Source organism: Castanea sativa, chromosome 7 (genome assembly GCF_040712315.1).
Source record: "Castanea sativa cultivar Marrone di Chiusa Pesio chromosome 7, ASM4071231v1".
Classification (NCBI taxonomy): domain Eukaryota; kingdom Viridiplantae; phylum Streptophyta; class Magnoliopsida; order Fagales; family Fagaceae; genus Castanea; species Castanea sativa.
The window spans coordinates 3,052,706-3,106,813 of NC_134019.1; the positions used below are offsets into that span (position 1 = coordinate 3,052,706).

The 54,108-nt window shown below is 35.7% G+C and overlaps 5 protein-coding genes across 6 annotated transcripts; 4 read left to right on the plus strand and 1 right to left on the minus strand.

Annotated features, from left to right (window-relative positions):
* Positions 1–1,746: 1,746 nt before the first annotated feature.
* On the plus strand, positions 1,747–10,286 carry LOC142643096 (5-oxoprolinase 1). The gene is made up of 3 exons (XM_075817644.1): positions 1,747–1,884; positions 2,334–6,547; positions 9,846–10,286. The coding sequence occupies exon 2, from the start codon at positions 2,336–2,338 to the stop codon at positions 6,140–6,142; it is 3,807 nt and encodes a 1,268-aa protein (XP_075673759.1). The 5' UTR covers positions 1,747–1,884; positions 2,334–2,335; the 3' UTR covers positions 6,143–6,547; positions 9,846–10,286.
* A 4,621-nt stretch (positions 10,287–14,907) lies between these two features.
* On the plus strand, positions 14,908–19,194 carry LOC142643683 (suppressor of mec-8 and unc-52 protein homolog 2). The gene is made up of 10 exons (XM_075818389.1): positions 14,908–15,105; positions 15,322–15,512; positions 15,603–15,717; positions 15,786–15,834; positions 15,933–16,022; positions 16,803–16,871; positions 16,956–17,079; positions 17,478–17,842; positions 18,018–18,401; positions 18,719–19,194. The coding sequence occupies exons 1-10, from the start codon at positions 15,056–15,058 to the stop codon at positions 18,998–19,000; spliced, it is 1,719 nt and encodes a 572-aa protein (XP_075674504.1). The 5' UTR covers positions 14,908–15,055; the 3' UTR covers positions 19,001–19,194.
* A 3,641-nt stretch (positions 19,195–22,835) lies between these two features.
* On the plus strand, positions 22,836–26,431 carry LOC142643525 (disease resistance protein At4g27190-like). 2 transcript variants are annotated; one of them, XM_075818190.1, is made up of 2 exons: positions 22,836–25,734; positions 25,857–26,431. In XM_075818190.1, the coding sequence occupies exons 1-2, from the start codon at positions 23,107–23,109 to the stop codon at positions 25,890–25,892; spliced, it is 2,664 nt and encodes an 887-aa protein (XP_075674305.1). In that variant the 5' UTR covers positions 22,836–23,106; the 3' UTR covers positions 25,893–26,431. The 2 variants fall into 2 exon arrangements, with proteins under 2 accessions (XP_075674305.1, XP_075674303.1); XM_075818188.1 differs by having other exon boundaries at positions 22,836–26,431.
* A 1,477-nt stretch (positions 26,432–27,908) lies between these two features.
* LOC142643179 (SH3 domain-containing protein PJ696.02-like) lies at positions 27,909–29,732 on the plus strand. The gene is made up of 3 exons (XM_075817724.1): positions 27,909–27,914; positions 28,074–28,269; positions 29,551–29,732. Exons 1-3 carry the CDS (start codon positions 27,909–27,911, stop codon positions 29,730–29,732), a joined length of 384 nt encoding a protein of 127 aa, XP_075673839.1.
* A 1,817-nt stretch (positions 29,733–31,549) lies between these two features.
* Positions 31,550–41,786, minus strand: LOC142643248 (AT-rich interactive domain-containing protein 4). Its single transcript, XM_075817788.1, has 15 exons — positions 41,255–41,786; positions 40,851–41,048; positions 39,886–39,939; positions 39,624–39,712; positions 38,829–39,102; positions 38,654–38,710; positions 36,731–36,762; positions 36,370–36,505; positions 36,062–36,235; positions 34,760–35,326; positions 33,401–33,538; positions 33,230–33,328; positions 32,665–32,765; positions 32,478–32,568; positions 31,550–32,238 (listed from the first exon to the last, which is right to left on the minus strand). Exons 1-15 carry the CDS (start codon positions 41,432–41,434, stop codon positions 32,143–32,145), a joined length of 2,286 nt encoding a protein of 761 aa, XP_075673903.1. The 5' UTR covers positions 41,435–41,786; the 3' UTR covers positions 31,550–32,142.
* Between the last annotated feature and the right edge of the window lie 12,322 nt (positions 41,787–54,108).

A 54,108-nucleotide genomic window follows, 5' to 3' on the forward strand; every position in this document is an offset into this window, starting at 1 on the left:
TAAAAATATTTTTGGCTGCAATGTTTATGTTTCAATTGTGACTCAAAGAAAGTACAATTTGATGAAGTCATGTTTCGATTTATTGCGAAGAATAGAAGAAATCGCATATCATACTAATTAGCCTATTTCGACACTTGTAATATCATTACCACAACATGGACCTCACAAACCAAGGCTCGGCCTAGCCTATTTACCATAAGTGGACATCAAAATGACAAATTTCCCAAATACATGTACAAACCCCAAGTTTGACATGGTTTTACCGAGTTTCATTAAGCTTCGATTGAAAATCCCATTGTTTGATAGAAGTAAATGTGTAAAATTCCCTTGGATATGTTTAATTATGGGTAAAAATTAGTTCTAATTTGATTGAGATACCACAAAGATACAAAAACAACCTAATTTATGGTTTATTCCATAACAAAGTTTCTAATTTCTCTTCGATTTTTTTTTTTTATAATTTCCAGGGGTAATGTGTCCTAATATTTTGCAGATAAGAATTAGTTTTTGAATTTTCATAAGTGATGTGCCCTAATCCTCTAAAAATTGTGTTGTTTTAAAGGGTTAATCATTACTTTTTTTAACACATGAAGAACAGAAGGATCATCTTTAACAACAAATGTGAAACCTTTTGTTTTTAAGAGTCAACAACAAATATTAACTTAAAGAAATTATAAAATTAAAATTAATAATATAAAGAGTAACAAAATATTTGAACCCTAAATATCTTAATTTAAAATATATATGTAAGGACATAGAGAAAAACTGTTCTCCCACGACCACTTAGAATAATGGCTAGATCAGTAAGTCTATGGCCCAAAACAAAAAATTTATAGAGAGGGAACAATATAACAAAGAAATGGATCGGTCTCAAGGTCAGACAAGAAAGAAAAAGGCAAGATCCAGATATCGAATGAACCAATCCCCCTCTTACAAGTTTCCCCGGGGAGGTTGGAGTTTCAATAAAAAGGTACTGTTCATTAGACTATTCACAATATGCTCTTCCTGTTTTCTTTTTTGATCTTTTTCCCTCTCCTTTCCAATCTCTCTTTCTCATATATATATATACTCCTCTGTACTTTTCATCTTAACCATCCATTTCTCACCTAACTAGTCTCCTCCTTTGACACTTGTTCCTTCCTACAATTGAAGAAGGTGGTGGAAAGATCCTGCCTAGCTGTGACCTGCAATGTTCATGTCACTTCCTCATCAATGTAGCTGATAAAGCTGTTGCCCATCATTCAATGCGGCTAGGAAGATGGATGCAGGGCATTTAATGCGGAGCCCATAGACTGCCCCAAACCAGAAACCTCCCCCCACATCATTTGGCTTTTACTTGGTAGGCTGTAGAATGCCCTTGGACTCAACCTTGCATTTCCCCGAGCAACCCTCCTCCTCGGGCCCATGGTTCCTGGGCATATTATCTTAGACTGTGACCCTTAAGCTTTATCCTCGATCCTCGGGCCTTCGCACACTTTAACTCTTAAACCCATCCTTGGTCCACAACAACCACCCCCCCCCCCCCCCCCTCCCAAAAATATATATTATTTGAACCATATGAAAGTGAATTTTTTTTTTTTAGTTCACAAAAAAGTTAAAGGATTTGCAGTTTTTATTTTTCTCAATCCATAATAGTCAATAGTTACACTTGCACAAAAGGCAGGAGAAAATAACACAAGTGGTAAGACACTCAGCGTAAGAGTTAGAGACGTGAATGAATCATCAATCATCCAACGAAACCTGACACAAAAAAAGAGATAGCTGAGCTGATTGCTCTCTCTCTCTCTCTCTCTCTCTCTCTCTTCTGCTATCGACGCTGCGACTGCTTCTCCGCCGCGTGAGGCCTACCGTATTCCGCCGTATCACAACCACCAAACCCCTCAAGTAAGTACCTCACTCTCTTTTCCTTAACTCACTAAAAAATCTCTCTTTTCTGTTCTGCTAAAACAACAACAAGAGTAGAGAAACCAAGTGTGAAATTCATAATTCATGGTGGTTTGATTTGAATAGCGACGCTGAGTTTTGAGTATGTGTGTGTGTGTGTGTGTTCGATTATTCTTTTCAATGTTTTCATCATATGCTAGAGATCAAGGACTTACATTTAATGTTAGAGATCGTGAAAGTTGAGGCTCAGGTTTTTTATTATATTTCTGGGCAGTAGGTTTTGATTTTCCAGAAACTGAGTCATTTTTTTTTCTGTTGAGATTGGATTGATTTCTCACTCTATCCATGTTTTGATATAGAATGCTGTCTCATTAGCAATGTGGAGTTATATTGAATGATATAAATTTTTTTTTTCTTTCTGTTTTTTAATATGAAATTAAAAATTGTAGGAATGGGGAGTTTCAATGAAGGGAAACTCAGGTTTTGCATTGACAGAGGGGGGACCTTCACTGATGTTTATGCTGAAATCCCGGGTCGGACTGATGGTCAAGTTTTGAAACTTTTGTCTGTTGACCCATCAAACTATGATGATGCTCCGGTTGAGGGTATTCGGAGGATTCTTGAAGAGTTTACGGGGGAGAAAATCCCACGTACTTCGAAAATTCCCACGGATAAGATTGAGTGGATTAGGATGGGTACAACCGTGGCGACAAATGCACTTTTGGAAAGAAAAGGAGAAAGGATTGCTTTGTGTGTGACTCAAGGCTTTCGGGATTTGCTCCAAATTGGTAACCAGGCTCGCCCCAGCATATTCGACCTCACTGTATCAAAACCATCTAATCTTTACGAGGAGGTTATAGAGGTTGATGAGAGAATTGAGCTTGTTCATGATAAGGAGGAGAATCAAGGTTCTTCTGCACCATTAATTAAGGGTGTTTCAGGTGAGATTGTCAGGGTTGTGAAGCCTCTCAATGAAGAAGCTCTCAAGCCTTTACTGGAAGGGTTGTTGGAGAAGGGAATTAGCTGTTTGGCTGTTGTGTTGATGCATTCTTACACGTATCCACAGCATGAAACAGCTGTAGAGAGGTTAGCTGTGAGTTTGGGTTTCAGACATGTTTCTTTATCTTCAGCTTTGACTCCCATGGTTAGAGCTGTTCCGAGGGGTCTAACAGCTAGTGTTGATGCATACTTGACCCCAGTTATTAAAGAGTACTTATCAGGATTCATATCCAAATTTGATGAAGGGTTGCGGAAGTTGAATGTTCTGTTTATGCAATCAGATGGAGGACTTGCACCAGAAAGTAGATTTTCAGGGCACAAGGCGGTGTTGTCTGGTCCGGCTGGTGGGGTTGTAGGCTACTCACAGACTCTTTTTAATCTTGAAACACAGAAGCCCCTTATTGGGTTTGACATGGGTGGTACATCTACTGATGTGAGCCGTTATGCTGGAAGTTATGAACAAGTTCTAGAAACTCAAATTGCTGGTTCTATAATTCAAGCACCTCAGCTTGACATCAACACTGTTGCTGCCGGTGGTGGATCAAAGTTGAAATTCCAATTTGGAGCTTTCCGAGTTGGACCAGAATCAGTGGGTGCACACCCTGGTCCTGTGTGTTACCGGAAAGGCGGGGAATTGGCAGTAACGGATGCAAACCTGATTCTAGGATTTGTTATTCCTGATTATTTCCCATCCATATTTGGCCCTAAGGAAGATCAGCCTCTAGATATCAAGGCAACTAGAGAAGAATTTGAGAAGCTTGCAAGGGAAATAAACTCCTACAGAAAGAGTCAAGATCCATCTGCCAAGGACATGATAGTGGAGGAGATTGCACTGGGATTTGTGAATGTTGCTAATGAGACAATGTGTCGTCCAATACGGCAGTTAACTGAGATGAAGGGCCATGAAACAAGGAACCATGCTCTTGCTTGCTTTGGAGGTGCTGGACCTCAGCATGCGTGCTCCATTGCTAGGTCTTTGGGAATGAAAGAAGTACTCGTTCACAGGTTCTGTGGGATCTTAAGTGCTTATGGGATGGGATTAGCTGATGTTGTTGAAGAGGCACAGGAGCCATATTCTGCTGTTTATGGTCCTGAATCTGTCCTTGAGGCCTATCGCAGAGAAATTATTTTGCTGAAGCAAGTAATACAGAAGTTGCAAGAGCAAGGTTTTAGAGAGGAAAACATTACTGCAGAGACATATTTAAATTTAAGATATGAAGGTACAGACACTGCCATCATGGTTAAGAGGCGAACAGCTGAAGATGGATCAGCTTGTGACTATGCAGTGGAATTTGTGAATCTCTTTCAGCAAGAGTATGGATTTAAACTACAAAACAGGAACATCTTAATATGTGATGTAAGAGTTCGTGGTATAGGAGTCACAAATATATTGAAGCCTCAGGCCCTTGAACTTGTTTCCGGTACTCCTAGAGTTGAAGACAACTACAAGGTTTACTTTGGGAATGGGTGGCAAGATACACCTCTGTTCAAGCTTGAGAATTTGGGGTATGGGCATGTCTTGCCGGGTCCTTCAATCATCATGAATGGGAATAGTACTGTGATAGTGGAGCCCAACTGTAGAGCTATTATAACCAAATATGGCAACATTAAAATTGAAGTTGAGTCTACTATAAACACCATGAAAGTAGCAGAAAAAGTTGCAGACGTTGTGCAGCTTTCAATCTTCAATCACAGGTTTATGGGAATTGCTGAACAGATGGGAAGGACCCTACAGAGGACCTCTATATCAACAAATATCAAGGAACGCCTGGATTTCTCTTGTGCTCTCTTTGGTCCTGATGGGGGACTAGTCGCAAATGCCCCTCACGTTCCTGTTCACCTAGGAGCCATGTCTAGCACAGTTCGGTGGCAGTTCAACTACTGGGGTGATAATTTGAATGAAGGTGATGTTTTGGTTGCCAATCATCCTTGTGCTGGTGGTAGCCATCTTCCTGATATAACTGTTATTACACCTGTTTTTGATAAGGGGAGGCTAGTATTTTTTGTGGCAAGCCGAGGGCATCATGCAGAGATTGGTGGTATAACTCCTGGAAGCATGCCACCTTTTTCAAAGTCCATATGGGAAGAAGGGGCTGCCATAAAAGCATTTAAGCTTGTGGAAAAGGGGATTTTTCAGGAAGAAGGAATCATGAACCTTCTCCAGTTCCCCAACTCTGGTGAAGTGGAGCATAAGATCCCAGGAACACGCAGGATTCAAGATAATCTATCAGATCTTCGAGCACAAGTAGCTGCAAATCAGAGAGGAATTTCCCTAATAAAAGAGCTTATTGAGCAGTATGGTTTGGACACTGTTCAGGCTTACATGACATATGTGCAGTTGAATGCAGAAGAAGCAGTGAGAGATATGCTTAAGTCAGTTGCTACTACAGTTTCATCTCAGTCATCTGAGCTTGGAGATGGAAATTTAGTAACCATTGAGGAAGAGGATTACATGGATGACGGGTCCATTATTCATTTGAAACTGACAATTGATTCTGATAAAGGTGAAGCGATTTTTGACTTTAATGGGACTAGTCCTGAAGTTTATGGGAATTGGAATGCACCGGAAGCAGTAACAGCTGCAGCAGTCATTTACTGCCTTCGCTGTTTGGTGGATGTCGATATTCCTCTCAATCAAGGTTGTTTGGCTCCTGTCAAAATCCATATTCCAGCAGGGTCATTCCTCTCTCCAAGTGATAAAGCTGCGGTGGTGGGAGGTAACGTTCTGACATCACAAAGAATAACTGATGTTGTACTAACTGCATTTCAAGCTTGTGCATGTTCACAGGGTTGTATGAATAACCTCACGTTTGGGGATGATTCTTTTGGTTATTATGAAACAATTGGAGGTGGGAGTGGGGCTGGTCCAACCTGGGATGGAACCAGTGGAGTCCAATGCCACATGACCAACACGAGAATGACTGATCCGGAGATTTTCGAGCAGAGATATCCGGTTCTTTTGCATAAATTTGGGCTTAGGGAGAACAGTGGGGGAACCGGACTTCATAGAGGAGGTGATGGTCTTGTCAGGGAGATAGAGTTCAGGCGCCCTGTTGTGGTGAGCATTCTATCGGAGAGGCGTGTTCATGCACCAAGAGGCCTAAAAGGTGGCAAAGATGGGGCTCGTGGGGCTAACTTCCTTGTCACAAAAGATAAGCGGAGAGTTTATCTTGGGGGTAAAAACACAGTTGAGGTGCAAGCAGGGGAAATTCTTCAAATTTTAACTCCTGGTGGTGGGGGATGGGGTTTCCCTCTTTGATTCTTCTCTGAAGCAAATTGCTTCTGGTTGAGTTCAACTTTTGTACTAGATTTGCTGCAAATGGTATTTTGATCTATTCATTACTGAAAATTGAAGGATTCTATTAAGAATTAGAAATTTACTTGTATCCTAAAAGTAAATAGGCTTCTAGACTTGCAAGATAAATAAATGGGTTTCTAGTTTTGGAGATAAATAAATAGGCTTCTATACTTTGCTACAACTCACCAGCCAAGCTAATGAACAAGATTCAAAGGAGACTAGACCAAACAAGGGAGAGACTACAAGCATGATAACTTCTTAGATTGAGCAATGATGAAGAAGAAAACAGTTACTGGTCGAGGAGGAGCCACTGTTACTGGAACAGATGCTGATCTTCGTAGATTGAGCATGGAGGCAGCATGGGAGGTATATAAATTTTTCTGAGCAAATAAAAATTGTTTCTTTATTAGTTTAAATCAAGTTCAATTAGTCTCTCAGCTCACGTTATTATTGCTAAGACATATTTTGATCACATATGTCTATTCCATTATCCATCTTTAAATTTATAGGTCATACCCATGGTTGGAAGTTCCAACCATGGAACTGTACCACACAATCCATGAACAGTGATCTCCATTAAGTTTATTGTGTAACACGATGCATACATATAGGCTTTGAGTACTCCTAATCCTCATCTGACAAGGACATGTAATTTTTGCACTAAGCCTAAGAATTATCTTATCTTGAGTCTCTCGCCAATCTTACTGCATTTGCACTCAGCCTAAGAATGACTCTCTGTGATGGTGTCCAACCTCTTGTTTGATGATGACATTTTAATTCTCTGTGGCAATGATCTGGAATGGCTTGGCCATTTAAAATGTGTCTTGCTTTGTTTTTAAGCTGTCCTGGGTTTCAAAATAAATGTAGGACACTCTGATATGGTTCTTGTCGGGGAAGTCCGCGAAATTTAAGTCTAAGGCGATCTGGGACCCGATTCTAGAAAAGTGGGAAAGAATATTAGCGGGGTGGAAGAAGGTTTATTTTTCCAAGGGAGGGCAAATCACTTTGATTAGGAGAACTCTTTCTAGCTTAACAGCATATATCCTTTCTTTGTTTCCCCTTCTTGCTAGTATCACTCATTGTCATAAAAAATTTCCAAGGGACTTTCTCTGGGGTGGTTTCAATGATGCTTTTAAATTCCATTTGGTTAGTTGGAAGACGATTTGCAAACCAGTCCGACAAGGGAGGGGTTGGCTCACTCTATTTAAGCTTTGTTAAGAAACTGGCTTTGGTGCTATGCAACTGAAAAAGATGTTCTGTGGTGCACAATGATTGACCTGAAATATGGAAGTGTTTGGTGTGAGTGGAACTTCGGGTGGTGGTGGACTCACATGGCGTTAGCTTATGGAAACATATTAGAAATGGGTGAAATAACTTTGCAAGGTTTATTAATTTTGAGGTTGGTAGTGGGTCTGCAGTTCACTTCTGACATGATTGCTAGTGTGGGGGTTGTGATGCTTAAGGATGCCTTTCCTGATCTCTTCTAATCAGGTTGAGATAAAGAAGTTTCTGTAGTTCTGTGGCAGATTATAGGTACACCCACAATGGAAATAATATTAGGGATGTACTGTTTATTTATCCTAGATCCTTACTACAATTTTGAGGTGAAGTCTTTTTATAAAGTTCTTTCACCTAGGGTATCCCGACAGTTTTCATGGAAGAGTATTTGGAAAGTAAAGGTCCCTATTAAGGTAGATTTTTTGTATGGACAGCTGCTACGGGGAGAATCCTAACAATGGATAATCTTCGCAAATGGAGGTTGTGTGGTCGATTGGTGTTGTATGTGTAAGTGAAGTGGTGAGTCTCTTGATCATTTGTTACTCTATTTCCCCTTTGCTCATGATATATGGTCCATGGTTAGTATCGCAATTTAGATATTTGGGGTGCTATACCTCAATGTGTTGTGGCTTATTTGGAAAGAAAGGCATAGAGTGCTTGCCCTCTGAATTAAAACTATTATTATTTTGTGCTCTATATGATTAGATGGCTGCTATAGTATTTATTCAATCTCTACTTTTGCTGGATCTTGTCTACTTGTGTACTTTTATTTGACTTTTAAAAACCCATGTACACTACCCATGTAAGCAGTTGCGTTGTTTTTCTCTTCTTTTGATTAAAATGTCCCAATTACTTATAAGAATGTTAGTTGTGAAGGCAGAAAGGGACATGATAATTGCAAACTAAACTTGCAAATTACAAATGAGGTCTAACTCAATTGGCACATATTTTTTTAAGAGCCAGGTGGAGGGTGAGGTAGAGTTTCAAGATTTAAAGGGTGCATGTGTAATTACCAATAACTAAAGAAAAGGCAAATTGCCTTCCTATTTAAATTTCTTTGTGCTTTCTCTCAGTCTTAACCTTGATCATCAGAACTTATTTGGACACTAAGTGGGCTCTTGCAAGCTTGCCTTTGATTGTTGAAGCTCTGTTATAAGCTAATTCTTGATGCAGTCAGATCTGTACGTTCCTTCACACCTAGGCATGCCCGGTGCTCATGTGTGGAGTTTAAGCTTTTTTGTTTTCTCTCTCTGGGTTGGGAGATAAACCTGTATCTGTAATTCCAATAGAATCTGGGATGTGAGTTTCAATATGCGTATCCATATAAGTTTTGTTGACATGGATACTTTGGGGTGAAGTTCTGAGTCTATGTAACAGAGTTGGTGTTAGAAAGCTTGATATAAATTGTTAACTGATAGCTTATGGTTTTGGTTTTTCTTTTGTTTGTTTATGATATTTTGTTTTGGCTTAGTTTTTTCTTGGAGTCCACAGGGCGGGTAATTTGTCTCTGTTTGGGTTGGGTCAAATTGGCCTCTCTCTATTTCCATTGTGTTCTCTGTTGGTTTTGGAGGTGAGAGTTAGTGTTAAGGGAAGAACTTTAGCTTTTCAGTTGGATGCTTTAACAAAAATTTGGTCACATAGTGCCTTTACCTTTTTACTTCCCTGTGAGTACAAAGAAAAACCTTATAACTGCTCAAAGCTCAATTTTTTGCAACACCAGAGGTGATTGTTGACAACAATGCATAAGGGGTTTATTAGATTCATTTTAATGGTTTATAGTGGTGTCTGGGTTAACTTACTTTTGCAGGAGTTATTTTATTTCTGGCCTTATGTATTAGTTGATGCATGAATTTTGCTTCTAGCCTTTTGTTATTAGGGTATAACAAGAATAATCTCGGAACTAATTTTGTTTGATGTATGGGTTGCAATATATGCATGTGGAGATTTGACTGGAAGCTAATAATTGATTTCTATTTCCTTACTGCTGGTTTTTCTTTGAATCTCTACTAGCCTACTTGTATTGCTTGTTTCCTTGCAAAATCGTGTCATAGTTTCCTATCACTAAAGCATTTCTCATCCTTGGGGAAGGCACAGAACTTTGAATCACTTTCTTATTTTTTATTTTTCTTTAGTAGTAGAGGAGAAAAATTGAGGGTAAAATTGTCTACCATGACCTCTCTTAGACCCCACAAAATTGGGAGCTTTGCGCACTGGTATGACCTTTTTAAGCAGTGGAGAAAAATAGTTCTTGCTCTTAAATTGATATTGGAACCCACTAGTATATCCAAATTTTATATTACCTTTTTTTTTTTTTTGCATTTTAAAAGTTGTTTTGTATTTAGCGTAATTCATGTTTTTAATCTCTTAACTGTATATTAATTTACAGGTTCTTCTGAAGTTTGATGTTTGTGAGGAGGAGATTGCGAAACTGACTAGGTGGCACCGTATTGCTATGATACGCAAACTTTCAAGTGAGCAAGCTGCATCGGGGATACAGATTGTACGTACTCCTTGTTGGAGACTTATGTTGTTTGTGGACTTAATGTGCCATATATTACTATAAAATAATTTTCTCTGTTTCGTGTATAGATTTGTACCAATAGGAACTTTTTTTTTAAATTTTATTATTTTATAGAAAGAATTATAACATGTTGCTAACCCCGTAGCTCGAACCTTTTTCTCCCTAGACCTCCATAGCACTTTGTACATGGGGAGGCGTCAATTCAGCTATAAAGCCTTTGGCTGGTAAGAACTATATATATATGATTGAGAATTCTAATGTAATTGGTGATATATTGATTTAATGCTACGAGGTTGTTCTTAGCTAGCATTTGTCTCGTCTTTTTAAGTGTTTCATCTATCTTGCAATTGGGGCATCATTGGCACGATAATTAACAAAGCTCCATTAAATTAAAATTTTCTTTGAACACAAGCACACGGAAAACTCAGTTTGCATCTCATGCATTCACATATTTGAATTAGTCTCCTTCATTCAATTTTCCATCATTTTCCCATCTACAAAATATCTTGTAACAACTCAAAATCTGCAAGTTTTACATGGAAGATCTCATGGTTGACCATGATACAGCTTAAATGAACAATAATCAAACACCCAATTTGGTTTACAACAACAACAACTGATATTCACAACAAACTCAACCAAAAAAACCCAGATCTAAAAACACTCATATTCAACCAAAAAAACAAAACCATAGATATTCTCTCTCCCTCAATTTTCATTACACTTCAAAGCTCCAAATCTCAAAGGCGGAGGAGGAAGGAGCGGTGGTGTGCTAGCGATGGAGCTGTTGAGGGCCGCATGGTTTGCGAGGTTGGTAAGAAACTAATTAATTCCGGGCGTTAGGTTTGGGCTTTATAGCTTAAGCTGATTAAGAAAGCTACTATTATCCATCTTCCATAAAATCAAATCTTTTGGTTGCTGGATTCTTAGAAGAATGGAAGCCTTGAGCTTTGTTCTTATTTGAATATTAGGATTTTTTTTTTGATTTTATGATATTTTCATGTAATCTTGACTATGTCTCTCTTTTTTTTTTTTTTGTGTGTGTGTGTGTGTGTGTGTGTGTGTGTGTGGTTTATTGAAGGAAACACACCTAAAGAACCTGTTAAATTTGTGACAATTAGTTAGTTGGCATTAAATGTAGCTAGCCTACCCCTCTTAGCTTAAGATGATTAATTCGAAATTTGTGGTAGATATTGTGAACATAACATTTCTCTTAATTTTTTCATAAAAAATACATGGGTTGGGGTTATGCATGTAAAATAAAATATAACAAATAGAGATGGTGGCCCCAAAAGTAATCAGACCTTGCTTTGTATGGGTTTTTAGAACTTTTAGCAAAAGAAGCCATTGATCTAAGATTAAAGGCTAAGTTATGAAATGAGAAGGTGTTAGACACTCACCCTGGTCAATAAGTCAATCTTTTAAAATATGATGATCATGGTCTAAACATGTCACGAAGAAGAAAATAGTATATTATGTTCAATAAAATGGTTTTGAACATAATAATATCATACAAAAGCCCTAATTTCATGCATTTATCATGTTCATCCTTTGTCATCAAATATAAACATGTTTGCAATCATCAATTAATAGAGATTAAGATTTAACCTAACTCAGTTTGAGGTTTATAACTGCATGCACAGTTAGTTTTATGAACGATTTTGAGTTTTCTTTGGGATCAGGTCACTAGTAGCACCTCCTCCCTTTGGATGGTCAAGGTTTGGGCAGAACCTCTGTTGAGGGATCATAATTTGACTCCCTATAACCACTCCAAAAACAAGCCCGTGTGGTATGATGTCGAATGCCATAAAAGATTTGAGTGTGTCTTCCTCATCACCAATTGGTTTTGAGGTGGAATGGCACAGCTCAAGGTCCGACAAATAGTATCAGAGCCAAGGTCATGGGTTCGAGTCACGAGAGTGTCATTGTGAGGGAGAGATTGTTGGGAGATCACAATTTGACTCCTTACAACCACTCTAAAAACAGGTCCGCATGGTGTGATATCGAATGTCATAAGAGATTTGAGTGTGTCTTCCTCATCACTAATTGGTTTTGAGAAACACCTCCTTCTTTCAAAGTTCTCTTGAAATTTCCTTCGAATCTTTGAAGATTTTGGCAAAGCAACGACGTTTTTTGAATGATTTGAGTATGAAAATTGATTGAAGCTTGCTTTAAGTCAAATTTATGCTAAGAAAGTCATAAAATTAAGGCTTTTAAGGGGGTCCTCTATTGTGATTAACAAAAATGATCAGCAATCGCCTAATGGCTTTTTCCTAAAAGATCTCCCAATGAGTGAATTTTCTATTGTGTTGTAGAAGTGAGAATCCCTCCTCTGTTTATAGAGGGAAAATTCTTTGGTTGATGCGTTGGAGTGAGTTTCTAACTCTCAAAGGATGATACTTCTAGATGGTTATCTCAGATAATAATTGGATAGGAATTGAAAATTAGAACAACTACAAAATGAGAAGAAAATTCAAGGTTTGGGTTGCATGTGTATATTGGCTAGCTCTGAGTGCTGATTGACACTTGCTCTGGGGGACCAAGTGCCAATTGCACTTGGGGATCAAATCCAAGTGTTGATCAATAGTTAAACGTTGAGTCTTGATTCGATTTTGTTTTCTATGTTTCTAATTATCCTTTGAAACTAGTTCGACCTTAGATCTAATTTTTACCCAACTTAGAGTCAAATGATGTTAAGGATCATTCATGAATTTTAAATATTAATTAATTATCTTAAATCAAAGATGATTAACTAGTTATTTAGATTTAGCCCACTATCCAATGAAATTATCCATTTCAACATTAATCAATACATGTATCCTCATTCCTCATGATTATTTTAGTTTAACTCAATAAGATTATGACATGTTATTAATTAAAAGAGATTATTTAAAGAACCAATCATAATTACATGTGATCATCTTATTTGAGAGAATACCCAAACCTTTAAAATCTTGATTTGATTATATTTTTTGATCCAGTGCTCCGATTTAAGCACACGATATGTTGTTTTGATGATTAAAACTTCTAAAATTATTTTAATGACGTATTAAAAAATCTAACAGTCAAAATACAACCAAAGCATCCAATATGACTAAAATACCCCAAAACCATGAAAATAAAAAAATTACCCTCCAAAACCATTAAAAATTATGTCTCCCCAATTTTTTAGATTTTTTAGGTTGATTTGAGTTTTATGTATTAATATTTTTTAAGTGGTGAGTAAAAGTTATTTTTTGTGATTTTTCATATGAGCCAAATGCTCAGGAACACAACCAAACATTAACAAAAAAGAAAATCATGATTTTTTTAGCTTAAAACAATTTTCCACTGAAAACATTTTACGACAAGACAAATATTCTCTCTCTCCCTCTCTTTGAACACATTTTGCAAAGCTCACTTTTTTGCCCATTTCCCACGTCCCAATCAAACTGCACATAATTTCAGATCAACAACATTTTGATTTGGTTAATTTATGATATGGAACATTGCTTCCATATAAACAAGCCTTGACAATATACTTGGTACAAGGGAAAAGAATGGAATGAAATAGATTTTAAAGTATTCTTCTAGCCATTCTTTGTATAGGAATAGGAGTTTAATGCATTAGAATTGAATGACTACATAGTGTTCAGTCCATTACCATCATAAGTATTCCTCTAAGCTCCAACACTATCTTGGTCCTTTTGAAGGTTTATAAAAGAATAGAGTGGAATGAAAAAACTATAAAGTGAGTATATTTTTTTTATGATCTCTTAAACATAGTCTTAGTCCAAAGTTAAAATGAGTGTATTTTAGTAATAAGATATGATTTTTTTTTTTTTTTATGGACATAAATTTCTATTGCCTAAGTAGAAATTTATACATCAAGAACTTTGTACAACAATAAAACAAAGTTTTAGTCCCAAATTTTTGGGATCAAATATTGATCCTCAACATCAAAAAGTTTGTAGCTAAATGAAATTGTTGGCTTTTATTTATAGAAGAACAGTCCTTTTTTCCCCATTATAGTACATGTAACTCTCTTGTTATAATAATAATAAAAAAAAGTAAAAATGCAAATTACACTTCTAAAGTTTGAAGGTTTTTGAATTTTATATCTTAAAATTTCAAATTTTAGATTTTACCCATTAAAGTTATATTTTGTTTGAATCAACAACCTCTTTATCCATATTTTCAGTTATACAAAAAATTGTTATGTGCAAGGACGGACCCAAGAGGGGCTCAAGGGGGCTTGGGCCCCCATAGCCCTAAGAAATTTTTTTTACTACTTAAATTTTATATTTTTGTAGTTGGGCCCTCCCTCATTCAAAACCTTCCCCACCTCCCCCCACTTCCCTCCAATTAACCTAGCCAACCTAGACTAACTAGGAACTACCCAACTCAAAAACTTAACAAAAAATAAAATAAAAATTCTAGCCATTTTGTGTCTATTTTTGTTTTTGTTAGTAGATAATTGCATCTTTAATGTATTAAGAAACAATACTTATGTACATTTATCTTGATTGATAGTTTGTTCATATTATACATATGGATGCTTTATTTGCCTATACTCCGGCCCTCTTTAGCTTGAAATCTTGATTTCGTCTCTGGTCATGTGTGTTTAGTTTTTCCAAAAACGAAAAAATAATGCCATTTGACATAACGAAAATGGTGCGATATTTTTTATTGGACAAACAAAATATGCGTGACAAGCTTATATGGTATTTAACAAAAAATATGGACGAAGGACTATTAATACAAATGGAATATAACTACAGGAGATAAAAATTTAAAACAATTTGAAATTTTTGGGTATAAAATTCAAAATATTTCTAAATTTTAAAGGGTTAATTTTTATTTATTTATTTTTTTTAGAGAGATTGAATAAGTAGAAGAGGGGGGTATTTAAGTAATTCGCAGATTATCAACCCCAATATCAATTTTGTCGGTTTTGGCTGGTTTGGTTTATTGGTTGGTTCTCAAATAGTACTGCAAATCGCAACCGGGAGAAAAAGAAGAAAAAAAAAGCTTATTAATCCTGAATTTAAAACCCTAGATTTTACCAGAAATAATTTTTATGATTTGCAATCAAAATGACATCTGCTTCAAAGAAACATTATAAGGAGAAAGTTGTTCGTCGCAGGTAAAGTCCATCTGATTCCGACCTCATAGAACACAACAACTCCTGTTTAGCTTTTTTCTAGGTTTCAATTTTATGAAACTTATTGATTTGTGATTAATTTTTGGTTTTAGTTATAGACATTAAAATTTCAGAAGCAATATACGTTTATTTTTATTTTATTTTAAAAATTTTGTTCTGACTTGTGAGTGAGAAGTAGGGAATATTGTGATTGTGCAGAGAGGAGAAACAAGAAGAAGCTGATGGACCCAAATATAGAGACCGTGCAAAGGAGCGTAGGGAAGACCAAAATCCTGACTACGAAGCCACCGAATTGGGTTCTTTTCATGCCGTGGCTCCTCCTGGCACAGTTGATATTCGCGCCGCGGATGCCCATAAGTTATCTATAGAGAAGAGCAAGTACCTTGGAGGTTCGTGATCGTAGAAATACGTGTTGTGTTGTTTAAACAACGAAAACTATTGCTTAAATACATTTTGGGTGTGTCAATGTTGTATTTCAGGTGACGTGGAGCACACCCATTTGGTCAAAGGTTTGGATTATGCTTTGCTGAACAAAGTAAGAAGTGAGATTGACAAGAAGCCTGATGGTGGAGATGATATTGATGGAAAGTCTAGGTAAATTGAATTTTTTTTTTTTGGTTAAATTTAATATGGTCTTCCATTATTGATTTTTAAGCTGACAGGTCGTCTAAGGAGGACCAGCACATGTCAATTCGGACTCCGACTGCAAAGGTGATTTTGACTATCTTGAGAATGCTAAAGGGCTATGGAACATTGTTGCGATTTTAGCTTAATTGTTTATTGATGTCTTGTGTTTTCTTGCGTTTCAGTCTGTGTATAAATGGATAGTAAAGCCTCAAACTATTAATAAATCGAATGAGATGTTCCTTCCTGGTCGAATGGCCTTTATTTTTAACATGGTAAGAATATTTTGTTGCTTCTATATTCTTGTCTAATTTATATCTGTCTTTATTACCTTATGCTTGTCTAGTTTATAGCAGTCTTAATTACCTTAGGGCGTGCTGGGAGCCCAATGTTGGCTCTTCCTGATACAAGCTCGATTTTTTGTCGTTTTTATGCTACTTACAGTCTGTGCTTATTTGAAAGTACTTTAGGTTTTCTGGCCTTCATTCAGTTTAACAAACAGATATTAGTGTGCATAGTTTTTTGGAAGTCAAAGAAATGCGATATCTCATTACACCTTTATTGCCTGAGTGAAACTTGTAGATTGTGAGCAGATTTATTTTCTTTGAGTTGCCTATCCCTCTGTGTAAGAGGCCATATGGTCCTTGTGCTTATCTAGAGGCTTGGAGATTAGGGTAGATTATGCTGTATGTTATTGCATGTTGATCTTGCACCCAATTGGTATGAGATCATGGGACTCTTATTACATATGGTGCATCGTCCAATTTGAGAATGCATGAACAGTGAAGCTTTGGAATATATGGAGGGTTGGGGACCAAGAAGTGGTTGAATTGTAAATTATGACAGGAAACATTTGTTTACTTACAACAAAAAAAGACATGAAACATCAAGAATTCAATTCCATGGCAACGTGTTTAGGAAGCTGATTTAAATGTTATATATATGGACTTATATGTTACGACTGGTACATCATTTTAGTTTTGTGTTGTTAATCACTAGTCTGTACTCTGTAAACACAATCTTCTGACAGAAATGTCTCTTTTCCTGCATGCTAGGAGGGTGGATACTCCAACGAGATTCCAACAACCTTGCATAGGAGTAAAGCTGATTGTCCAGTGCCCGAGGTTTATATTTTCTTGATCCCTTTCTGGCATCTAGTCTTTAATGATAGGCAGCTTATCTGATTTAGGCGTGTACTTACTTTGCAGGAAATGGTTACTGTCAGTGTTGATGGCTCTGTGCTGGATCGAATAGCTAAGATTATGTCATATCTTCGTCTTGGCTCTTCTGGGAAGGTTCTTAAGAAGAAGAAAAAGGAGAGAGATGTAAAAGGTAATTTCTACATTCTGCTAAGAGATAAGCATTACAGTTCATTGAAATCATTGTTATAGAAGATACATGAGAATGTGTCCTTCTGAGCTGCATAGACATTTATGTGCTTTGTGGTCGTTCAGCTGCTCTACAAATGGGCATTTCTGGTTAGCACAGTTATTCTGGAGATAAATTGAAGTGCTTTGATACATGCCTTGCCAAGTTGCATGTTGAGTGTGATTTGAGATGATAAATTCCAAGATTTTTTTTGATGGATAAAGAGATAGATCTTATGGTCCACTGTGGTACTCCACAAATGCATTTTCATTGCTTTTTCTTTAGCATAGTTTTTGGTAGATCATTTTTCTTATTCATCTATGTAATATAGGTTGTTTTTGTCCCTCCATTTTCTATTTCAGTAAAAATTTTAGCTGCTGGTAATGAATATGATGAAGAGGATAAGCCATCAAAGCCAAATGGTGGGATGTCAAAGAACCCAACTGAAAGCGAGCTTCTTCCACCACCTCCACCTCCACCTCCTCTAAGGAAAAATCATCTTGATTCAAGAGAGAAACAAGGCCCAGCAGTTGCTAGAGCAGAAGATGATGACATATTTGTTGGCGAAGGCGTTGACTATGCTATTCCTGGTAAAGATTTGAGCCAGAGCCCCCTCTCAGAGGACATGGAAGAGTCTCCTCGAAATAAGGAAAAGCCTTCCTATTTCACTGAACCTGCTTATGGTCCAGTCCAACCCTCTGGGCTGCCTCAGGAATGGCAAGGAACGGTAAGTTGATCCTAGTAATCATTTGCCTTTAGATTTGAGACGTGGGGAAGATATGGTAACTGAGCTTCCAATTTATACTTACCTTCCCATAAGTTTCTATATTTTTCTTGTTGAAATGTACTATGTTTGTCCCTTTTCTAAGTTAATCGTATATTTATTAACCTTTTGGTTTCAGAATGGATATGATGCGATGCAAGCACAAGCGATGGCTGCTGGCTACCAGGGGGAGTGGCAGGATTACCAATATGCTGAACAACTGGCTTACCCTGATCAATACTTCCAGCAAAATATGCAGGCTTATGAAGTGGAAGGAGATTTAAATATTGTACAAGATCCACGCTTTATGACTCAAGAAGAGAAGGACCGGGGATTAGGGTCTGTTTTTAAGCGGGATGATCAAAGACTTCAACAATTGAGGGAGAAAGATTCTCGAGAAAAGGATCCTAACTTCATTTCTGAGAGTTATTCTGAATGCTATCCAGGGTATCAGGAGTATAACCGTGAGGTTGTGGACAGTGATGATGAAGATGACTTATCAAAAATGGATATGGGTGGACGAGTAAGTGATCTTTTTTTTTTTTGTTATTATTATTATTATTATTATTATTATTTTTTTGGAATCAGAAGCAAGTGATCTTTCCCAAGGTGGAAACATGTTTGGTTTTGCATATGAACATATGGTATAATTGATGCTTAATTTTAATCACTTACCTTTTAGTTGGTTTTGAATAGTATGGAATATTTATTCTGTGCTGCAATGCCATATTCTTGTTCAGATGTACTCTTTTTTATATTTATAAATGGTTACTGTAAAGTGACTGGTCTGGTATTCATAATAATTGATGCTTATTACATTATTGAAAAATTTTTGAACAGGCAAAGGGCCGTCTTCATCGGTGGGATTTTGAGACAGAGGAGGAATGGGCAACTTACAATGAGCAGAAAGAAGCAATGCCAAAAGCTGCATTTCAGTTTGGTGTGAAGATGCAAGATGGTCGAAAGACACGGAAACAAAACAGGGACCAGAAGCTCAATAATGAGCTGCACCAGATTAACAAGATACTTACCAGAAAGAAGATGGAGAAGGAGATGAATTCTGGTGAGGGTGGCAACCACTATGAAGATGACCCACAACCTGGAAAGAAGCTTCGAATATGAAATTTGATAGTTGTTCTAGTGTTTAAGAGAAGTTTTCTTTTGTAATCTAATATTGGTGATACTCTTTATTTTATTTTATTTTTTTAATACAAATACAATGGGCTTTCATAGTTCTTTCTTGTAGAATTTTCATGTGTTTTGTTTTGTTTTGGTTCAAAAGACAAAATACTGAAGAAGTAATTGGAGTTTAGGAACGTTGGTGTAAAGATGAAAATTTGAATTGATTATCGTCATGGGAATTTAGCATAGGAGCCATCAAGGAATCGACTAAACATTTTTGATGGGGTCAACCATGAGAAGTGGGGGACATATTGCATATAATGTAATAAGAAAAGAATGTAGTTTTTTTGTTTTTGGTAGAAAGGGGGAGATTTATTTATTTATTTATATAGGGAGTACAAAAACGAATGGCATCGTTTCATGGGGCAGTCTCTGCAAGTCCTCATTTGCTTAGGTCCCATGCATAACACTGATATACAAAAGATGGGCATCGGTCATATTCTTCCAGGTGGCTCGGTTGCTCGTCCCCTTTACACAAACACGAAGGATGGTCTAGTCTTGCTCCATAATATTCGTGCAATAGCAAATCAACACATAATATTCGAGGCCAAATTGCCACGAATTGTTAGCCAATTAATTACTAGCTTTGAGTTTACTTCCAAAATAATGTGATTATATCCTGAATTCTATGCCAAATCAAGTCCATAATCCATTGACCATGCCAATTTTGAAGGATGCCCCACCTCCTCTGCCTTACCAGGATTGGCTAGTACAGTACCATCAGTGTTAAGAGTAATATAAGGGCTTGATGATGCGAGGAGGTTTGAGTCCAGTTTTGCTGACTAGTTCGAACATGGTAAACTAAAACTGGAGTTGGAAAAAAGGTCATGGAGCAAGGAATATATGACTTGGGTAACAACTGCTTTTACTTGATCATTCAGATCTAACATGCAGTTTTTTGTTTGTTTTGTGATTTTACGTGTCCTCCCTGCATTGTTTTGTATGTTTCCAATCAGGGCTCATCTTGCAGTTCATGCAAGAGATTTAACAGGGGCGATCTTTGTCTTGATGGTTCAATCTCTTGAGCCATCATCCCTTGTCAAGAACTTACATAATAAACATTGACTAGTCGTGTTGTGTTTGCAGATTATGTTAAAGGTTGTCAATCATCAATCATTCATGTACCATTATAGGGGTGCATGAACAAGACAAGATGCCATTGAGTTGCCTTCAGAGATCCCTCTTATTTTTACGCAATCCAAATATGTGAAAAATGAATAAAGAAATAGACAGTATATAGAGACAATAAAATCTAGTAACATTTTCACAACAATCTTGTTTTGAGTTATAATGAGTTTCTGATATAATCTTATTTTATTTTGACATATGATGAGCTGATAACTCAAGTTTCTTGTGAAATTTTGATGTGTCAGTAGAAGTACTCACAAAGAAGAGAGACAAAGCATTAAAAAAAATTGTGAAAATAAGAATAGCTAGTGTTTGCAATGTGTTAGCATAAGACACAAAATTTTCCTAATGAACCCCAAAAGACACCTACATATGTACCTATAGGGCATATCAGATTTTAACTACCATACTTGTGTAAATTTACGAGTTATTGTATTTATGCAAAAATAATTTTTTATTATTTCTTTGCTTATCCTTAGAAAAAGAAAAAGAGTGAATAATGATTGTTGTGGGTGAAGAGAGAGAAATAATTAAAAAATAAAGAAAATTAGTATTTTAATGAAATAAAGTATCCAAATAGATAATTTGATGTGAGTTTTTGACAAGTGGTCAGGTAAATTTTTTTTAAAAAATAAGATTTTTATACTAAGAGTTCGCTTGGGAATAACTTATTTAGTTGAAATTGAAATTTTTTTTGCTGAAAGTACTATAAATAAAACTAAAAAGTAGCTGAAATAGTACATTATGACCCATAAATAATATTAAAATATGCAACGAGACCCATAAATAGTAATAAAAATAAGTTGAATAGTAAAAAAAAAAAGTTAAATAGTGAAAAAATCTGACTTTTTCAGTCAATACCAAACGCGACCTAAAATAGAGTAATGATCTAATATACTGAGATGTGAATGCTCTAAAAAATGTAAAAGTAACATAATTGAGAAAGAGAAACGAATGACCCCATTTAACTAGTATGTACAAAACTATAAATATTTTAATGATCAACTAAGCCAGACTACCATTTAACACGTTAATTCCTGAAGAATTGTATGGCAATGATGAGGAAAGTGGAATTGCGGATAGCAGCATATATGAAAGAATTAAGAGTAAAGGGTCTAAGTGCAACATCAAGGACTACCCCCTCCCCCCATATTTCACGTTTAAATAGAGATAACAATCACGTCCAGATAATTGAAGGTACAATAATTGAATCAGCAGTCTCCCAAACGTGGAACGAAACTCTACACATTAGTAAAAACAAGGTGAACAAGTATATTTCATCCAAAATACTGCACTCTGAAAACATATTTAGTTTCACTAACCTCTAAATAAAAATAGCTTTCTACTTTAATGGAGTGTAACCTTACATCACTTGATAATTTACAGAGCTTTTAAATATAGGCAAAATACAATAGAAAAGTCAAAATAAACCCAAAAGCTCAGATAATGACGATCTATACAACCTCTGCAGAAACAACTCTTCTCATCCCTATTGTCGGAAAAAAAAAACATTATTAGAGAAACAAAAAAAAATTGAGCCTTTTGTTTTGCTATTTAATTTCTCTAATCTTACAACATAATGAACAAATATTTGTTTGGAATTTATCAAAACAAAAGATAAATCAACCCAGTTAAGGAACCCACTCACAATAATGAAGATAAATAATATGTCACAAATTGTTACAATATAAAAGCTCAAAATCAAGACCCACTTTCAATTAAAAATGAAATAAACCCAATTCCAGGAAACAAATCTGTGTCTCAAATTTTTGCATTAAAATCAATATAACTCACTTTTAATTTATTATTTCTTTAGTTTTTCATTTAAATATTATTTCTTTATTAATTTTTTATTATTTCTTCCACAGCTCACTTTAGCTGTCTCTCCCTCTCTCATATGAAGATTTTGAAGAACAACTAGCAAACCCACAACCCACAGCCACCTCCACTGCCCACTGGCCCCCATTACCACAACCCAAATCCACCAAAATTGCAACAAAATCATCTCCAAAACCAACCAAAATCACACATAAAAACAACCAAAATTCAACAAACCCACAAATGGATTTGGGAAAGAAAGATTGGTTACTTCGAGGGTAACCACCTCCTTAGCAAAGGAAAGACTTAAAGAAAGGAAAAGAGAGACTTAGAGAGAAATAGGAAGAGCAAGTGGTTAATTTTCTGGATAATCCCCATTCAACATCTGAAATCTCCTCTTATACATTTGAATCCCATTTTCCTGCCTAAACTACCCAACCAATGCAACTAACTAACTGAGCACATCAACTACTAATTGACTAACAGAATTCAACTAACTAACTAAATACAGAATTCAACTAACTAACTAAATACAAAGCCGCTTTTTTTGAGCTGAGACAAAAAAGTATTGAAGCTGTTATTAAGAAATAATATATATACAGTTTTATACAATTAGTAGAAACCATGCCAAGCTGACCAGTGGCTTAATGGTACGCTACTTGTGTAATGGCTAACCAATCCTAAAGCCCTAATTGCATGATATAAATACCACATCTTCTCTATTCTTTTCTTTTCACAGCCACCCCCTTCCCCAAATCTCTCTGCCTCTACGCTTCTCACTACTCACTTCAGCCACCTCCTTCCCCAATTTTCTCTGTCTAAGTCTCTACCTTTCTCACTTCACTTCAGCTGCCTCATTATTTCTTTTCTTTTCTTTCTCTGAGCTCCATGGACCATGGCCACGCCTCTCTCTTCTCCCTGACTAGAGGCATATCTCTGTTCTTTCTTCAATTCAGAATCTCAGATAGAAAAATCACTGCAGAGGCATGGTGGCAGGCTCAAGCATTATGAGATATACTCTGGCTCCTGCTATGGTGTAGCCACGATAGGTTTGTCTGTCTAGATCCTTTTGGTTATTCAAAATATTTTCAATTTCCGGCATGGAAGTGGTGGCCGCAGCTGTCGGTGCACTAGTGACAACAACTAGCCAGCTTCTCTGTAGTTGTGTCAGTTCTAAGACCAACACCACTTTTAATTTGCATTCAAATCTTGCTGCTGTTGAGGAGGAGATGAAAAGCCTTACGGATCGTATAGAAGAAGTCAAACGTGAAACGGAAGCAGCGGAGAAAGAAGGAAAAGATATCAGAGCTCAAGTCGTAACTTGGCTTAAGGACGTGGAAACGCTTCAGCCTAGAGTCAATGCAATTCAAGGACAAATGGTCAACAACAATAGGCCTTCTCGATGTTTCTTAAATTGCAGAAAGCGGTATAGAGCGAGCAGGGAGGTGGAAGAAACTCTGAAAGAGATCAAAAAGCTTCTTCTTGTAGCTGGAAGTTTTGACTCTGGTGTGGTTTGTCTTACTAGAGTTCCCAGAGCAGTGGAGTGTATTCCTGGCCCTTCAATTCAAGGTCAAACAACCGCATCAAAACAATTAGACGAGACTATGAAGGCATTGGCTGATGGATTCAAAAGGATTGGTATTTGGGGACTAGGAGGAGTTGGCAAGACTACTCTGGTGAAGAACTTGAATAATCAGCTCAGAGAGGCTTCTACACAGCCTTTTGGCATTGTCATTTGGGCCACCGTTTCGAAGAATTTGGTCATTAAAAATGTCCAGAAACAAATAGCTCAAAGATTAAATTTGGAGGTGAAAATGGATGAAAGCGTGCAGAGAATGGCCATTCGGCTTTATGAAAGGCTTGAGAAAGAAGAAAAATTTCTACTCATTCTAGATGATGTTTGGGAGAAAATTGATTTACACACTTTGGGTGTCCCAGTGCCTGAAGTTCATAAAGGCTGTAAGATCCTATTGACTTCTCGACTTATGGAAGTCTGTAGGACTATGACAACCGATCTCGTTATCAAAGTAGAAGTTTTAAATGATGTTGAAGCATGGCAATTGTTTTGTCAAAAGGCAGGGGATGTGGCTCATCTGGAAGAAATTAAACCATTAGCAGAAGCAATTGTAAAAGAATGTTGCAGATTACCACTAGCCATCATCACCGTGGGAGCTGCCATGAGAAAAAAGACAAAGGTCGAGTTGTGGAGGCATGCGTTAAAGGAGTTGCGAAGATCAGTGCCTTCTATAGAAGGAATTGAGGCTGAGGTCTATAAGCCGTTGAAGTTGAGTTACGACTCATTACAAGGTAACAACATAAAATCCTGTTTCTTATATTGCTGTCTATTTCCCGAGGACTTCCAAATTGGAATAAACAACTTAGTACAATACTGGCGGGCAGAAGGTTTGATAGATGTAGGACAGAATTGGGCTAATATGGACGAAGGCATTTCTTTGATTGAAAATCTGAAGGACTCTTGTTTGTTGGAAGGAGATCCCGATGGGGAAACTGTGAAGATGCATGACGTTGTTCGGGACGTTGCTATATGGATTTCGTTATCGTCTGAGGATGGGTGTAAATCCCTTGTTCGTTCGGGGATTGGGTTGAGTGAGATTTCTGCTGAAGAGTTTTCAAATTCAAATTCTCTCGATAGAGTTTCTTTCATGGATAACAACATAACAAGGCTACCTGATTGCATGATACAATGTTCAAAGGCCTCGACTCTGCTACTCCAACACAATAATGCCCTTAACACAGTTCCTGAGAAATTCCTGCAAGGATTTGAAGCTCTCAAGGTGTTGGATCTCAAAAGCACCAGCATCCGGTCATTGCCTCATTCTCTACTTCAACTTAGAGATCTCCGTGTTCTTCTTCTTTGCAATTGCAGTAATCTTAAAGAACTACCCTCACTGGGAACGCTTACTAAACTTCGAGAACTTGATCTTGGTGGCACGTGTATCGCAAATTTGCCAAGAGCGATTGAAAACCTGAGTGAGCTAAGGATTTTAAACTTAGCATATACTGGAAAACTGAAAAGCATTCAACCTGGAATTATATCCAAGTTGTCTTGTTTAGAAAGTCTATTTATGTTGGGTAGTGGCTTTCGTTTCTGTTCGAAGGGAGAGGAAGACGAACAGGCAACTTTTGAAGAGCTCAAATCATCCTTTAATCGATTACATTACTTAAAGATCTCATTGAATGGGATCCCATGGGACAAAGCCGAAGATCTTTCCTGGATAAATAGAATTAGTGATCTTGAACTTCTTTTTCCCCCACGACAAGGAACGAGATGCCTACTTACAATAATAAAAAAAAGGTGTTCTTTCCAGGGTCTTAATCTTTCTTCCTCGCAAGAATGGATTGGGTGGTTCTGGGGTAATTCAAGTTCTTTGGAATTAATTCTATGTACAGGACTGGATGAAATGCTTAAAGACTTCATTGAAAGTGATGCCAGTTTTGCTGGTTTAAAGTCACTTGCTATTGATTATTGTCCAACCAGTTTAGGGCAGAGAGGAGGATGTGCTGCCCGCTGTGACCTACTACCAAACCTGGAGAAATTTCGTCTCTCCTGGATCGAAAACCTAAATAGCATTTCAGAGCTAGCTGGTCATCTTGGGCTGAGACTTAATAGCCTAAAATCAATAGAGGTGAAACACTGTCATCAGATGAAATATCTTCTCTCCTGTGGTGACTTCATTCAGACTCTGCCAATCCTAGAAGAAATCAAGGTAAACTATTGTGAGAACTTCGAGGAGCTCTTTAATTATGAATCAGGGCAGAACATATCTCCAGATCCTAAACTACGGATATTGCAATTGGCGTACCTTCCCAAATTCAAAACTCTTTGCAGATACGAGGAGACATGGCTGTGTCTGGAGCAGGTTGACGTGTGGGAGTGCGAAGGTCTCAGAAGGCTGCCTCTTACTAACCAAAATGCAGGTACCATAAAAGAAATTAAAGGAGAATCTGAATGGTGGGATGCTTTGGAGTGGGACGATGACCAAACCAAATCAAGTTTGCTGCCTTTTTTCCATCCTCGGCAGTTGGGTGGCTTCGGTCAAATAAAGGCTTCGGCCCAAAGTAGCCCTTCTGATTGTGTTTGAAAATTGAGTGAGTTAAGAGTTTGTTCATTTTCGTAGTGTGAAAGCACCGATCAGTTTGAGAGTAGTTGTTCGTTTTGTTGTTGTTGTTGGTTATTTTTATTTTTATTTTTTTTCATTTAATTCAAGTTTGAGAGTATGTGTGCATTATTTGAGTGTGAGTCAATGCGTGTATCGAAAATTTGGAATAATTGAGTGTCATGTTTGTGAGTTAAGATTGAAAGAGTTTTGAGTTACCCATAATGGGTTTGAAAACGTGAGAGATTTATAGGGTTTGATGTTTGTATCTGTATCTTTCATAAATGGATTTTTATTGGTGTGCCCATAGATGTCATGTAGGCATGAGGTTTTTTTTTTTTTTTTGAGAAGACGTAGGCAGGTATGAAGTTGGCGAAATGACATTGAAATCATGTTAATATATTTATACTAATTAAAAATTAAAATGTTGGTAGTAGAATTTCCATTATATTAAATATTAAGAATTATGGCAAGTAATAAAATAATTTCACGTTTCCTTCTAGGCAGCACTAATCCAACCAGATCTTTTTGCATTTTCCTTTTCATGATTTCTTCTTCTTTTATAAAGCTCCATTAGGGAAAGAAATACATTTATCTTCTTTTGCAAGTTATATATCAGATCATCTCTTTGATTTCAAGCTTAAAATGATTCGAATAGGCAATTTAGTAATAATCTTCCCAAAATTTTATTGTCCTATCTTTTCTGGTATTTATGTTATGCTTTTGGAGCATTATAAATTTCCTGTACATGTAACTGTGTAGCGTGTACTTCCCAGCTTTTATATGTCTGAACATAAATTACAACTTGAAACTAAATAGAAGATCTCCAAATTCCCTGGAATTATGTGATCTTCAGCAAATACAGAACAACACTACACAAAAAAGAGAGCTTTTTAGCTGCTGCTCAAGTTGTTTATGCAAAAATGTCAGTACAACCCTCATTGTTGTGCACAAAAAAGACAACATACAAAGTGATCAAAAGCAGAAGAAATTGCGAGTGCACATTTAAGCAAATTATATGATTTTTATTCTATTGGTAAGTTGCACACCCACACACCCACTCAGTGGATCTTAAACCCACAACCTCACCCTCTATCCCACTTTAATGAGGATGAGGTGCTATATAAGCTAGAGCTCATGGCAGATTAAACAAAACATATAATTATTATATGTCAGCTTTATCTAAGATAAAGTCCTTTTAGCAGGATAATGTAAAGAATTAGGTGGTCATGCATCCAAAACATAATGAGAAAGCAATGTTATATATAAGAAACAGCCACAACCCAGAATATGTAAAATAAATAGACAAAAAACCTAGTGAACCTTGTTTGTTGGATTTTGGGGGTTTGAAGATAGTCAAAAACTGGAACCAAGTCTTTTGACCTTGCTTCAATCATGCTAGTTGGGATCCTTTCAATTTCAATTTCTCTGCCGGAAGAATTTTATTCATTAATTTTGGAGCCTTCCACCATCATTGATTGAAAGCATATCTAGCAAGCGAATTTACAAGAACAAGGGAGATGTTAGACATCAAACAAAATGTATGCATGATTGAACAAGCACAATATTCCATTTCACCGGACTCAAATACCTCATGTTTTGCACACAACGGGGTCCAAGGCTGATGCATCTGCAGTTCAACTTCTGATATATAAAAATGATGTTTCTCCTCAGGACTGATTTTTGCTTTCATGAATGCAACCCCAGCTTCAGGATAGATGCTATTTCCTTTCTTCAATCCTTTAGGATAAATTTTATTGTTGTCTGAATTCCCAATTACTACTATGTCTGTAAGTGTCAATCTTAGGTTGAAGGCCTGAAAAAAAAAATTCAGGATATGCACAGGTTTGGCAAGAGTTCCTTTTAACTATTTTTGGAATTCTAATTGTTTATCAAGAATTCCTCAATTTATGTTTCAGCTAATAATTGTACTTATTATGAGTTCCCAGATTGGAGGAGAGCTCATGGACTTCATAATTGTGCTTCATGATTCAAAAGCAGTGAAGACATTTTGTAGTCGCATGCATTTTTCTCTTGGTGCTGGTTGTAGTGCTGTAGCGGGACCTGTAGGGAGAGTGCTGGAAGCAGATCTTCGTGCTGGAGATAGAGGTTCTGGAATGTGCCATACATACAGTTGTAGCAAAGGTATTGTGTCATGATTTAAGCTTTGTGTGTGTCTGTAACTTTTGGTTATATGAATAATTAGAATCATACATGTATTTAACGTGCTATTGTGTATGATGGCTTAACATGAAAAGAAAAAATGAAGATCTTTAGAGGTTACAAACTACGAACCTTTTATTATAGTATCATTGGCCGTGATCTCAATGTTCCTAAAATCTTTTTTTTTTTTTGATAAACGAAAAAATTTATTAGAAAAAAGCAAACCTAGCACACCGGTGGTGTACTAAGAGAGAAGTACAATCAATATAAAATACAATGATCAAACAAGTGTAAGAGAGAAAAACAAGGGGGGAGAGAGAAAAGCAGCAGAGAATGTTCCTAAAATCCTGTTCAAATCTTTGGAATCTACTGACAGTTGACATCCAAATGGCTAAGGATTGTTCTTTGGGCTATTGAAAGCATGCCGTAGGCTTCTTTTGTTCAATCATTTTCTGCTATTTGTTGATTTTGCAATCTCTTCAAAAGGGAGAAAAATTGTGGGAACATTGGAATTCACTTCCTCATATGGTTCCTGTTTATGGCTTCATATCAATTAGTGACTTTACTAAACCTTAATCCAGTTGATTAAGGTTGGGCATTGGCTACATTAATTGTTGGACTTAAAACTAAAGGAAATTGTTGTGAAAAATATCTTAAGTGGATGCTAGCACATTAGTCGATACTAATCTACTTGTATTCCAGTGATTTGTGGTAGAGTGACAACAGTTAGATGTCCACATATTTTTGTGCTGGCATTTGGTAGTGGGGTGGGTGGGGGAAAGCATAGTTCTTTTAGGACAGTTTCTTTTAGGTGAGGGAGGAAGATATATATATCATATTTCTAATTTCAATAGATTATGGATTATCTTGTATTCTCCTATGCAACCATAACAGCATTACTTAATTTATTCTTGTTGTTTTCGTGTTTGCTTTATATCTTTGATTCTTTTAAGATTAAATCTTCTTAATTGTTTTAATAGTAATCAACATATTAAAGTTTTGAACTGAATTGGAAGCGTAAGGATTTTTTAAAGATTAAAAGCCTAAAATAAATGCAAATAGTGAAGAGACTAGAGGAAGATACCAAAATCTTTAGTTTTAGAGATCAGCCTAAAATAAATAAATATTCATTTTTGCAAGGTAGTGCTACTCAAGGATGTTGTTTTCTGTACTTTTCCCCATTCTAGTATGATTTGTGCATTTTAAAGTAATTTTGCGATAGCCTGAAAGTTGATAACTGTTGAAACTTGCAAACTATGGCAGGCGCATTTGTGGGAGTGTCATTGGAAGGGAATGTTGTAGCAACAAGTATGGATACCAATTTACATTTTTATGGTGATCCTTATCTCACCACATCAGATATTCTTCTTGGGATGGTGAGCAGACCAAAGGCTACTGAGCCCTTGTATGCCGCACTTGAAAACCTATTCTTCAGTCTACAGTGATAATTCCAGTTTTCTGCAATTTGGTATCTTTCTGATGCATATGAAGCAGCCCCATGCGCATTGGTGTAGATCACTTTTTAGACATGTTTGGATTCTGATACAGATTCCTCATCTTAGATCTATAACTGTAAAAAAGTTGTTTCGGATTGTTTCGTCTTCTATCTGTATAAAAGGGATATACTTAATGCCACAGGCAACTTAGTCTATTGTTTCTATCTCAATCCTATTCATCTGTGATTGTCAAACCGGTAAGTATAATATGATGTAAATATACTAAGATTCATTGGGACCTCTACATGTATATATGCCACAGAATGATAAAAATTAAATTTAGTTGGCATGAATCAAATATTTTGAGTTCAAATATTACTTAGTACTTATCAAACGGTTTGTCTAGTGTATTTGGATGAGTTCATTTTCATTGGTCTGTTTTGTTTGAAAGATAATTTGTGTAAAAGTACAGTTGCCTACTAATGACATAAAAAGTGTGAAGATGCTTAGGGATGTTTGGTTTGAGCATTGCTCAAAGCTCAGTTTTTCAAATTCAATACCTATCACTCAAAACTCCAACTCGTATCTCATTTCTTATTCTCTATATGTGTGCCAAAAGTAGTCAATAGAGGAGGTATCATTATCATGTAAAATAATAGTAGTCAGCAGGTAATGCAATAGTGAGGATATTGCATCAATATTGGTGCCGAAAGTAGTTTGGCATATTGAGCCAGAGGAATCATCAGGTAATGTGCCAAAAGTAGTCAACAGAAGAATCACCACAATAATCAATAGGTAAAGGGATAGAGGTAAAACAATAGTAATACTTTTCCCTTAGGTGAGTAATGAAAATCATCAATTTGCTCCTAAGTCAGGAGTATTTTCTTCATCATGCTCTCCATCATGTCCAAACTAGTCTTTGGGATATGGTTGGGGATATATATATATATATATATATATATATATATATATATATTTGGAACTCTTTTGACGTGACTTTATCATTGAAATTTGGAAGTGGTTTTGTTTTAGAATTGATGCGTATTCTCCAAAATTGGATATAAGGACCTGAGCCTTCAAGAAATTGAGGAGTTTGCTTGATTTTTTATTTTGCTCATCAAGCCAGTTTTTGATTTGTTCCTGAAATTGGAGTCAATTTCTTGGAAGAACAATCAATCTAGGATCTGGTTAAAGGTAAGTGAAGAATTGAAATCTTACATTTGGATAGGCTGTGGGTTACTCATAAAGTGTTTGATAGAATTCCTTAAGTATATGGTCATTGGTTTTGACAAGTATTTGTTGAGTCTAGAGATGGCACAACAGATTTTGTGGGCTACTACCTGTATATTATAAGTTGCATTTCTTTCTAATACTTAAAAAAAGATGAGGTTTAAAGAACTTGTACATAAGGTAAAGATGAATGTACATACCATGAACAGAACTATTTAGAAGTTTCAATCTAGGTGAATAATATGGTTAATGTTGTTATATTTTAAACAGTAAAAGGTCTATTTCACTTTGTTGTGGATTAATGTCAAAATGCCCAAGAGCATGTGCTCTATAAGTTGTATCAGAATATGTTATGGAAGTATGCCTTAATATGAGCCAAACCGGGAGCAACTTCAGCCATCACCTCTACAACTGAACTCTGCATGGCAATTGGATCAAAGTGATAACTATAAACTTTGTACGTGACTTCCAATTGACAGGTTTGGACCTGAAAATGCTCTAGCAGCTGATTAAGCAAGCAATAACAACTTGATTAATTTATACACCAATATAGCCTTCAGTATGTTCCACACTAGTGGAGAAATTAATAAGGAGAATGCATGTGAAAGTTATGATAACTCGATAAAGTCTCTTGATGTCATATCAGATACATATCAAATTGTTATCACAATCAAGTTACACGAATTTAGCAAAGTTCTAAGTTACATGAAAATGAAATCTAAAATGTGATAGAACTGTCATTGCTAAGACTAAACAGCGGGCTGTATTATATAGACAGCGTACCTAGTCCAATGGGGAAAAATGAATTGTAACAATGGGGAATACACCTTAACACAAGGGAAATTATTTGACTGTTTCAATATCATACAGCTACAGAACTATGTTATTGAATTAATTTGCATAAACTGACATCTACAATTCTATTTTGAGACGACTCCTTCCGCAGGGTACAGAGGAACAATGGGAAAATTTAAGGGGCTTGTGTTGAGCATAATCTATCTATAATTAAAAACAATGGGAATATAAAATGATAATTACATTCCTACACCCACCTTCCCTCAGATTATATTTGGGAGAGGGTTGGGGGGTTTTTTCTAGAGCAAAAAGAGCATGGGGAGGGCATGCAGGTTGTGGGCTAAGGCTCATCAATATTCACTAGCAGTTTCCTGAGATGTCTTCCCGACATCTATTAATATCCATTAGTTATTTTCTGAGATTTTTTCTTGAAATTTGCGATGCTGCAGTGCGGACAAATGTACTCCAGCCCATCCGTTTTAGCGTAGTCCTGCCAATCATCATAAAGACGTCAAGACATCAAATATACATTTTTGAATCTACTCATGCTGTCTGTATCTTCATGCAGATGGATCAAATAGGGAAAGCCAAATGGAAGGAAACCAAAAGCTACGGTAAATTTGCAATTCATGACACCATTGAATTAAAAGAAATCTTACTAAGGGTTCATGTAAATTACCACAGCATTAACCCAAATTTTGTATAAGAACTCAAATAAGGCAACCATACCTTAAAAGCACCAAGCCCCTGCCGCCTATCACAGCCAAAGTGAGCCCACTCGCCACATATTCCGCAGTTCACCCAATCACCAGCTGCACTACTGTTATATCATGCAGACTCAAATTATTTAGTAAGGCAATCAGTTTTGTGTGCATGCATACAGTGAACAGCAACATGGAGAGAGAGAGAGAGAGACCTGTGACACAACAAGCAGCATTCTCCATCTACATCATCATGAGCCAGTTCATATTCTAGAAGATAAGTTTCGTAATGCCTTTTTAGTGTATTCCCCACACCCTAATTATCAGCAGAAATACAACTTGAGTCCTCCAAAAGTTTTCCAAAATCCTTGTACGTTACAACAGGTTAATGAAATTTGAAGTATGAAACAATAACATCGTATGAAACCAATCCCAAGAGAAAATCGCAATTTAAAAATAAATAAAAAAACTGCCAGAGTTACTTGCAGCCTATCTAGACCCCTCAAGTAAAGTTATAAAGCTCAACAGAAAATATTGAAAATAAATTTGTGTCAAGAATATTTTGAAAACAAATAGTAAAAAATCATCATTAGCAAACACCATCTCCCAGATACTTCAAATGTTCCCAATTAGATAAGCTTGCAGTCACAAAAGGCATTTACTATGCAAAGTGACATAATATTAATTTTGTAATTAAGGTCTAACCTTCAACTGCATATCATGCAACATAAAGCATCTCAAGAATAAAAGAGGAAAACAATGAAAGTTGAAAAACCATACAGTCATTCTATTGGTCAATGTGTGATTACGCATCTTTGAGAAAACTTGTCCTTTCCAATTGATGCCGTTCCCAACATGAAAGCCTCCTCGTGAAACCACCTGAGGGACCAACTTTTTAAAAGCTAATTCTTGGCATATTTTCAATAACCTTTAATAAGGTAAAGAACTTACTTCTCTATACAAGTTGAAAAGGTCAAGGCGCTTAGCATTGAGAACGGCATCAGGGAACTCAGCTAACCCACCTTGAGGAATGAGACGAGTATGTCCACGGAGGGTCAGAAACTGCATTACATCCCTCAAAAATTCCTCCTGCCAGGATAAGAAAGTTGACATATAAGTATTACTACTCCTTGCATATAAATTGCATCAAATATATCGAGAGATCCAACATTTTGATCCAAGGTAGAACATTCATTTGCATAAACAGCTAATTCATCTACAAGATCTTACTGCCAAAATCTATTCAAACTAGTAGGTTTTGGCTCTCAAAAACATTGTGCAAAAATATAAAACCGAAGCTGATTGGAATTACACAAGGAACTGACAGTGAAACTATTGATTAAATCATCAGCTAAGAATCATATGGCTTTGTTTTTGCAATTATGAGCACAATCTGGTCATATAGCATGCTTCTTATATTTTTAATTGCTGATACTATGATGGCAGTCCCAAGAACTCAGACATGTTTTCCAATTAGTTCTACAAGTCACAATAGAGAGAACACACACTCTTTGTCTATGTCCAAACATAAATTCACAAGAATGCAACTTATATTAAACGTTGAGATAGCCTGGAAAAAGGTAGAGTGTTGCGATAGGTTGATGTTCAGCGTGAAATTTAGTCATTTTATTATGAATGAAACCTTTACATACACAAGTTGGAGCATCCACTACCAACAAAGCACTAGATTGAATCCTGAATGTAACAAAAAGTGAGCAGTAAGCAACAAGCAACATTGGCATCCGGGTTAATACATGTGGCCAACCCTGATTAGCCTGTTGAGAATCCATAGCTGACCCCAACATTTTGAAACTAAAGTTTTGTTGTTATTGTTGTAGAGACTAAAACTATGCAGCACAGCTACTTCTACAGATACTTCATAAGTTCTACAAGGAATCCTTACTGATATGGGGTATATAATATACCTCATAAATGTATAGAAAATTTTAAGGGAAAAATCAAATTTAAATCATGTTTTTATAAGTAATATAACTATCACAAGTGCTTAAAAACCTGATACTTCTTGAGCACTTGTACATAAGCATTGGATACACATTAAAGATTAGGAAATGACTATTTATTCCAGGACAGGAATATATTGCTGAGTAAAAGAAGTTTTATGACACAATGTTTTGATCAATGAATAAATTTTATATAAAACTTCAGAACATTTAATAACTTGACATGTGTGTGTGACTTTAAAAGAAAATGGTTCTCTAACCCAAGAAAATGAAATATGAAACCACTTCAATAGTGACATGGAAAGCAATGCCTAACCACACTCTTGGAACTGGAGACCAAATGACTAACCTCCAAGCATACTTGAATTGGAGATCTGCCACAGCCATGTTTTTTCAAGGGAAGTGGATTTAGAGAAATTATCTGCTGGGCCTGAAAAGAGCTTGATTTCCGGTGTGTGACAACAGTAGGGCCAGGCATACTACGCTTTGCAGGGGCAACTGGAAAGTTTTTTTTTCCTTGGTCTCCATCTAATCTCTCAGGCTCAGAAATTCCAGAAAAAGGAACCATCTTCTGACGATGACTCTGCGGGATTGGCCTCATTGCAGCAATATTCATTTTTTGTCTACCATTACGTTTATCTCCATTTTTCCTTTTCAGGCTACTAAAGGTGACAGGTTTTGTTTCTTGGCATGGTTCAGATCTCTTTCGACTAGGTGGAGGAGGCATCAACCAGCTGAGAGACACAGCAAGAACAGAATTGTTTGGATGGATTACTTTTCCCTGCTTCGTACAAAAGAAAAGAAGGCGTTCAGCATCATCATTTTCAAATGAAGCCACTGACAAGCCTTCAACACTGGCAATGCCCAACATAACTAAGCTGCGGTAGGAAACATCTGGTGCCAGCTGCCTCAAAACCTGCAGAAAGCATTCCAAGAAAAATGTCAAATCAGTAAAAAGAATTAACTCACATCATGGCATGTGCTTAAATCAAGTATATAAAATGTAAAATTCCTCAGTTATCAAATTTACATCCTTTTTCATTTAACCACAGATTATATAAATTAAATTCTTACATTTTGGGGCTTCTGTAGATATTAGCAAGAGATAAACACTTGATTAAGCCACAAATGCAGAAAATATAAGACAAACAAATACTATTTTCTCAAACATCATGAAGGGAACACTTTCATTTAACTATCACATGCACCACTTTAGGCTTATCTTCTTTTTTATTTTTCTGGAATGATAGTGAGCCGGCATGAAGATTGATTTGAACCCAATACCTTTTACTATGCAATGAGGCTAGAGCAGCCTAGGTGGCATCTTCACTGTGCCACTTAAACAAACCCATAAAAATAGCTATGAAACCAAAAAACACTCGAGATTTTGCAATCAACATTAATAAAATAAATATCAATAGACACCAATATCTTGGCTAACAATTAACTAGAATATATTTTACCATGGCCAGGAGCATACCCTCACTAAGGAAACTAACTATGCTAATGTATTATAATCATCCAATGTATGTATTCTTTTTTATTGAATGAAATCTTTTACTTATCAAAAAGGAAAAAACAAAGAAATTAACTATTTTAAAATCAACATGAAATAACTATGTTAAAATCAAAAGCTTAGGAGAAATGTAACCTGTGAAGCCCATGTGGGAACCTTCATGCAGACTTCAAAAACACTTGCTCCACAGGCTATTGAGGTGGACTTTCGTGGCTCAGACAAAGGAAGTTTAGTTTCCTCAGAGCTGGGCAGTGCATGGACTAGCTGACTTTTCTCAATGAGCTCATTCTTTATATGATTCTCCAAAATCTGAGAAGATCCAATAATTAAAAAAAAAAAAAAAAAACTGTTACATAATAAATTCATGTTTAGTTATGAACTTGAAGAGCCCACAAATGGAAACATATAGACATGACCCAACTTTTGTCAAAATAAATTCTCGCCTGATCATTAAAACAAGTTTGTGCACTGCCAGAAACTAAAAGTGATATGTGGGCAGAACTGCAGGTTGATAAATCACACCGCATAGTCACAACACCACGAGAAAATGTCCCTGCTTGTAAAGGAGGAGGTGGAGCACTGCAAATAATAATGCATCAGTAGCTGAAAATGCTCAATAAAATTTAATGCAAGTGAGAAACTAATTAATTAACTAATAAGATATAACATAAAAAGTGAAAAAACAATATCATAGCACTGAATAAAATTCCGTATGTGGGTTGATATGGTTAGTCACTAAAAACATCTCTCTCAACCAAACAGATGTATGTTCAAGCTGTGTAACCGATCTACTTTATTTAATACCTTGCCCGATTATGAAGTTTACTCCCACGTATCTGAAAAATAAGGGGCAAAAGGTGAGATTTGAAAGGAAACAAGAAAAGGAAAATTTAAGAGAAAATAAAGACATACATCTAGCAACCTTAAAGAAGGTACAGTTGGAAAAAAGAAATGCTATAATAATTTTTTTTTTTTTTTATAAATAGAAATGGTATAATAATATATAATCCTAGAAATACATATGATGATAGGCTACTTGGCAAATGCAAACTGAACAATGGCATTGACATTAAACCAATATATACTATAATATTAAAGACACATATATAAGAATTAAATTGTATATTGGTAATGACTTGCTATAACCATACTAATTTAACTTTGTATGGTAATTGGAGATTACCAACTAAATATGATAGGAGAACCCGATGAATTCAACATAAAATTTTGACAGAACTACACTATTGGTCCTTCAAGTTTGCTTAATAAGCACTATTAGTCCTTCAAGTTTAAAATGAGCATTGTTGGTCCCTAAAGTTTAAAAAATGAGCGCGATTGGTCCTTCTATTAACCACAGTTAGTTTAAGCACCTACGTGGCTAACGGAGGAATGATGTGGCATCAAATTTAATATTAAGAAATTAAAACCCAAATTTAACTCATTAAAAAAACCCAACCCATTTCGAATTGACCTGTTAACAAATGAGTATTCCCAAATCAAACTAAAAAATGCTAGCCCAAATCTGAGATTTGCTTTGCCTACCCAAAATACCAATCTACTTTGTTCAGGGCCACTAGTATCATTTGGCTTGCTCTGCCACCACGATCAAGTCAAAACGATGTTGGCAACTCATTATTTAAGATTTTAAGGAAATAATAAGGCAGCACCACCTCCTCAAACAGTAATGAAGTCAAAGACAAATCATAAGGTAGTGGGCACAACATAGAAAAATCAAGTCCATATAACAATTGGCAACTCTTTATTCAAGATATTAAGGGAATGATGCACAACTTTAAGATTTTGTTTATCCTGGACCTAAAGCATTCACGAATCAGTCTTCTAAATTTGGTCCCATTTTCATTCCCCATTCAAACCATTCGATCGACAACTAGGAAATTATTTCAGCCAATTCAAACAAAGCAATGATTAGGGTTAGCAATTTTAAGAAAATCACATTTGAAAATTTTGGTCCACCCATATAAACAAGAGAATTTCAACAAAAAAGCAAGGAGTGTTAGCAATTTTGAGTTTGATCTGGAATATTCGTTTGTTAATGGATTAGTTTGAAATGGGTTGGCTTCTAATGGATTGGTGGGTTTTTTAATGACTAAGATTTGGATTTTAATTTTTTAATATTAAAGTTGATGCCACGTTAGTCAAAATTTGCCACATCATTCATCTGTTAGCCAAATAGGCGCTTAAACTAACTGCGGTTAATAGAATGACCAATTGTGCTTATTTTTTTAACTTGAGGGACCAATAGCGCGCATTTTAAACTTGAGAGACCAATAGTGCTTATTAGGCAAACTTGAGGAATCAATAGTGTAGTTTTGCCTAAAATTTTTGGGGACATTAATTTTGCCCAGCTCGTGAGGCAGAGGAAGCAAATAAAAGGCAAGAATCTTTTGGTGTCAAGAATCATTTTACATCTATAGGTCTTCTGTGTTCTTCTTTCTTGCAATCTGGTTGGGGTTCTGTTGGTTTTTTTTTTGGGGGGGGGGGGTGACCTGGGGAGTGAGGGTTGTGCCACCACCCACCAGCAAGGCTAGCTAGGCTTTAAGTACTAGGTCATACCCACTATGCACAATCTAACCAGCCTAGTGCAAAGCCATAATAACATGAAGTCTGAAAAAGTGAAGATGCCCCAAAGATATAGGACTGTTATCTACTTATAAAAGGTCATATTCAGGAATTTGGAGAAAAAAAAAATTGGTGCATGATACTTACTTCTATGCTTAAGAGAGCATTAAGTCCATCCTCCAAAGATCCTAATAAGCATGCATCCTGGAGGAGTACCATTTGTAAACAGTACATACCACAAGGATATATTCAGAATGTATTTCAGCCAAGTGACAAGTAAAACATGTAACTGGAAACTACGAAACTATGAAACCACACTTACCAGTGTGCATGGAACTCCACAAACAAGAAACCGCATGGTCACATCATCATCATATATCTTGATAGCAGAAAGAGTCCCAGAAGAGCTTTCTTCCTCCTGCCCATCTACCTCAGCTGGAGCAACATCAATCGTGGGAGCGTCCCCAAGCAAGCAAGGTCCTGGCTTACCATTAGTCTTCTGGCTATTAGAAGGTAAGACATTGCTGTTTCGTACACAATACAGCCTAAAAGATGCAAGAGCAAGCTGGAATGCATCCCATGTATGACTGCATGAACTGCAATGCACAATAGAGCCTAAGATTACACAAGTCATACTAGCATACCAGGAAAATTTTTAGACATTTTCCGGGAGATCGATAAACCTAATTATGGATTCACTGGTCAAGATCAACTAAATTCAGTCCATAGACCAAAACACACGTACAATTGAAAAATCCTTTGAATCCAAGTACTTTCCTTGCCTCATTGCTGATTTACTCATTCATTATACTTATATCGCACTAAGGGTACATAAGCCATATTGTGTTTATCTTCAATGAAAACATAGAATCATATATGAGCATACCTTTGCACCACCAACAAAAGTGAGTGACGAAAATGGCATGCTGCATAACATGAAAATGCATTTTTCCAGTATATGATGTAAGGAACATACAATTGAAAAATCCTTTGAATCCAAGTACTTTCCTTGCCTCATTGCTGATTTACTCATTCATTATACTTATATTGCACTAAGGGTACATAAGCCATATTGTGTTTATCTTCAATGAAAACATAGAATCATATATGATTATACCTTTGCACCACCGACAAAAGTGAGTGACGAAAATGGCATGCTGCATAACATGAAAATGCATTTTTCCAGTATATGATGTAAGGAACTCCCTGCAAAAGACAAACACTGAAATTTAAAAAAACCTTTAATTGAAAAGGCATTAAAAGTGCGTATAGTAGAGGTTCCAACTTTCAAATCCCAACAGACCATCTCTCTTTCCCCCAAGTTGACAATATCAGTAGTAGTAGTAGTTGTAATAATGACAATTGAATTGCCTACAAACCTTAGAATGAAGTGCCTCTGCTAATTTTTGACCATTGGGTATTTCTAAATAAACCTGCACAATCATTTGAGAGGGGGTACTATAAATAATTGTGTCAAATAAACACAAAAAAATTGCATCGCACCCATAAAGAAGTTATTAGACTTAATTTATTAGGGAAAAAAAAACTAAAATCAATCTTGTGGTAGCAAATATGATGATTGGATGCAAAAATGCGACTTAGAATTTATGGATCTTAATTTGAACCATCACAAGAGGGATGGCAAACCACAAGGATTTTCCTTGCCCTGAAAAGGTGATGAAACAGGAATCGGTCTTGCTCTCCCCACCCAGCCTCACCCTGAATGTGTATATATATGTTTTCATTTAATATATATTTAAATTATCTACATATATATAATCTAATACTTCTATAATTTTTTTTTTACATATTCTATTATCATCCCCGAAAACACTTGTTATCTCTCTCTCTCTCTCAATTGTCTCTACTTTTTTTGTTTCATCTCCACATCATTTATGTTGCAACTACCTCATTGGGGATGGCAAAATACCTCTAACCAGCCCCAAACCCGACCCCTCCCACAGTGGTTTTCCTTGCCCCAGAGAGGGCACCCCTGATCTGACCCAACCCTGCCCATTTGCCATGCCTTCATATGCTATCTCATTAACTCCCTCACAAGCTAATTATAGCAAGTGGTGTCAGAAACTTGTCAAATTCATAAACTAACAATCAATTTCTAAACTGATCTACATGGCCCCAATACAATGTCTTGATAAGCTACACGAGTTCAAACATAATTCACCAAACTCAAGTTGAAGTTTGAAAGTATAGTAGATTAGATTAGAGCCGATGAATACAATCCATAAAATGAATGATAAAGAAGTTGAAGTTAGAAAGTATAGCAGATTAGATTAGAACTGATAAAGACAATCATAGAATGAATGATAAAGAAGTAAACACTCACAATGGTGGGCAATGTGGAACCAAATAACCTGCACAAGGCTTCTGGGGTGGACAAATCAACGTCTCCCCATACAAGAGACCCAATTTCTTCACTAAATGCACCTGGTTGCTGCTCACCTTGCAGATAAACAAAATTGGGCTCTGTTGATTCAACAACTCTCCTGAACTCATCAGTACTAGGATTGCTCAGAACTTGAACCTGCATTGCATTCATTCTTCAGTTGCAAACATTATATTATATTATATACTATGTAACTATGCCTTAGTTCAACAATTTTGGCATATGAATCCTCAACAGACTAGTCAAAAACACACACACACACACAATTCTGCTTCTTTTTTAAAAAATAAAAAATACCCATTATCAGAAACAGCAAATTTAGAAGAATGGATGAAATTATATACCTGGAGACGACCAGAATAAGCAAGGTCCGGAAAAGGGTATCTGGGTTTATTATCTGAAACTGAAACCACCTGTTTGAGCTTTTGCTTCTTATCAGAAGCAGAGACTTTTCCACACACAACTGCTAGCAAACTACACTGATTTTTTGAAAGCCCTTGCCCTTGTGCCGCATGGAACATCATGTATGTGCAAACCCAATTGCACAAACCACAACAAAAATTAAAAAAAAAACACAAAGTAATGCCCAACCCACCACCTTGTTTCTCACAATTTAATCATTGCATCCAAAAAAACAACAAAAAATCATTGAATCAAAACTTTCAAAGAATTGAGACCAGAGAGAGAGAGAGAAAGATCAGAGACCTAACACAAAAATCGAATGAAGAAAAAAAGTAAAAGTAAAGGAACCCTAAGGTTAGGACTAATGATAAGAAGAATAATAAAGAAATCTCAACGAAACCGCAAAGGGCATGTCTCTCTCTCTCTCTCTCTCTCTCTCTCTCTCTAATAAAAATCCAATTCACTCTCTCACTCACTGCTTTAAAAAAAAATTGAAAAATCATGTACATAAAAAAAACTAAGTCGCGCAATTAATTAAAGAAAAAAAAAGTGTCAGTTTTTAACTACAGTCGCAATGAGGACATATTATTATAGTAATTATTGTTAGCGTATGTATTGGGAATGAGAGTGTTTGAATTATTTGATCCTTCTTTTTTTGACGAACTAGTAAAGTGATAACCCAATCAAAAAAAAAAGAAAACAGATAGAATCTGACTCATAAATAATGAATGGATATAGTAAAAAAGGAACAAATCCCATTTCATGTTTGATTCCACAAACTCTCAAAACATCCAAATCCCAACACATTCGGATGTTATTACAACAACAACAACAACAACAACATCAAATGAAATGGGTACTGTTGCCTTTGGTTTTTTTTTTTTTTTTTTTTTCTTTTTGGGTTGTTGGGTTGGGTGTGAGTGAGTGAGTGAATGATGTGGAATTTGGACAAAACCCCATGATGCGATTTTATCCAAAACATTGCTTTTCTCGTTCGATCGATATCTATGATTTGTTATTTTCGACTTGGCTGTTGGTGGTGTCTGGTGATCACTGATGATGAGCATTGATAGATAGAGGTTGTGTTTTTTTTTTAACCAATTATTGTGTGGGCCCCGCTTACCTGAACTGGTACTTGGCTGCTTTTACTTTTAAATCAAACCAAACCAGTTTTGTTCTGTTTAAGCAAATCAGACCAACCACTTTGAGCGCGTGTTAACTGTTAACTGTTAACTAATAACTATTACTACAGTGAATAAAAAAAAAAAAAAAAAACTGTTAAAAGAAGAGAAAATATATAATATTCCTTCTATTTTATTTTCCCATTGTTGCATTCCATGAGCATGAAGCCAATTCTGACTCCGATCTGGTTGATTATGATAATTACGTCGATATAGATTGACATACAGACAAATGTAATAGATTACCATTCACCTACGACAGATCACTATCCACTTGCACATGTAAATAGCTTCCAGACAAATCCAAGGCAATCCAGACAGATACAGACAGATATTCATAAGTCTGTTTAATAGTATGCGTGAAAAGAGACTTGATAGATTTCCAGACAGACTACTGCTCATCAATAGTAATCTCTACAAGTTTCCACCAACAAATTAACTTGAGTTAGCTTTACTTACTCAAGTTACTTTGAATGACTTACCATGATTCACTTCATCTATAAAAGAGACGGACTCCGAAGACAGAGGACTCGTTGGAAAAAGTTTCAAGTTTCAAAAGTTTGGAAAATAGTTTTTGAAATAGCCCTCTCTCTCTCTTAGAAAGACTCTTGCAAACCTTCCTCTCTTGTAATCTTCTAACCCTTCCCTTCAGACAGAACTTTGTAACCTTTTAGACAGGTTTTATTTTTTATCTTGTAACTCTTCAAACAAGCTTGTATCAAAGGCAGAAGTTTTCAGTTTTAATCAAAGAAAGAAGTTTTATTCAAGTAAAATTTTACTAGTTTCTGTTTTCATATTCCATATTCCATTTTAACCTTATTTTGAATATATCTATTTTGTTATTTTCTTTTTTATCATCTATTTTATCATTGTTTATGTTTCCATATTACTTCTGTGCTCTCTCCTGGGTAGTCATTGGTATCAGTTTCATGGATGGTAGATGTATGAGTTTTATTTCTTTGCAATTAAGAAGTTACTAGGAATTCATATTACTACATAGCCACTACTTGCTCCTTGATAGCGTTGGTCAGTCTCAAGACTCGTTGGCAAACCATAGTCTCGCGTTGGTCAACCCTTTTTGTTAGTCGATGGACAGGCATTTTTTGGGTGGTCCCGCAATGGAGTTTCCTGAGGAGGTGGTCCCGAAGGCAACGATACCAATGGTTAGTAACAATTCCGCTAGTAATTATTAATTGCTTGGAAATAGAATAAATACATTTATCAGTTCATCATCTGTTTGCTTGTTCACACTTAGATTAGACACACACTAATTAAAAACATGAACTATGATGATATAGATTATGATGAAGGTTATATCATGAGAGATATAGACAATCATTGGTTAAATGATAATATGGATTATGAAACAGATTCTTATTTTGACAATGATATGGATAATTATAATTATAACACAAATAATTGGAGTACATTAACTGTAGATAAAACAACAGACACATTGGTAAACACAATAATAGTGATCTGTCGTAGGTGAATAGTGATCTATTACATTTGTTTGTCTGTCAATTTGTATCCGCGTAATTATCATAATCTACTAGATCAAAGTCAGAGTTGGCTTCATGCTCATGGAATGCTCCATAATTTTCACATAGAGTACAGTATATTATAGGAAGAAAGGTAGGAGCACGATTCTTTGTCATTATTCTGTGGTCTTTAGTGATCTTTCTTTTTCCAAAGAGCCTTCTTGCCGAAGGTCTTGGTCCATATACAGCTATCCTGTTGGTGTAGCCATATAGATGGAAGTCATGATCTAACTCTTTCTGTACATCTTAAATCTTATTACTTATGAAATTAGACCATTCTTGTGCCAGATCATGTGGATCATCAAGTGATAGGTAAGTCTCCCTTGTGTACCAGTAAAAATCAGGCTGCAATTGAAATCACTTATGAGGACCAAAATGTGTGCTGGCCGAGCTTCCATGTAGTAGCTAGTATCCCCATGCTGGGAGAGTGCTCCAAATAGTAAGCTTTATATAATTAAGTCCTCCAATCTACATGGATGCTTCTTGGATGACTTTGGGAAATAAACTAATCTGAGTTCCGGAAGTGAGGATTAGCTTGTTGATAAATCCTGCTTCTAGCATTTCAGATAACCATGAAGGATCACAAATCACTGGATCTTGTCTTTGTGTTAATAAGTAATCTCGGATAGGGATGCTGTCCATCATAAACTAGTTCTATTTCTCCAAAATTTTCATACCATGTGGCTTTATGAGCTAGCCATATGTCATCTGTCATGTCTATTCTGATAAATGTTGTAAAGACTAAAACTTTAAAAAGATGCATCCATTTATCATAAGAACTTGTTAGGGCTTTATGAGTTAGTATATTTTGTTGGATCTCAGGGGGTAAAGTTCTAATGGCAAGTCTCGTTTTTTGCTGAATCTTAGGATGGAGCTTTGAAAAGCTTGTTCCCATAAGATAGCTTTTTAGAGATTGTGATTCTATCTTTGTGGAGCTTGAATCTCCATCCTCCTTGCCGGGGAGTTGACAACCAAGTGCTTCAATAAATGCACTAGTGTTAACAAGTTGTAATTCCAAAGCCTTAAGGGTCTTTTGGAATAAGGATTTCTGTCTGAGGGTAAAGGCTGCTTGTAAATTATCAAGAAGTAGTTTAATACGAAAAGGAAGTTCAGTAAGTTCTCTGTCTTAAAAAGTGAGATCAGTATGGAGTACTGATCAAAAGCAGAAACCACAATAGCCAAAGAGATCAAAAACAGAATCATGAAGCAACAAACCCAATGAGATCAAAACAATAACATGAAGCAACAAACCCAAGCTCTAGGCGGCGGCTCGGACTGAACCCAGGCGGCAATCTGGATGGGGATGAGGTGGTGGTGCGTTTGTTGGCTTTGGTTTTCCAGGTTCCGATCGGCTTTTTGTTGGGTTTGGTTTTGCAGGTTCTAATCGGTGCATTTGTTGGGTTTCGTTACTTATAAAAAAAAAAAAAAAAACTACTATTGTATCAATGCATAATTTGTATCCAGAATTTGAAGAATTTAAAATTTTTTCGTTTTTCTTCTTTTTGAGACTTGGTTAATAAAGCTTGACCCATTGTTATTAGAATTTCAAAAACCACTTCTTTTAAATAGCAAAATTTCAAAACAACAAAATAAATTGATCACCAAAGTTTGTAAATATAATTTTCAATTGGCTTATAGTTCATACAACATCTAAACTTTTTTGGTCTACCATTTTTCTTTTTTTTAATTATCTCTTAGTTTTTTTTTTACATAATTTTTCTTACCTTTTCATTTTATTGATAACTCGTATTAATAACTCAATCAAAATAAGTACATTAATTTCAAGTTTCAAACTGATATTCGGGGATCAATTAAAATAAATTAAAAAACAACAAACAATCATATGGCTCATAATCACAAATAAAAAACAAATCAAACCATGGCATAACTGTTACAAAAGTAGAAACAATAATTATCAGAGGACTTTATCTCATAAAGAATAAAAATTATCACTTTGTCAAAGTGAGAGTGAGAGGGAAGAGTGAGATTGAGATTGAGATTGAGAGTGAGACGATGTAAGTGTTTGAATTTGAGTGATTTGTACAAAACCCTTTAAACAAAAAACAAAAAAACAAAAAAAAAAAAAACAAAAGCAAGGAACTTAGTGATAGAATCAATTACCTGAGGGTGAGAGAGAGACGATGAATGACCCAACGAGGCTCGAAAAGATGCTAGGCTCGCAGAGATGGTGGGTCAGAGAGATGATCAATATAAAGGGAAAGCCCGATGAGGAGAGGAGCCAACGACGACAGAATGAGCCGCCGATGAGGCCAAGCCGCCGATGAGTTGAGAGGAGAGAGAGAGAGAGAGGACAGGTCTCGTGCTTGAGTGGGTTTAAGCGTTTAGGTGTTTTGAGAGTGAGAGTGAGAGACTGTGAGAGAGACGGTGTGAGATTGAGTGAGTGTTTGAATTTGAGTGATTTTGAGAGTGAGAGACTGAGAGTGGCGGTGTGAGACTGAGTGAGTGAATTTGAGGGATTTGTGAGAGTGTTTTGAGAGAGGTGTTGTTTAAGAATGTTTCGCTGAGAGTGATTTGTGATTTGGGACACGTGGAGGGCTGAACAGAAATCGAGTCCAAGAGACTCGAGTTCTTAAAACGACTCCAAAGCACTCGAGTTTTATATCTACATGGACATATTTTCCACCTCAGCTGGTGCCATGATGGGGAAATCGAGTACATTATACTCGATTTATAAGCCTAAAATCGAGTCCTTTGACTCGATTTGTTAGAAACCAAAATAGTTTTAAACCTTGGCTAACTAATAATATAGTTTGAATTTTATAGTTATTTAAAAAAAAATCCACTTGGTTGGTTTTACTTTTAAATCAAACCAAGCCCGTTTTGTTTTGTTTGAGGAAATCAGACCAACCACTTTGAGCGCGTGTTAACTGTTAACTAGAGTGAATAAAAAAAAAACTGTTAAAAGAAGAGAAAATATATAACATTCCTTCTCTTTTATTTTTCTTTTGTTTTTTAGACCTCTTTAAATTGCATTTTGTGCATGAAATTGAAAGTTAATGCACTTTTGTTTACTGTTATTTTGTAAGGTTTTGAGCGCGTTTGGCATTAGCTTTAAAAACTTTTTTTTTTTATACTATTTAGCTTATTTTTGTTACTATTCATGGGTCCAATTGCATTTTTTGGTACTATTCATGAGTCTCGTTGTACTATTTTATCTACTTTTTAGCTTTATCTACAGTACTTTCAGCAAAAAATTTTATGTTTCAGTTAAACAAGCTATTTGGTTCGAGTGTTTAAACAATAGTTTTCAAATTTAAAATATTTTTTTTGGAAATACTTGTGAGTGAAAAAGTGTGTAGAAATACGTTTAATGTTGTTTAAAAACTGAAAATTGTTATTTGAAATCATGTACTCAACACCCCCTTAACCTTTGGAGTGCATTTTTTTTTGTACCACTGCCCACATTAGGCGAGTTAGTACTTCCCCAAGCCTTAAAGGCTTGAGGGATTCATGAACCTAGGTTCAAGTAGTTTCAAGGTGGAGAGGGATGGGGTTATATTGTCGATTGTAAAAAAAAAAAAAAATAGTAATAATAAGCTTGTTCCTCTTTGTAGGTCTCTAAACCGACCGAGTCATTGCTCCAGGGAGAGTTCAAACTATGTTCCGGATGAAGTTCTTGCAATGGTTCTATCTCTCATAATTCTACCTAGTTCTTGCAATAGTGCTCCTTACTTTGGATATATAATTGTGTTTGGTTCCATGGATAGAGGGAGGTGGAGGGTGGAGATTCGGTTGATAAATTTTGGGTGAGGCGGAAAATGGTTTACAGAAAATAAAAGAATAAACCAATTTTCTTAATAAGTGCCTTTCTTTTACAGTCAACCGGAAAGCAATTTCGGTTGAGCAACATTTTCTATCAAACCAAACATAGTAGTAAAGCAATATTGTGAAAATCACTCAATTGTTTATAGTGAAGGGGTAGCAATTATGTAAAATCATTTTCAAAATATAGAGACTAGAATTTAGATCTAATATGGTCCATGTAATCAACAACACTTCCTTTTATGATAATAAGAAGTGTATGTGCCAAATCCCAAATGATAGAGAGGGATTAGAATTTAAAAAACATGTAAGAGGCGATATCACCTTATGGTAAATTCTCATCTAAATAGTTTACAAAATAACGATAATAATAATAATAATAATAATAATAATCTTATCTAAATTAGCTTTTAGAGTGGACCAAGCCCAGCGTTTCACATTAGATAGTGATTTGCTGAGGCCATAATAGAATAAACTGTAGAAAAACTAATTTCAAGATCGACTAAACTTTTTATTTTTTTAGATCGACTAAAACTATTCATATGGAGAAGATCAGTTTGAATATTCTTCCAAGTGGAGAGATAATAAATTCAAGATTTGTAGCTCAAGTAGTTTGGTCTCTCTTAAGGCTGACCTATCATAACATAGTTCCTATATAAGCCTCTTAATGGGTAAGGATGTTGTTCAATGACAACCAAGCTCTCAACATTCCTCCTGATGAATCACATAGTTTTTTTTTTTTTTTTTTTCTTATTTGTTGCAATATTTGGTGATATGTTGTGGTTGGAAAAGTAATGAGCAAATCCATGAGCCAAGTTGTATTGACTCTATGGAGATAGAAAGAAACACCATTAAAACCTTTAAAAGCACACACATTGGCGTACGTGAGAGGTATCTAGATCTTGCAAAGGACACATTGGGTATGTACTATACAAGTTATTAAACTAGTACTAGTACTCTTTTGGAACGTATTAGAAAAGAATATTGAACTATACTAATTGTATTGAGGTCTGTTTTAGTGTTTTGACTGGGACAATAAGAAATAATAATAAAAACAATTGTAGACTTAAAAGAAATATATTATAAAATATATTATATAAGCTAATATATTAGGTTAATGTACTTAGGCTAATATTTGGGTTATATATATAAACAATAGTAGCATCAAGATGATACATCGATATTAATAGGTATAGAGATATTACATTCCTCTAACAAACTCAAAACAGCCTTCGATATAGTATCAATTGATCATGGTGATCTCTACATGTAGAAGCTTGAATTGCTTTATTTGCAGGTCTAAATGGTGCAAGAATAAGGCTAATCTTAGATTATTCACAAAGATGGAGCTATTTTTGTGTTATACTCGGTGTCTCACTATACTCATTGGCATTCTATTTTTTGGGTATTATAGAAGACATTAGGGCCATATTAACCTATTCCTTTTGCTAGCCAAATTGAAAAAGACCCCTCGAATTTAGTTCAATTGCAAACAACCCCCCCCCCCCCCCCAAAAATACCCTTAATTAAGTGTTATTAATCCTTTTTTAACCTATGTATAAAAAAAAGTAAAAAAATAAAATCATTTTTTAAACTATTTGAAAATTTGAAAATTGATCCCTTTATTAAATTTATGTTCCTTATAATTAACAAAAAAATGATCACACTCACTACACGCGACCCCTTTTATACTAAAATATTTATTTTGAAATTTAATTATATAATTTTAAAATAATAAATAATTTAATTTAATTTAATTTAAAAAGAAAAGGGGGGGGGGGCAAGAATTGTAAAAAAATCCATCATCTCCACATCCTCTCTTTATCTACAACATACACCTCCTCTCATTACCACTTTGTCACAAAATAAATTACTCCCCCAATCAATTGTCCAAGACCTCACACAGGGATAAGATTCTCCTGTTGAATCCTCAAGTATTTATTTAGATGTAAGATATGTAGCATTTAAAAATCAAATAAATGTCACATATTTCACAACAGACTAAAAATAAGAGGGATTTTAGGATTCAATGAGAGGGGATCCTTTCCCTACAAAAATTGGCTTCACCCACAACCCATAAACCCATGCCACCACCAACCGGCCAAAACCCAACCAAACAACCACACTTCCAAACTCACGCTCTACAAATCAAAAACCAAATCATGTTTGTCATTAACATAAACTAATCAGGTAGTAATGAGGCTCGTGACCACCACAAATGGCATTTTGGTGGTTCATGGCTTGCCATTCATGTGGTGGTCGAATTAGAGAACAAAGGCAGCATTTGCTTGAGGTTGGGTTAGGGCTCACAAACTTCAACATAAGTTAATATTTATTAAAAAAAATTAAGGTTTTGAATGGGTTGCATTTATTTGGTTGGTTGGAAATTGTGAGAAATTGAAAGATAATTTTATTTTGTATTGCTTTGAACTGTGTTTGGTTGGTTGGTGAGAAAATTTGAAAGAAAATTGTTTTAATTTTTTCTAACTATTTGGTGTTGCAGTTTGTTGTGGGGAGTAAAAGAACCCAAGCGGGCAGTTGGGCCCTTGGGCTCTAGCAAGCTGGGCCGATCTATTCTTGAGCTAAGAATTTGTTAGTACTGCGAATCGGCCCATACGCCGAGGGTCCGAGGACACATCCAAGGGTGGGTTTCTCCTCGGACAGACCTAAGAAAACTCGTAGATTCACTACGAAGGTCAAGGCAGAACTCTGGAAAGATTGTTGGTTAAGGAGGGAAAACCTTGAACCTTCTAGATACACCGATGTTAGAAAAATATCATGAGTAAAGGCTGCCACCTCCACATTAAAGACTCTGAACCTACCTCCCTGGCCGCATTAATAGGGAAGTGACCCCTGAACAGTAGAGCTGAAACTTCTGGTCACTATTCAAAGGCACTAAGGGAATAAATATCTAGGGGGGAGGGGGTTTGAGCAACACGTGAATAAAGCATCAGGAAACGAAGTATTTAAGGGGGTGAAGGCCAAAGAAAAGGGGCCAGTCTGGAACGAAGAAAGAAATTAAGAATTGTAATCTTTAAGAAAGAAAGAGAAATAATATAGCAGTAGTCCTCGGCTTACGTCCGAGGAGATCCATTGGCAATTATCATTCATTATTTACAAGTGTTTGCATACCAAAGCCTGTTATCAAGTTGTCAGTACCTTGAATCTAGATTTCAAGCCCACGCTCTACAAATTTCATTGTTTAAGGCTCATTGGGCTTGAGCCCATAATTTTCTTTGGGTCCAGGTGCAATTGTGCACTTACATTTGTTATGAAATTTTTATTGTTGAAGTTTTTCCATACATTTCCTTAGTTTTTTTCCTTTTAACAAACACCTCTCTCTCTCTCTCTCTCAAATTTAATTTTTACATTAATTTTTAAAGTGATTATTTTATTGATATTATTAATAAAATAAATTGTGGATATTTTTGGAAGAATATACACTCGCTCATTCATGGTCTCTATTGTGTTTCCTTGAGGCCATTCCTCTTTTATTTTGCTTTGAATAAGTTGACATTATCTCTAGGTAAGCAAAAAAGATGTTACCTCTTTTATTTTGTTTTGAATAAACTGACATTAGCTATAGAGAGAAAGGAGTATTGTTAAATATTGCTTCAAATTCCTAATTAGTTTTGGTTTGATTTTCCTTGGTGTAGAAAGAAAGGTTTTTCCTTGGTGTGGAAGACAATGATTCTCTTTGACATAGAAGGGAAAGTATTCCTTATTAAAGAAATAATGGGTATTCCTTGTCCATCAAGGAATATGATTGAAGTCTTATAAATATGCATTGTTACAAAGAGGTTGGTGGTTTTTGCCCAAAGTTCCTCTCACATGGGGAAAGCGGAAAAACCCATAGAAGAACATGAGTGGATTTCTTCGAAGAGTAGTTGGTACTTGGTAGATTATTTGGGGTTGAAAGATTACCCGTAGTTGTGTGTTGAGAGTTTGTTTGTGAGTGTGTGAGAGTTATTGGGTGTATTGAGGCCTTGGGTTTGTGAGTTCATGTTGGCAAGGTTTGTGGATGTTGATTAATGTCATTGTAATCTATGGTGATGATAGTGAATTTTTGGTTGGCATTGCATGTGGATGTAGGCACGAAGTTGGTCAAACCACATTAAATATTGTTGTGAATATTTTATTTTCTTATTCATGTGAATGCGCTTTTGTTAGTCCTAAATCATAAAATAATTGATATTAGAGCTTTTGCTCTAATTGTTGGCCTAACCATTTTTTTTTTTTTGGAGAGAGTTTCAACATATGACATTCGCTCTTGATGATAGCTCTTTATCATCAGACTAAGACACCAATCAGTTTTTGGTATAGGCGGGGATTGAACTCCAAATCTCTTATATAACCATCAGAGACTTTACCAATTGAGCTAACTAGAACCTACGTTGGCCCAACCACATTAAATATTGTTGTCTCTTGTGAATATTTTATTTTCTTATTTATGTGAATGCGCTTTTGTTAGTCCTAAATCATAATAAAATTGATATTAGAGCTTTTGCTGTTGCACAATTATACTGTGTTTCCTTGAAGCTATTCCCCTTTTATCTTGCTTTGAATAAATTGACATTATCTCTAGACAAAAAAAAAAATGTTATCTCTTTTATTTTGTTTTGAATAAACTAACATTAGCTGCGAAGAGAAATATATATATATATATATATATATATATATATATTTATATTTATATTTATATGTTTATTTATTTATTTGTTGTCACTTGTGGTATATAAGAGCATTCACATTGGTTTATCCAAAATTTTCTCTTAATTATAGAATGAGAAATTACTTATTTTAGCTAATCACTTTTCAAAACAGGCATATTTGATTATTTGTTCTATACCATATATCTCATTTAAATATTGTTTTGCTATTATTTTGTTTTAGTATTTCATTTTTTTTTCTCCTTCCTTTCTTCTACAACCTAGTATTTTCCATTTCCACACTACCAAATCAAACGCAGAAGCATGTCAATCCGCAGCCAAATACAATCCATCAAGGAAAAAAGAAAAAAACAAATTTTTTCTGTTTTCAAAATGAAAAACACGTTTGGTTAGTTGTTTTGAAAAACACATTTTTCAAAAAACAAAAATCAGGAAATTTGTTTGGTAGTTGTTTTTGAAAAAGTTGAATTTTGTTTTTTTTGGTTAATTTTTTTTTAAAATTATATTTATTTTAATTCAAAAACACATTTGCTCCAACGTATTTAAAATCCTTACACCTAAAGAAATTATAAATCAATTGTTTTGTATATAACATTCAAGCCTAAAACTTTAATCATATAAGTAAGATTGAAGCTATAATAATTATCAAGCGTTATAAAAGATAATCAATAACTAAAAAAGTTTACTACATGGCATCAATGCCCGGGAATCAATTTCATCCAAAAAAAAAAAAAAAACATGGCAACAATGATGCCTATTATTTGCCAACATCAATGCTGCGATTTGATCCCTATAAGTTGCCATAGCTTCAGCGGCTTCATCAGTTAAGTCAATAGTGTGCGATGGCTCACCTGAATTATCCCTACCTTCACCTTCAACAGTTAGGTTATCAATATTGAATTGAGTAAACAAGCGATCATTTCTTGTTGCCATTCGAATGAAGTTATGAATTGTGCAACAGGCTCTCATCACATTCCCTTGTCGACATGGTTTATAACGGGGCATCATTTTTAAGACTGGAAATCGTGCTTTTAAAACTCCAAAACATCTTTCAATTACATTACGAAGCGAGGAATGTCTATAATTGAAAAGCTCTTTAGCACCTTCAGGACGATCCCCACCTTGAAAGTCTCGTAGATGGTATCTCTCCGTACGGTACGGAGGTAGAAACCCCAAGGTGCATGGATAACCATAATCCACTAAATAATAGCCACCTAACCAAAAAAAAAAAAAAGATAGAGAAAAGTATGACACCGTGAATGGACTAAACTTAAAAATTGTAAATATGTAAGTGAGTCAACAATATATCTTACCAGATGGAGGCCATGGAAAATTATTTTCTGACCTTTGAAGTGCATCTAAGAATACTCGTGAGTCATTGGCTGTACCCTCCCAACCAGTGTAAACAAATGTAAACTTCATATCAAAATCACATGCACACATTATATTATGGGTGATTGTGGCCTTTCTATTCCTGTAACTGACTAGCTTTGATTTTGGAGCCCATGCACTAATATATGTTCCATCAATTGCGCCTATACATTTCTAGAAAAAATATAAACACAAGTATTAACATATGCGAGCAAATAATATTTGTATAATAAAATGAACTGTAACTTGG

Bases quoted from the DNA above. Each gene is read 5' to 3' on its own strand.
- LOC142643096 (XM_075817644.1), top strand. From the start codon at position 2,336: ATGGGGAGTTTCAATGAAGGGAAACTCAGGTTTTGCATTGACAGAGGG.
- LOC142643683 (XM_075818389.1), top strand. From the start codon at position 15,056: ATGACATCTGCTTCAAAGAAACATTATAAGGAGAAAGTTGTTCGTCGC. The intron at 16,023-16,802 runs GTAAGAATATTT...CCTGCATGCTAG, and splicing joins TGGCCTTTATTTTTAACATG to GAGGGTGGATACTCCAACGA. The intron at 17,843-18,017 runs GTAAGTTGATCC...TTTTGGTTTCAG, and splicing joins CTCAGGAATGGCAAGGAACG to AATGGATATGATGCGATGCA.
- LOC142643525 (XM_075818188.1), top strand. From the start codon at position 23,107: ATGGAAGTGGTGGCCGCAGCTGTCGGTGCACTAGTGACAACAACTAGC.
- LOC142643179 (XM_075817724.1), top strand. The intron at 28,270-29,550 runs GTATTGTGTCAT...AAACTATGGCAG, and splicing joins TACATACAGTTGTAGCAAAG to GCGCATTTGTGGGAGTGTCA.
- LOC142643248 (XM_075817788.1), bottom strand. From the start codon at position 41,434: ATGATGTTCCATGCGGCACAAGGGCAAGGGCTTTCAAAAAATCAGTGT. The intron at 41,049-41,254 runs GTATATAATTTC...AATGCAATGCAG, and splicing joins CTTATTCTGGTCGTCTCCAG to GTTCAAGTTCTGAGCAATCC. The intron at 33,539-34,759 runs GTTAGTCATTTG...TTATCCTGGCAG, and splicing joins CAATTCAAGTATGCTTGGAG to GAGGAATTTTTGAGGGATGT.